The sequence below is a fragment of the Apium graveolens genome, chromosome 8, assembly GCF_009905375.1.
Source record: "Apium graveolens cultivar Ventura chromosome 8, ASM990537v1, whole genome shotgun sequence".
In the NCBI taxonomy this organism is placed as follows: Eukaryota; Viridiplantae; Streptophyta; class Magnoliopsida; order Apiales; family Apiaceae; genus Apium; species Apium graveolens.
The window spans coordinates 206,921,930-206,994,018 of NC_133654.1; positions in this window are offsets into that span (position 1 = coordinate 206,921,930).

Genomic DNA, 72,089 nt, shown 5'->3' on the forward strand with positions numbered 1-72,089 from the left:
TAAATAATAATAAAACTATTTTATCATTATTTATATAAATTCTCTAATTTATTAAATATGATTAATTAATTAATCACATTTATTCTACATCGTGAGTGATGCTTCTCAACATATCGCGACTATCCGGATAATATGAATTCACTGCTTAGCATACCAAGAACCTGTCAGTGAATAGTTACCGTACAATAAACTCCTTCTACCCTACAATGTTCCGATTAAATATAAGGCATGGATCTCGTGTCAAGCCTATCTAATTCAATCACTTGCTTACCATTTATTATGCGTAGTTCTATGCAAATTAGAAACTCCTTTCTAATTTCTTTCACTCTGGCCAGAGATTCCTGAACTAGCATAAGTAGATCAGCCTTGAACATTCGCTTCCTTCACTGGAAGGGGTAGATCCTTTATTGATCATACACTATCTTCGTGTACAAATTCCTATACCCAGAAGAGCCCTAATAATTGTCCCTGGAGACTAAGAACTAAACCAAAGCATAGTTCAGTGTACACAAGATGACTATGATGACTTCAAGTCTAAGGATACTTGTACAACTATCACTAAGCGAACAACTGCTGACACGTGAGTGAACTCCATCAGTTGTTCAGCTGGGCGAGTCATGTTCAGTGAACTTATTCCATAATAAGCACCTACATACTAGCTATAGTGTCACCACACAAATGTCTATGAGAACAGACATCCTTCATAATAAAGCAAGCATAGTATGTACCGATCTTTGCGGATTATTAATTACCGGTTAGTAATCCTATGACCAGGAACTATTTAAGTTTAGAGTTATCATCTTTTTAGGTCTCACTATTATGATCTCATCATAATCCATAAAAAGCTTTACTCTAAACTATGGTATATCTTATTTAAACACTTAAATAGATAGAGCCCGTAATAAAAACAAAACAAGTCTTTTATTAATATCAATGAAATCAAAACAGATTACATAAAAGTTATTCCTAAATCCTCAAACATGATTGGACTTAGGACATATTCCTTTCAATCTCCCACTTGTACTAAAGCCAATCACTTTGGTATCTAATACCCATCTTGTGTTTATGACGATCAAAGTGACTTTCAGAAAGTAGCTTTGTGAGTGGGTCTGCTATGTTGTTATGTGTGTCAACTCTAATTCAATACAATACAAGAAATGTTACCGCGCTCCCACTAACCCTTTTGTAAACGCATGGTTCATCTACGTTTTTGATAAAACCAAACTCTTTGATTGTCTCATCAAAACGAATGTTCCATCTTTCGAGAAGCCTGATTTAAACCACATATGGTTCGCAGCAGCTTACACACTAGGTTTTCATTTCTCTTGGAAAGAAAACCATCTGGCTAATTGCCAGATCTCATAGTCGTAGTAAGCAGCATTCGCAAGCAAAATCCGAACTGATTTCAACAGGGCTACAGGTAAAAGGTTTCATCAAAGTCAATCCATTGCCTTTGTTTGAATTCTTTTGCCAGAAGCCTGGCCTTAAAGGTCTCCACCTGGCCATCTGCTCTAATCATTCTTTTGTATCACGTATACATAGATTTCATTCTGGATTTCATGGTACTATGCCTCTGAGTCAACACTACTAATAGCCTCATTATAGGTCACAGGGTCGTCATCATCAAATGATTGACAACTCATTGTCATTCTCAATGACAAGGCCATATTACCTCTCAGGTTGGCGAGACACTCTCCCTGACCTACGAATGGGCTGTTCCACAAAAGGTTGTTCAGTCAGAACAGGTGTTTCCACTTGATCCATAGTAGTTTGTACTTCTTGAACTTCATCAAGTTCAATTTTGCTCCCACTGTTTCCTTCAAGGATAAACTCCTTTTCCAAGAAGGTAGCATGTCTGGAGACAAACACCCGATGATCGGTGCAAAAGTAATACCCTAAAGTCTCTTTAGGATATCCCACAAAACTACATTTTACGGATCGATATTCCAGCTTATCTGGGTCAACTTACTTCACCTAAGCTGGACATCCCCAAATCTTAACGTGTTTAAGACTCGGTTTCCTTTCTTTCCATATCTCATACGAAGTTTGAGGAACAGATTTTGGAAGGCACCTTATTCAGTAAATATGCTGAGGTTTCCAATGCATAACCCCATAGGAATACTGGAAGATTTGCATAGCTCATCATGGACCGAACTATGTCTAACAAAGTTTGATTTCTCCTTTCAGATACCAATCTGGAGGAGTCCACTGGGAGACTATACCATTTACTTTGAGATAATCTAGAAACACTCCATTAAAGTATTCACCACCTCGATCTGATCGAAGAGTTATAATATTATATTTGGTTGTTTCTCCACTTCATACTTATATTCTTTGAACTTTTCAAAGGCCTCAGACTTGTGTTTCATCAAACACATATCCGAATCCAGATCTATCATCTATGAAAGTAATGAAGTATGAAAATCCACCCATGGCTTGCGTAGACATTGGTCCACATACATCTGTGTGTACCATTCCTAGCAAATCTGCAGCCCTCTCTCCATGTCCACTAAATGGAGACTGCAGTGCCACTATGAAGTGAGATTTTCATCATCCCTTTTCTTTTATTAGTTTGTTCAATCTGAAGTAAATTATGTCACATACATACAGACCATTATTTAAAGCACCACGTCCATAAAGAATATTATCTCTAAGAATAGAACATTCATTATTCTCAATAATAAATGAAAATCCAGCCAAGTCTAAAATGGGAATAATATTCCTCACAATCGAGGGAACAAAATAACAATTATTTAAAACAATAGTCTTGCCCATAGGCATATATAAATGAAATGATTCTACATCTTCAGCAGCGACTCTTGCTCCATTTCCCATCAGTAGAATCACCTCCTCTTCCTCAAGAGTCCTACTTCTCCTTGGTCCCTGCAACAAATTGCAGATTTGAGAACCACAGGCGGTATCTAATACCCAAGTAGAAATTTGATTTAATGACATATTCACTTCTATCATGAACATACCTGAATCAGAAGCGGTAGTCTCACTACCCTTCTTCTTCTTCAATTCTGCAAGGTAAACCTTGCAGTTCCTCTTCCAGTGCCCCACCTTGTTACAGTGAAAGCAAACAACTTTGCTCTTGGGGTCTTCAGCTTTTGGTGGAACCGGCGTTTTCTCACCTACTTTCTTCTTCTTGGAAGGGTTCCTCTTCCTTTTCTTAGGATTGGAACCTTCACCAATTAGAAGAACAAAACTCTTCTCAGGGGGAAAATTCGATTCCGCAGTCTTCAACATGTTGTGGAGTTCAGGCAGGCTGACATCCAACTTATTCATGTGAAAGTTCACAACAAACTGCGAGAACGAACTCGGAAGCGATTGCAAGACCAAGTCTTGGCTCAGCTCCCCATCCATGGTAAAACCAAGTTGTCCAAGACGTTCAATCAAATTGATCATCTTAAGTACATGGTCATTTACAGATGATCCCTCAGACATCCTACAACCGAACAACTCCTTCGACATCTCATATCGAGCTGTCCTCCCCGCCACATCATACAACTCTTGTAGATGCATGAGGATAGTGTGAGCATCCATATGCTCATGTTGCTTCTGTAGCTCAATGTTCATGGAAGCTAGCATGATACATTGAGAAACATTTGCATCATCTATCCACATACGATACACAACATGTTCATCATTATGTGCATCACTAGCAGGTTCAGTAGGCTTAGGTGAGTCAATCACGTATTCCAGCTTCTCAATCCTGAGAACAATTCTCAAGTTTTGAAGCCAGTCAGCATAATTAGGACCAGTCAATTTGTGAGCATCTAGTATGCTCCTGAGTGATAGTGCAGAAGACATAACGTACAAAGTAAATCTTTAAATGATAAACACATAACAACACTTAGCAAATATTCGATTTCATTTCAAAACACTATATGAATCGGGTCTTTATTCATAAGTGGCTCCCACTAGTTTTCCTAATTTATTCAACCCCCTACAAGAAAAATTAAGCATTCATAATGCTAGTGGGAATAGGGATCCTACATTCCATTACACAACCCCGGTTGTGGCACGAAACGCCATATAATGTTCAATAGGCAGACAACTCTTGTCAATTACATCTTATGTTATTCCCTAATCAAACTTTAGCCTCTTGAATAATTGAGTCACGGCTGTGGCACGACAAACTCAATATTCTAAGTCAAGTCTAACCCAACATTCCGTACAATTAAATCAGTCCCCAAAGGCCCACGGCTGTGGCACGTAACGACCTTTAGATTCTTATTCAATGTACACATCTCTATGTAATAGACAAGTATTTCTTATTTCGAAATCAAAGCCCTCGGCTGTGGCACGAAACGACACTGATTCAAAAATAAGAACTATTTTCTACCATGTTGGAAGGCTATGACCGACACAATCCCGTTGTATCATTGGCCAATTACTACTTGATATTATTTAATTTTAGAGGGATTATATTACGTTACAATCATTATCATATTATAAAGAAATTCTTCCTTTTAAATTAAATATTTCAAATCAATAATCAATAATCAGATGATTCCCAGATCGGGTGGAGCATTGTCAAGAGGCGTCACTTAATAACCCTTTCTTACAGATAGAAATCTGTTGTTGACAGAATCATCCTTTCTCTCATATCGAAAATTCATATTCAATTACGTGTTTCACAAACACAAGAATCTCATAATTGTATTCATAATATTATTATTAAGGTTATGAAACAATTTCACTATACTAGGTTGTCTAACAAACGCCTTATGTTTATTTAAGTTCACCTAAATCTATCATCACATGATAAACTAAGCATATATCACATATATCAACATGAATAAACATCAAGGTAGGCATGTTACATCATCTAGCACATTCGTCTAAGCATTATACATCTCTATGTATCACATGAAGCATTTAAAAGCAACTAAAATAGTCAAAAACAGCTTAAAAACACTTCATGGAAATATAAATAGTTCAAAACTTTTATATAAACTAAAATTGATCACTCCATTAGATCCGTCTCGGAAAAACGAATCCAACGGTATATTGCATGCCCAAAACGGAGTTACGAAACTCCCAGAAAATCAATTTTAAAATCAACAGAGGGCTGTAACGCATTACAGGAACGCGTTACAAGCCCTGTAACGCATTCCGGTGATGCGTTACACCCCTTTTAAGCCATTAAAGGGTGTAATGCATTCCGTGAATGCGCCACAGGTGTGTAACGCATTCCCGGAATGCGTTACACCCCTATATTTTTTTTCTACAGCCGCCTGACAGATTCCTTCTCGGTTAGCGTGCCTGACATCTGTGCTTCTCTTTCTTTCTCCGTACCATAGCAGACAAGCAGCAGTATGGATAATATATATATACTAACAATTAATATATATATATACTTATTTAATTACGAATTTAATTGTAAAAACTTCAAAAATTCATAATAAAAAATCTATACATCATAAAATTATGAAAAAATACCCAGACGATCTACAACACTTGTAGAACTCAGATCAACATTCAAAATTATTCTGAGAAACGATTTCTCATCAGGTAAAATTAATCCATGATATAACTTGTAAAAATCATAATTAATTAATACAAGCACATAAAATTCTGAAATTTTTAACACAGATCTATATGCATACAACCTATGCTCTGATGCCATTGTAGGATTTTAAACACAGCGGGACATGGCAAAACACTTTTACACATACAAAATCCAAATAAAAAGCATATAAATCGTGAATAAAAATTTGAGGGATCAAATCTAACCTTTAAAAATAATTCGGAGACAGCGATCAGATATCCTTAGCAGTTGCTCCTCTAGTGTGAAGCACTCCACCGGTATCCACCAAGAAAACGATGTTAAGGAGGAGGAAGGAGGTGGAGAGAATTGGGTTTTCCAAACTTTTTGGGTTTTCGGGTTTGATGTGGGTTGGAATAAAATAGGGTCTATAATAGTGTATTTATAGGCAAAATTTTCAGCTGAAATTTTCCCATAAATAATATTATTATTATCCCATTTATTATTCTCATTAATAATTAAAACACCTTTTAATTATTAATCCTTTTTCTAAACACTTTAGAAATAATTCTCTCTCTTGATTTAATTTCCAAAAATTAAATCCTTAATTAATAATATTAAGAACTTTTCTTAATTAATTTATAATCAATTAAATCTCATTTAATCAATTATTAAATTTGCCAATTAATTATTTATTTCACAAATAAATAATTATTAGCCATTATTAATTAATTCCTCCACCATTAAATCATTCTCTTTTTATGGTGTGACCCTGTAGGTTCAATATTAAGCCGGTAGTAGAAATAAATAATAATAAAACTATTTTATCATTATTTATATAAATTCTCTAATTTATTAAATATGATTAATTAATTAATCACATTTATTCTACATCGTGAGTGATGCTTCTCAACATATCGCGACTATCCGGATAATATGAATTCACTGCTTAGAATACCAAGAACCTGTCAGTGAATAGTTACCGTACAATAAACTCCTTCTACCCTACAATGTTCCGATTAAATACAAGATATGGATCTCGTGTCAAGCCTATCTAATTCAATCACTTGCTTACCATTTATTATGCGTAGTTCTATGCAAATTAGAAACTCCTTTCTAATTTCATTCACTCTGGCCAGAGATTCCTGAACTAGCATAAGTGGATCAGCCTTGAACATTCGCTTCCTTCACTGGAAGGGGTAGATCCTTTATTGATCATACACTATCTTCGTGTACAAATTCCTATACCCAGAAGAGCCCTAATAATTGTCCCTGGAGACTAAGAACTAAACCAAAGCATAGTTCAGTGTACACAAGATGACTATGATGACCTCAAGTCTAAGGATACTTGTACAACTATCACTAAGCGAACAACTGCTGACACGTGAGTGAACTCCATCAGTTGCTCAGCTGGGCGAGTCATGTTCAGTGAACTTATTCCATAATAAGCACCTACATACTAGCTATAGTGTCACCACACAAATGTCTATGAGAACAGAAATCCTTCATAATGAAGCAAGCGTAGTATGTACCGATCTTTGCGGATTATTAATTACCGGTTAGTAATCCTATGACCAGGACATATTTAAGTTTAGAGTTATCATCTTTTTAGGTCTCACTATTATGATCTCATCATAATCCATAAAAAGCTTTACTCTAAACTATGGTATATCTTATTTAAACACTTAAATAGATAGAGCCCGTAATAAAACCAAAACAAGTCTTTTATTAATATCAATGAAATCAAAACAGATTACATAAAAGTTATTCCTAAATCCTCAAACATGACTGGACTTAGGACATATTCCTTTCAGAATGTAGAAAGCCTACGGTCGAGCAGCAAAGAAGACTTAATCCGATCATGAAGGAAGTAAAGAAGAAGGAAATTCTTAAGTGGCTAGATGCAGGGATCATCTATCCTATTTCTGACAATTCATGGGTAACCCAGGTCAATGTGTGCCAAAGAAAGGTGGAATTACCGTGGTAGCAAATGAGAAGAGTGAGCTTATTCTTATAAGAACAGTCACATGGTGGAGAGTTTGCATGGACTACAGGAAGCTGAACAAGGCCACGAGGAAGGATCATTTCCCTTTTCCCTTCATTGACCAGATGCTTGATAGATTGGCTGGTCACGAGTACTACTGTCTTCTGGATGGCTATTCGGGTTACAATCAGATTTGTATCGCTCCAGAAGATTAGGAGAAGACTACCTTAACTTGTCCATTTGGTACTTTCACCTTCAGACGAGTTTCTTTTGGTCTGTGTGGTGCACCAGCCACATTTCAGAGATGTATGATGGCCATATTTTCTGATATGATTGGCCAGAATGTGGAGGTATTCATGGATGATTTCTCTGTATTTGGCGATTCTTTTGATGAATGCTTGCAAAATCTTGGACACGTTCTCAAGAAGTATATTGAGACCAATCTGGTTCTCAATTGGGAGAAATGTCACTGTATAGTGCGTCAGGGCATTATTCTCGGGCACGAGGTTTCTAGTAAGGGTCTTGAGGTGGATAATGCCAAGGTGAGGGTCATTGAGAATCTTCCTCCACCTATTTTTGTTAAGGGAATTCACAGTTTTCTCGGCCATGCAGGTTTCTATAGGCGTTTCATCAAAGACTTCTCTAAGATTTCGAAGCCATTGTGTAGTTTACTAGAGAAAGATGTCCCTTTCAAGTTTGATGACGAGTGCCTTGCAACTTTTGAGACATTGAAGAAGAGTTTAATCATGGCACCTGTCATCACTGCACCCGATTTGAATGAACCTTTTAAGATGATGTGCGATGCAAGTGACTATGCAGTTGGAGCAGTTCTTGGGCAGAGCAAGAACAACATATTTCATATGGTCTACTATGCTAGCAAGGCCCTAAATGGTTCTCAACTGAATTATACTACTAGGGAGAAAGAACTTTTGGCTATTATCTATGGTTTCGACAAATTTCGATCCTATCTACTTGGGACTAAGGTGACAGTTTTCACTGATCACGCTGCAATTTGTTATCTCGTCTCAAAGAAGGGCTCGAAGCCTAGATTGATTAGATGGGTTTTTTTGCTTCAATAATTTGAACAAGAGATCAAGGACAGAAAGGGGACTGAAAATCAAGTCGTTGATCATCTCTCACGTCTAGAGAACCCTAATGCTACTTCATTAGATAAGACATTGATAAATGAGTCTTTTCCCGATGAGCAACTATTTGGAGTGCAAGAAGAAGAACCGTGGTTTGCCGATATTGTGAACTACCTTGTGAGTAATATCATGCCTCCCGACTTATCTTATGCTCAAAGGAAGAAGTTTCTACATGAAGTGAAGTGGTACATGTGGGATGAACCGTTTCTTTTTCGATAAGGAGCTGACCAAATCATCAGGAGATGTATTCCTTACAGCGAAACGGGGGGGATCTTGCGAGATTTCCACTCAACGGCTTATGGAAGACATTATGGTGGAGAAAACATAGCGGTTGATTATGTGTCAAAGTGGGTTGAAGTTAAGGCGTTGCCAACGAACGATGCGAAAGTGGTGCTTAATTTTCTTCACAAGCAGATATTCACAAGGTTTGGAACTCCAAGAGTCATAATCAGTGATGAGGGGTTGCATTTTTGTAATTGCAAGTTTACTGCTATAATGAAAAGGTATAATATGAATCATCACATTGCTACGGCTTATCATCCTCAGACAAATGGTCAAGCTGAGGTGTCTAACAGAGAGATCAAGTGCATTTTAGAGAAAGTTGTGTGTCCAGCAAGGAAAGATTGGTCTTTGAAGCTTGATGAAGCTGTTTGGGCGTATAGAACAGCATATAAGACTTCATTAAGAATGTCGCCGTTTCAGTTGGTTTATGGAAAGGGGTATCATTTTCCTGTGGAGCTCGAGCATAAGGTATATTGGGCTTTGAAGAAATTGAATCTTGACCTAGATGCAGCTGGAAAGAAGAGGATGCTTCAATTGAATGAACTTGACGAGTTTCGACTTCAAGCTTATGAGAACAATAAAATGTACAAGGAGAAAGTCAAGAGGTGGCATGATTGGGGTCTAGTGCTCAAAACATTTGTACCAGGGCAACAAGTTCTTTTGTTCAACTCTCATCTCCGTCATTTTCCTGGAAAGTTGAAGTCAAGGTGGTCAGGGCCCTTCATAATCAAAACTGTGTTTCCGCATAGAGCGGTGGAAATTTTTGAAAGTGATCCGGGCCAAGCATTCAAGATAAATGGTCAAAGGTTGAAGCATTATTATGGTGACACCGCAAACCGCGAGGTGGTTAGTGCCATTCTATTGTCCATTTGAGCTCAAGGTTCTATATTGAGCTAGCGACGTAAAAGAAGCGCTTCTTGGGAGGCAACCCAAGATAGTTGTACATTAGTAGGTAAAGGAAGCAAGAAGAAAGAAGAAAAATACAAAAAATCAGAAAAAGAAAAAATTCCAGGGCCAACTTCAGTAGCCAAGCGTGCCCGCTCTGATCCAGCGCGCGACTGCGCTGTTTTTCCAGAAGGTAAGCGCGCCTGTGCTGATCCAGCGCGTGGACACGCTATTTTTCTAGAACGTAAGCGCACGACCGCGTCGATCTAGCGCGCGACCGTGCCATTTTTCTAGAAGGTAAGCGCGCCTGCGCTGTCAAAGTGCGTGGCTGCGCCGGGTCCCTGTCCGAAAAAAAATAAAAAAGCAATTTTTAAGGGAATTCCGGGATTTTTGCTATAAAATCAATTTCAAACCAATTTTTTCTCTTCCACATCCCAAATTTCCCTCTCCAAATCAAACCCATTATTCCCAGGATTCCCATAATCAATTCCCACTTATATTCCATATCTAACTCTCATCTCTCCACCTATAAATACACACACTTATACACAAACTTCTCCACCACTTCACAAATTCTCAAACACAAATCTCTATCAAACACTTAGTTTTTATTCTTTCTTAAACAATTCCAATGGCACCCAAGAGGCAAAGAACGTAAGTTGGCAGCAGCACCACTGATTCTTCATCTGCAGGTGGTGTGAGGCCAAGATTTTCTACTCCTGAGGCTGAACAGGAGTACACGAGGCTTTTCTCGAAGCCTATTGCTAAGGAGCGAGGTTTTCTGCCATCAGGGAAGGATGGTAAGCTGTTGGAGATGATTATTAAGATGGATTTGGTTCCTTTTTATGAGGCTCCCGCTGTTGTGCCCATGAGTGTTATGCAGGAGTTTTATGCCAAGGCAGGGAAGAATGGCTTCACGGTGGTTAGGGGGATGACTGTAGAGTATAGTGCTGATGCCATTATGAAGGTGATTGAGCAGCCCGCGAGGAAGCCCGGTCAGGACACTTGGAACGATAAGACTCCCGAGGACTTCGACTTGGATCTGATCGTTGCAACTGTGGGTACCTAAGACTCACTGGAAATTTAAGAGGGGGACTACTGATTACTCCACGTTCCCGGCGTCGTGCATGAACAGGTTTACACGGGCTTGGAACTCGTTTATTTGTGCTAACATCATGCCATCTTCGCATGTGCATGAAATTATTATGGAGCGTACTCGTCTGCTATGGGGTATTCTTCAGGGCGATTACATTGATTTGGGGATGGTTTTTTATCAGGGGATTTTGAGGTTCTTGAGAGGAGGTGCCACAGTTGATATCCCTTATGTGTCCATTGTGACGAAGCTGTGCGTGGCAGTTAGTGTTCATTGGCCCGCACATGAGTAGTTGCAGCTTCTTAGTGCTCCTATCGATAGTTCTACACTGTTGAGCATGCAGGAGTGGTATGGAGGGAAGCCTGATCCTAAGGGGATTGGTTATTCATATGCTCATTTTCCCGGTGGTGTACCCATGGATCAGGCTACTGCGGGAGGTTCTTCGCAGGCCCGTCAAGCAGCTTGGAGAGCTCAGTTAGAAGAGGAGGTTGGTCCGTCGTAGCAGCAGTAGGAGGAGGTTGAAGCAGATATTGGAGCTGGTTTGAGTTTGGCGCAGTAAAGGCGTCTAGCGAGGAGGATGGATGCGATGCACGACATCCATAGTCGGTTTGCACATGATCTCACCCAAGTACTTGGGACAGCTTTTAGAGCCACCGGTGTTGACATCCAGTGGCCAGTATTTGGTGAGGATTCCGTGTATCCGTATCCTGACACACCTGACACTCCACCCGTTGAGGGTGATGATTCTGATTCGCAGTAGGTATGCTTGATTCCTTACTATTACCTTAACTGAGGACAGTGAATATTTTAAGTTTGGGGGTAGTAGGTGAAGGAATATGTTTGTGTGAGTCACATATAGTTTGCATATTTTTCCATGTAGAGTTTTTATTTTTTGGTAGTTTTTATGATAGTTTTTATGATAATTTGTTCAAGTAGTTGCATGCATGTGCATAATAACATTGATCCCTTAGATAATTTTTCCGATTAATCTTTGAAATTGATGCTACTGTAGTGATGTCATATTTAGTGATGTTAAGTCTTATCGAATTAATTTGCATGCTAGAGACAATTGTATTTCACTAAGTCTTATGTGTTTCTAGAGTGCTAGATCATGGTCACGATTTATTTGTTTTTCGAGGTTAAATTGCTTGTTTATATTTAGAATTTAGGATATTCATTTAATAATAAAAGACATGAATATTTAAAAATTGGAGAAAATTGGATTTTATTGCTAGTTGTGTGGCTAAGTGTCAAATGGCTAGTAGCCGCCTCATATTTATATGAGTAGTCTAGGGTTGAGCGAGATGGAGCGAAATGCACTCGTTCAGAAATTTGAAAAAGAAGAAGAAAAAAAAAGAAATCAGAAGAAAAAAAAGAAAAAAAAGTGTTATGTATAATTGATCACGAGTGGGCTCTTTAGTACTCGAGTTATTAAGTTCTTAGGGGACTTTGTGCCTAGTGACCCAAGGATTTTATAGTCTCGCTACATGGGTACTATTGTATAAGTCTTTTGTGGAACTCACTCATTACACTATTATATACGCATATTTGTGTTGTTTTATTGTGAATAAAAGCGTGAATCCATGTTAAACTCCGATATAAGAATTGAAGTGTTATAAGTTATTTTGAGTCTAGATTTTATTCTATTTATAAACTTGTGATTGCTTTGATAAGTAGTGAGTCATGATTGTTGATCTAGTTGCGATAGTATATCTGTAAGCAGTTTCACACACGCACGTCATTGGTTTGTAGATTGATTTGTTAGGGTTGGTTGATCTTTATGCGAATAACTGCATTTGCTGAGGTGTTGTTCATTGATTGGTTTAGTTATTCTATGGGGATCGTTGCGTTCATTTAGTTGCATTCATGCATTTTTATTTCTTATTTTTTTGAGTCTGTTTATGCTTGAGGACAAGCATCGATTCAAGTTTGAGGTATGTTGAGTGACATTTATGACACTTTATTACGCTCCGTAAAGCTTTGAATTGGTGTATTTGTACTCAAGTTATTGGTGTTTTAATGTGTTTTCTAGTGTTTTTGCATTTCAGGCATCAATCTGAGAATCAAATGAATTAGCATTAATTTGATACTAATATGGTGTTAGGATGGTGTCCAAGGAATAAAGCTCGCGAAGACCGGCTCAAATTTGCAAGGAAAAGAAGAAGTCAAAGTTTTGGAAGAAGCCCAGCGCGCCCGCGCTGATCAAGCGCGCGGCCACGCCCAAACATCATTGAGCCAGCGCACCCGCGCTGATCAAGCGCGCGGCCGCGCCGTGTCGGGATAGAATAATCTTGTTTCTACTATTCTTTTGAGAGAAAGACTTCTACAATGCATGGGGCTGCTATATAAACAACTTTAGGTCATTCTTTTTAAGATATCAAGTCAGAGACTATCAGAGCTAAGGAGAAGACGGAAAGAGACCTATAGCACAATTCAACAAAGGCGAAGACGATCTAGTTTATTCTTGTTAATCTTTGTTTTGAGTTGTAATCTTGGATGCTCGTTTCTTATTTTGTTGAACCTATACTCTTGTGTTAACTTTGTTTGATTATTCGTTATAAAGACTACATTTATTATACCATGCTTTCTTCGGAACCCACGTTAATAATGAGTCTGATTATGGGCTAATCATTATCGCGGGGTTCTAGCGGATTTATTTATGGATTTCTTTAACTGAATTGTTCGATTCCTTAGTGTGTGGTGATTGTATGATAACCTAGTATTGGTTGTGCGTATTCGTCTTATGAGCATCGCAAACTTATAAGATAGTGTGTTAATTCTTAATAAAGCAAAAGTGAATTTAAGGATTTAGAACTTGCCATGCTAGCACAGGTTCATGTATTTTTTATGCATGATTAGTGGGTAATTTTAACCATCTTACTTGCCCTATGTAATCAAGATAGATAACTTGTCCTTAAACCATTATGTTGTCAAATTCTATAGAAATATAGGGTCTCAATATAATTGGTGTCTATTCAGCTTCTATATCATTTGTGGATGTCTGGTAGTATGGTATTCGTGCAACGAAAGTTGGCGTTTATCAGTTTCGTGTTATCTGATTAGTGTCATCACCATTACATGCTAAGGTTAAGAACAAAAAGGCTATTGAATGAAGTATTTAATGAAGTTAGAATCTCATATTTGTCAAATATATTAATTCAATCATTCTTATTCCCTTGGTTATAATTGTTAGTTAATTTTTAGTTCTAAACAACCTCAATTTGTTATCATCTTAGCATTGAATAATAACCATACATTGTTGCTTAAGTGCATAAATTAATTAGTTAACCAAGCTAGTCTCTGTGGGAACGAATCTGATTTACATCTTATACTACTTACGAACAAGTATACTTGCGTGTATTATTAGTGCGTGTTTAGCGACTAACAGTGACTTGGTTGCTTTCTTGCTCTTGTGAGCCTGGCTTGGTTGCTTTTGGATTCCGGATGGATTCTATAACCTGGACTTCTCTTCTCGCATCATCTCTTGAGTGGGGGTGGTGATTCTTAATGTTTTTCTATTTGCGAAGGACTATGGACTTTCTCTTGTTGTCTTGGTGAGTTTCGGCCATGACCAGGGCTTGGCTATAGCATCTTTTAGCGACCTCATAGTCTCTCTTAACCTCTCCAATCCCCGTTGGAGTTGGGAATTTGATTTCAAGTGTGATATGGAGGTGATTGATTGTATCCTGGTTAGAGCTGAGCGGCCAATTATGCCATTGTAGGATGAGGGAGTGTTGATCACGTAGAATTTTATCACATGGGTGACTTGGTTTGGAGCTGACCCAAATATCACTAGCAAGTATAAGGTTCCTTAGACCGGGACCAAGTTATTCCTGAACCCATAGAGGGGATCCTCTCGGCATTTATTTGGGCGCATGCTCCCTAGCTTCATCCTGTCCACAATATGCTTGAAGAGTATGTTTACTGAAAAGCCATTGTCTATCAGCATTCTCCTTACCTCATTATCAAAAATATCAAGTGTTACTACCAAAGCTTCATTGGGATTCGGGTTAACCCCTTCATAATCCTTGTTGTTGAATGAGATTACCATCTCCAGGTAGGATTGGATGGAGAATACTTCATCTCCTGAGCTTGGGCTCTTGGGAGGCGAGTGGGACCCTCCCAGGACCACATTCACTATATTCTTTTCTCTAATTGGCCTTTCTTCTTTCTGATTCATGTCCCGGGAAGCATACTGATTTAGATTACCTTTTTTGACTTGGTCTTCAATGAAATATTTAAGGGATAGACAATCTTCAGTTTTGTGCCAATGCGTTTCATGATAATCGCATTGCCTATTGTAAGGCCAGCTCTCCGGAGGGGGGGGGGGTCTGCATGGGATTTGGTGGATAATAGAACGGTTTGTCTTTAATCTCCTTGAGTATCTCCTCCCAGGTCCTATTCAGTGGGGTCCAGTCTGGTTCATTCCTAGGCTCCCTGTCTTGCCTGGTTGGGCCAGGATCGCTTTTAGATTCTGTCTTAGGACTCAGTCTTTGAAATATTGGAGTGTTTTGCACCACATTGGTCTGCTGGGCTTGTTGGCTTTGCTTGAACTTCTTTTCCTGATGGTAACCCCCTTTCGGTCGGTCATCTGAGTTCTTGCTCCTAGATCCCCCGTTCCGGGTCATCCTCATAGCCTGGAGCACGTATGTCTCTTTGATAAATCTGGCTGCCATAGATTAGGCAGCAGCTAGGCTTTGTGGCTCTTTGTTTATCAACTCTATAATGTACCTCTCATTGTTTTCTGGATCCAGGTTCCTTCGAAATATGCTCAGTGCTTCTCGCTCATCAAGATTTGAGACTTTGTTGATTGCTTCTTGGAGCCTCCGCATATATGTTGAGAGTGATTCCTTGTCGTATTGGCGGATGGTTTCCAGGTGACACATATGCATTTCATGTGTCTTGTTGGCTCTGAATCTTCTAAGGAAGGCTCCTCAAAACTCTTTCCAGGAGTGGATGCTTCGTGAGGGGATCCTGCCGAACCACCTTTGAGCCCCCCTTGAGGGTCGACGTGAAGAACCTGGACTTTGTTAAGTCGTTGTAGTAGTATATTTGTGCGATTTGTTTGAAGTAATTCAGGTGTTCTTCCGGATCCCCCAATCCATCAAAATAATCAAACTTGTAATGCTTGAGGTTTTTCTGTCGAGGAATGGCTTCTTGAGAATGACTGAAGGGTGTCAGAGTTTCCCCAACTTCCATTTCAGTATCTTTCTCCATCTTTCATTGGAGTTTATAAATCATATCTTTCAGGTCCTTTTGCCCCTCCTCATCATTATCAGAAATGACCTCAGGGTGGGGTCCCTCCGGGCCCTTTTGCCTTTGGCCTTAGCTAGGAGCCTCTCCTCTTCCAGTTCCATTCTTTTCTGAATATTTAGCTCATACTTTGCTTCTTCTTCTCTCCTTATCCGCTCTATCATCTCTTCCAATCTTTTCTTCTTGGTTGCTTCTGTCTCTTTCTTACTTTACTCTTTCTGATTTTTCTTTCCCTTTGCTCCGATTCGGTCAAAAAGAGATCTCCTAAATTGCTGGGAATCCCCGAACTCATCTTGATCATCATCTTGTTGACATTCTATCTGAGCCCGGGCTTGCTCCTCTCTGTAGAGCCTGATTGCTTCAGCTAGTTCATTGCTTGTTAAATTGGCCATATGCTCCTCTGCCACTGGAACATTGGTATACTTGTATTGATTCAGCTCAATGAGATTTCTGGCATCCTGGGGTGTTACTATCCTTTCCAGGATCGGGGTATGTTATGTCAATGGTTGCTCTTGGAGGGTCTCTCGGTCTCCCCCAGGTTCTTGAGCCTGAGAGTGGTCCCGATCATGGACCTGGGTACTAGTTGAGGGTCTACCGGCCTTACTCTTTCCTGCTCTTCCTATTACCACAAGTGTACAAACAACTGACCAAGGTTTGAGGCTAAAAATGTGGATTTAAGGTTGCTTTTTTGAAGATAGAAAAAAAATTCCAGAATAATACCAAACAAACTTTCTGGGTTTTGCTAACAATATTATCGAACAAGGACATCAGGCTCTAAAATATAAAGACAGTATGCAAACTAAAGTAGATCTGGGTTTTAACACAATCAAAACTATCTATAGGGATAAAAGAAAACGAAATTGGGCTCACACAAACGTGGCCTAAAATAACGAGCTCACACAAACGTAACTTAAATGAACAACATTCATATTCAAGAGAGGGTATGGTTGCTTGTTTTCTTACAGGTTTGAGAAGTGGACTCTCTTAAGAGTTTTCTGATGAAGGTGAATCTAGGGGCACTGAGACCCAAGGATGTTCGCCCCTCCTTCTAGCGCCAAATGATAACTCTGATGAGTGGGGCGGCTCCTTCCGACGCCGTGCCTGGACCTTCCTTCTGAGAGCGGGGTGTAGGTGATGTGGGGAGTCTGAAAACAACATCGAAGGGGGGTTTTTACCCCGCGGCGCCTCCGATGTGAGAGTAAGATCTTGCTTGAAGAATATGAAGATAGATAGGACAAGGGGTGGCTGTGTGTGTATATGTCTGTGTATAAGAGAGTATGTGTAGAAAATGTGTCTAACCCCTAAACCCTTCATCTTTGGGGGTATATATAGCCTAAAGGTAGGGTTTAGGGGTTGCTACCATTAGATCAGGGTCGTCCATTGTTGGAGGTGGAGGACGCGTGGCTTGGGTAGATTGCATACACATGTCTAGGCAAGGAACACCTTCAGGGTGGCCCAATGGTATGACACCCGCCGTGTTTATCTGATATGTTAGTTGTTGATAGATGTCATTGTTGCGTGCCCATGTACCCTCCCTTGGCGGGTTGTGGAGTGCGCATGTGCTTGCCAGGACCCCCCTCGGGTCTGCCCTAGCTGGGTGATCCTGGTTTCTGGGCTGGATCTTGGTTGGCAGGTGATCCAGGTCTTGGGTTGGATCCTGGCTGGGAGATAATCCAGGTCCTGGGTTGGCCTTAAGCCTGGGTCTCTCCATTTGATTGCACTGGATGAGGGGGTCTTGGTTCATCAGTTGAGTCTACTTTACCCTAGATCTGGGTTAGGCCCTAGCCAGGTTGCTTATACCCTATTATCCCTCAACTTGATCCTACTCATTTTCGGAGAATGGTTTTTACTACTCACATCTCCCTTACTTTTTGGCATCCAGGTCACAATCCCCTGCCATAGTACAAACCAATGTCACCAGAGTACAGGACACCAGTTCATAAGCAACCACCAAAAGACACATTGTATTTTTATAAACGGGTTAAATATCAAAGTGGTCACTCAAGTGAGCCACTAGTATCAATATCTTCACTCTAGTTATAGTCGTCTCATTTAGGTCACTCTAGTAATAAATAATCACTTGCCGTTAGTTTTCAGAAATTGACCAAACGGAAAACGTTAAGGTTCTCACGTGGCTAATAGTTGGTAGATGAATAAGACATTACGTGTATCGCCACTTGTAAATTGAGTAAATATATGTTAAAAAAGAATATTGTGAAAAAATATAACATTAGAGCAGCTGTAATCGATTTGGGGGAAAAATCCTAACTCCTCAATCAGATGTTCAATCGACTACCATCATCCAGGAGTCTTCCTTCATCGTGTCTTCCTTCTTCGATACTGTAGGTATGTATGTCTTACCAGATCTTTCTATACAAATTTATTTTGTAATCTCTTGTATCATATGCTATACCTGAATTGTTCAAAATGTTGAATTATACAACTACTTCTCTAAAATGCTATATATGCCTTGTATGTTACAGTTTGGCGAAATTGGTTACATTACACCTTCATCACCATGGTGAGCTTACACCTCACCCTGATGTGAACTATGTTGGTGGAAAAGTTCAAGTTATAAATGATTTTGATCTTGATGTGTTTTCGTTTAGAGATTTTGATGATTTCGCTGGCAAATATTCTTATGATCCTTCTGATTTGGTATATTTTAAAAATGATGGGAAGTCTTGGGAGGGAGGTATGTGTCTAATATATGATGATAGTACATTTAGGCGGTTGATGGAAATTCAACAATCTATGAATGTCGTTGAATTGTTTGTGGATCATTTCTCACTTGACGAGGTTATCGACATGGCTGAATTAGAAGAAGAAAATAATGGGAATGAAGAAAAAATAAATAATGTGACTGATGAAGATAACGAGGAAGACCTGGAGTATGAAATTGAAAGTGAGAGTGGTGATGAAAGTGATGACAGTGTGAGCTTACATGGTAGTGAGAGTGATGATGAACGTCCAATTTACAAAGCGAGAGCTAAAAAATTTAAGGAAACCCTTAAAATGAGAGTAGAATCAGGTCCTTTGAATATGGCAGTGTTCAATGATGAGTTATACTACGCTTCTGATGTGCTTATGATAGATTCTGCATCTAGTGAAGATGAGAATGCAAAAATAGGATATATTGGGCCTCCAAACCCTAAGAAGAAGAGAAAGAAAAGGGGTTTTACCATGGAAGGTGATAAACCTGGGATAATTAAGTGGCAAGTAGGGATGAAGTTTGCAAATATGGGTGAGTTTAGGGATGTTGTGAGGCAGTATGGGCTTAGGGATAGAAGGTCTATTCAGTTTGTCACGAATGATGCCAAGAGATGTCAGGTGTGTAACTTTTATATATGGTGTAGTAAGGATAAAGATAGTGACTACTGCACGATTAAAACTTTGCGCCCTGATCATAACTGCACCAAGCCTTATAGTAACAAACTTGCCTCTGTTAAGTACCTCTGTGAACTCTATGGTGATCGAATTCATAAAAATCCCCAGTGGAAGATTAGAGAGATGGCAGAAACTATCAAGAGTGAGTTGAAAATTGATGTTGCAAGGATTAAAATTTTAAGAGTACGAAAGGCTGCTTTAGATGGTATTTGTTAGTCTCTTAACAATTCAACAAGAATTACATAAGGGGTGTTGAATGGAATTCTTGAAACTTTTTCTTAAATAAAATTGTTCTAACTTAAATATATATATCAATGTGAATTGATTTGCAGAATGCAGAATAATAACTTCAAATGAATCAAAACACAAGTAATTAAAAACACAAGTCTTTAAAAACTTTCTGGTGAATTTGAATGTATCCATCAGAGATATATAATATATATTGATAGAACTCTGTTTAGCAAAAATCTCACAGCTGCTTACAAGTGTTGAACAACTAAGAATACAGAGAAATGCTAAGAATTCAGCTTACAAATGTTTCTCACCTTTTTATCTCAGTTGTAATACTATTTTCTGCTTCTTGGTTTATATATCACCAAAATTACAAAGCCATAAGACAAGATAATAAAATAAAAACTATCAAGTCTAATACTATGCTACTTCATTACTCTATTCCAGCATCTTTTAATATCTTCATATTAGCATGAAAATGGCAATGCTTCTTTATTCTCAAAAATCCAGTTGAATAGGCTACCACATTCATTTGCATACACTCGACGCATGTGACCGTGTTGTCACTGTCAACGGATGTTTGAATTGATTATCCGTTGATTACATGATCATCCGTCGATGGCTTTGTTGATCATCCGTCGACAGCTTTGTTGATCATCCGTCGACAGCTATATTGATCATCCGTCGATAGCTTTGTTAATCATCCGTTGATAGCTATTTGGCAATTAACTTCATTTCATTTATGCAGAATTACAAGATATCATCTATGTATAATTAATCAACCTATTCTGCATATCTAGTTAAAGTCAATCATGACTTATATGCTACTACAGAATCTATACAAAGGTGTATGCAGAAATGTGCTATAGACTTATTGTTATATAAGCTACTCACTCGATGGATAATAAATCATCATCCGTCGGGACTATAATCCTTATCCGTCGAATGCAACATTTTTCACTAAGTAAAATCTATCAAGGTGTTTTATTAATGAAATCATCAAGTTCACAACATATACACAACAATCTCCCCCAATTTATGTCTACTTGAATTGTAGCCATAAATTAAAAAAAACTTGATGATAACAAAACACCCTAAAAATATAACTTTAAAAGAATGTAGATAATACTGTAAAGTGTTTCAATTATCAAAATGTACAAAGTTTAACTCACAGTCATTTTCAAGGTTCTCCTCTAGCCTGAGCAGATTTATCTAGTTCCTTGAAGGTCTGGATCTCTTTCCAAGCTTTCTGTTTTTTTCTTCTATATGATTTTGGGGTTGTCTGTGGAATTCCAGTTCATCAGATTCTGAGAGATTTAGCTTTTCTTGCATCTTCAAGAGAGTCTCATTGCTAGAGATGCTCAATTGGTCTTCTAATCTGAAAAATCTTCTCACTCCTTTGTCATCCATGAACTCCATCAGCCAGTAGGGCCTTAAATGCTCTCCCTGTGTAAGAGATAATTAGAGTCTTTGGGAGTGCATCTTTAGCTCCAAAACTCCTCAGTTCTTCAATCTTCTTTAGAACCAATCTTCTTGCAGTTATATTGAACCAAAAGTTCTTCTTGAAAGATGAATAAACCTCAATCAGTACAGCTTAACTTTCTTGAAGGATCCTGTGAAGTGGCCATTGAATCTCCTTTCCTCCCTTGTACTTAAAAACTAACCTTTCAGGTAGGTTTCTGTATGCATCAATCCCTCTCACTTCTTCTAGTTCATCTAGATAGAGATTTAGATCTGAGAATTCCTTGATGTCACATAAGTACATGTAATCTCCCTTATTGGTTTAAATTGAGCTTTGACTAGAGATTTGGATTTGAGAGGTGACAACTTCACTTTCTTGACTGCTCTTGACTTTGTTCTTTTTGGCTTGCTAAGGATTGGCCAATTGAAGTCAGGAATTGGTAGGCTCTCCCAGTCTATTGGTTCATCCTTAGGCATAATAGGTTCACCATGAATGTTCCTGTAAGAAAACACCACCTTGATGTCTTCAAATACCACAGAGGGTTTTGATGCTTGAGTTGTAATTGAAGTGGATTCCTTAGAAAACTAATCCTCCAATTCCTTATCAACAAAATCCAGTTTCCTTTGGTTCTTTTGGCCAATTCCTTGTATCTTGGAGATTTCTTCTTTTCTGATTTAACTTACTTCTTTGGATCTTGAGAAACAGTGATTCCAGATGGCTGAGAAGAAATCTGTTGTGTTGGTTTCACAACTTGTAGCTTGGTCAAGATAGCAGCTTGCTCTTTCTTTTGCTTAGCCTTTTTGTCATTTAGAATAGCTTGCTTCTTTTCCAGCTTCAATCTTGCCTTTTATTCTCTCTTTGCTTGAGCAAATTGAGGATGTCCAGCCACCACACAAATTTCTTTCACATTCCTGAAAACTTTAGCAATTCTTCTCTTTAAAGCTGAATCAGCTTGATCCTTGTAGAAGGCAATTGACCTTGACAGAAGCTTCTTCTCATCAGGTTTAGGTGTCTGATACACTGTATGCAAAGGGTTCTTTAATGATGATTTTGGATAGTTTACCCTTGGCTTCAGAATAATTTCAGCATTTGGAGATTTGATGCAAGATGGCTGTCCTCTTTCCAGATAGTTCATGCTCATTTCATTCACAAAGATCTGTTTGACTTTAGAGTGATGAATGGCTGACTTTACTGGCTCCTTTACTAGTCCAAACTTCCTTTGTATGTCCTCATCAATTTTCTCCCAGTTGATTGGCTTCAACTGCTCCTTTTCAGCTTCTCTTAAAATGGTTGCTGCTTCTTTGATCCGATCTACACTGTTTGTTACTGGTGGCTTGGTGAAAGTAATTGTGGGCACAATTACTTTATAGATTTGAATTTGAATTTCTCCCCCTCACTTGGTCCTTTCTCCCCCTTTTTGTTATCATCAAGTTGAGTAGAGGAGGAGGTTTGAGCAGCCACCAATTTCTGAAGTAAATCTGTCTGTTGGGCTTGATGAAGATGAATGGTTGTTATAAATGCTTCCATAACTGACATTCTTGTATCCAAAACATCTATCTTTGTTGCAAGATCAGATTTTTTTCTTAGTTGCCTCTTGATGTCAAGCATTGTAGCTTCTGGAAGCTTAGAATCCATTTTGTCTGAAATGGCCTTCTTCATCTCATCAATATCACCCTAAATGGTGTTAACATCTTTAGCTTGTTGGAAGCCTTGAATCTGTTGTAGTTCCAGAGAAGCAAGATATGCTTCAAGGAGCTTCTTGGTGTTGGTATTTGTAGCGGTTTAAAGGGTAGAATTTTTCTGATTAATTAGTTAAATCAGGGTTATCTTGAAGTAGTGCTCATCACAGTGCTTTGAAAATGCCCATGATGGCATGCCTGACCTTGAACTGGAACCTACTTCTCTCCCTATGTCCAATGTCTCTTCTTCACTATCTCCACCTTCATCACCAAAGAAATCTGCTGAACCACCGGTATCATAATCCACATCACCAGTTATGGAAGGCAAAGCTGTGATGGCATCCTTAGCTCTTAGCATTGACTGAGTGGTACGCACCAAATTGAGCATCCTTTCTGAATTGTCATTTCCCTGTTCAGCTACAAGTTGATAAGCTAGAACAGGGTGAGTAAATGCCTCAGCATCAAGGGAGGTAGAATCTATAACAGCTTGAGGTTGCTGAGATAGTCCCTCCCTGTCTGCATCCTGGACATTCATTGACTCACTAGCAATGACATCCATCCTTATAGCTCCTGTACCTGCATTTCTCTCGTGTTCTCTCTTTTGTTGCATCATGGTCTCACCCTGGCTCCCCACCCTCACACCCTCACCTTCACCATCTAAGGTGGGACTCCTCTCACTTACTTTTGCCAATACTGAAGAAATAGATTGGATATTTTCACTCTTTTGCTCTCCTTTTTCCTGGGAGCAACCCAGACTCTCACTCATAGCACTCTCTGCCCTCAATCCTAAGAGTGACTGTACAACCACTAATTCTTCTGTACTAGAAATAAATGAAGTTTGAAGCTGTGCAGAGACACTCGACGGATGAGTAATATTAGTGGTTTTGCTATCTGACGGATAACTGCTGTTAAGCTTATCCGTCGGGATAAAATTTCTACTCGACGGATGAGCAATATCCATCGAGAGAGCAGAAATGAGTGAATTTGGAATTGAAACTATTGTGGACTCTGTATTGATTGATGATATTTTGGGCACAAATGATTCAACAGTTCCTGAAAGAATTGGCAAGTGAGCCAACAAATCATCTAAAAGATGATGCTCACTTGCATTAGAGTTTGGCTTCCCCAACAAAGTTAAAGAAGGGGAATCAGGAATTGATGTGTTGATCATATCCACATCCATAGAGTTTGTGGGAGAATTTGGTGTGTGAGGTGCTTCTATTACTAGAGATTTTGGCCGTGACTCCACATTTATTGGAGCCACATCAAGCTGAATTTGAGAAGGTGCAGTGACTGTGTCTTTAGCACCAGTTTGCACAGTGTGTGAACCCTGTGCATCCCCAAGGGTTTTGGATTTTTTCTTTCTGGCATAAGTTTGGAGTGAGGTTGTGTCCCTTACCCTCTTGGCCTGTGCTCTTGGTTGAGAGCTTTGTTCAATAGTTACATCTTTTTGGGAGGATGCAACTAGAAATAAGCTTGTATCATTTTTAAGCACTGCAGTTTGTTAGGAAACTGCAGTGTGGCTAGGCTGGGAACCACTCAACTCTCCATCCTTATCCGTAGGGTTTCTTTTATGTTCACCCTTTCCCTCACCTACCTTGCCCACCTTCACACTCCCCTCTTTGGTTTTGGTGGATTTTGGAACTGGCATCTTTTGAGAGATACCAGAGGGGGCTTTCTTTGATTTGGATTTTGAAATTTTTGTTAGTTTGGTAGCTTGGGTAGGCAATTGTTGGGTTATTGACACAGTTGCCATAACTATACTAGAACTCAAAAAAACTAGTGAGGTTGAGGTTGTAATAGTAGTAGGGATAGATGAACCTACCTCACTTACCTAAGGTGCTTCCATTTCAGGGAAATAGAAAAGTGGCACTTCTCTGTGATGATTTGCCCTGTTCAAATCTGTAATAATCCTTCTCTCTTGAACCCAACAATATAATTTATTGTTTGGGTTCTCAAGCACAATTTCCTCAGAGAGGTGGTTAGCTAACATCATGAAAAATCTAGCATAATAAATACTTTTACCCCTCTTGTTTAACTCTCCTAATTTAAAACCCAACTCATACAGAACAAGGTCACTAAAATTAAAGTACTTATATGTAACTAGCATGTAGAGCATGTTAAGCATGGAAATATTAACAGAATAAAAATTACTGATTTTACCAGAAAAGACTTTGGTCACTATATCACACAAGAAATTCCATTCCTTCCTATGACCCAATCTCCTAATGTCACTCAACTTAGAAGTAGAAAGAGCATAGTTCATGGAATTAAGCATATTAACTATATCAGTGTCTGTGTGTGGTGAGGTCACATTATTATCAGGAATCTTGAAACATGTTTTAATAACATCACTATTAATACAGAATTCATTACCTTTGATAGTGAGTGTGATTGTCTTATCAGTTGAGTTGTATGTAGCAGTGGTCCACATCTCTTCAACAACTTCACAAAAGATGGTGGGTGATTCCAGCATGGCATAGCTAAGCTTGCAGTTTTTCACAAAATCCATCATTTTGTGGTAATCACCAGAATGCTGAATCCCCTTGTTCACTAAGGCTGTGAAGTTATTCTTCTCATAAATGAACCCCGTTTGAGATATAATCTTGACAACAGGCGCCATTGTTAGAGAATAAGAGCTTGCAGATAGAGAGTAAGTGCTTTGAAAGAGAAAGAAATTGGAGCAGATAATTTGAGAATGATAAAATAAAAGCAATGGAAATGAAATAAGCTTTTATACTATCTCAAAAATAACTGCCAAAAATAATAAAGTAAAATAATGTAGCCAATTAAAATTGCCTAAAATAGCCGTTTAAAAATAAACTGTAAAAATTTCACCCATTATCCGTCGTGTTATGCTTACAAACTGTAAGTATACTCGATGGATAATGTTCATGAAATCAACAGCTAAGATTAAGATAATTCGACAGATGAGGATAAACTGTTATTCGTCGAGACATAAAGTATTCCAGAAAAATAATTGATTTTAATCAGCAAATTGTATTCCGACGGATGATTAAACTCGATGGATAACGATCATCCGTCGAGATGTAAATTTTGACTTAGCCAAAATTTCATCCAAGACAGAAAAATTAATTAAATTTCTGGTTGCATTACAACTTGCAAATTATCTCATAAAGATTTAAGAATAATTGAGCATACCTAACTCACTTACCAACCTTGAAAAGGTGGATTCATCCAGTGGCTTGGTAAAAATATCTGCAAGCTGCTTCTTTCTTGGAACAAAATGTAGTTCCACAGTACCATTCATTACATGTTCCCTTATGAAGTGGTACCTGATGTCTATGTGCTTTGTCCTTGAATGTTGTACTGGATTTTCAGTGATGGCAATTGCACTTGTGTTATCACAGAAAACAGGAATCCTTTTAACTTGCAAACCATAGTCTAGCAATTGATTTTTCATCCACAAAATATGTGCACAGCACCTACCAGCAGCAATATATTCAGCTTCAGCTGTAGAAGTAGAAACTGAATTTGCTTTTTACTGAACCAGGACACAAGCTTGTTTTCTAGAAATTGACAGGTTCCTGTTGTACTTTTTTCTATCAATTCTACAACCTGCATAGTCTGCATCTGAGTAACCAGTTAGATCAAAACCAGAATCTCTAGGGTACCAAATGCCAAGTTTTGGTGTTCCCTTGAGATATCTGAAAATTCTCTTAATACCTACTAAATGAGATTCTCTAGGGTCAGCCTGAAATCTAGCACACAAACATGTAGCAAATATTATATTTGGCCTACTTGCTGTTAAGTACAGAAGTGAGCCAACCATGCCCCTATAACTTGAAATATCCACAGACTTTTCAGTACTCTTTAATTCAAGCTTAGTTGCAGTAGCCATGGGAGTTTTTGCAGATGTGCAATCCATTAGATCAAACTTCTTTAAAAGATCAAAAATGTATTTAGTTTGACAAATGAATATTCCATCACTAACTTGCTTAACTTGCAAACCAAGAAAGTAAGTTAGTTCTCCCATCATACTCATTTCATACTTACTTTGCATCAATTTGGCAAACTTTTTGCAAAGTTTCTCATCTGTAGAGCCAAAAATAATATCATCTACATAAATTTGAACAAGTATGCTAAAGCCATTAACATTTCTAAAGAATAAAGTTTTATCTACAGTACCTCTTGTGAAGTGATTTTCCAAAAGGAACTTTGATAAAGTGTCATACCAGGGTCTAGGTGCTTGCTTTAGTCCATAAAGTGCTTTCAAAAGATAATAGACATGTTCTGGAAAATTTGGATCTTCAAAACCAGGAGGTTGACTGACATATACTTCCTCCTCCAAATCTCAATTCAGAAAGGCACTTTTGACATCCATTTGATAGACCTTGAAATTGGCATGGGCTGCATAGGCTAAGAAGATTCTGATGGCTTCAAGTCTTGCAACAGGAGCAAATGTTTCATCAAAATCTATTCCTTCTTGTTGACAATAGCCCTTAGCAACCAATCTAGCTTTTTTCCATACTACTATGCCATTTTCATCCATCTTGTTTCTGAATACCCATTTGGCGTCTATTGGATTATTTCCTTTAGGCTTGGGCACCAGCTTCCATACATTATTCCTCTCAAATTGGCTTCGCTCCTCCTGCATAGCTAAAATCCAATCAGGATCCAACAAAGCTTCTTTTACCTTCTTTGGTTCTTCCTTGGAAAGAAAGCTGTTGTACAGACATTCTTCTTGAGTTGCTCTCCTGGTTTGAACTCTAGAAGAAACATCACCAATGATGAGCTCAAAGGGGTGATCCTTTGTCCACTTCCTTTGTTGAGGTAGATTAGCTCTAGATGAAGAGGCCTCATTGTTTTCTTGATGTGTGATTGAGTTTTGATTATTAGAAACTCCCCCTGAGTTTGTGGATCTTTGATTTGAGAAAGGGGAACTTTTTATAGATGATCTATTCTAATTTCCAGCTTCTTTTGATAACCCGACGGATGGTGAATTTTGAGTTTCGACGGATGAAGCTAGTTGTCTACCGACGGATAACGCAGATTGCCTCCTGACGGATGAAGCATTATGCAACTCGAAAGATGTTAAATTTTGTGCTTTATTGGTAGTGGATTTTTCTGTATTATCTTTTGATACTATTTCTTGATCACTTTCATCATCACTTTCATCACTAACCATCTCCACATTGTCAAATTTGAGGCTCTTATGGTAATCTCCATCTTGTAGTCCTTCAATCTTTTTATCATCAAATACAACATGTATTGATTCCACAACAATGTTAGATCTTAGATTGTAGACTCTATATGCTTTACCAATAGCATATCCAACAAAAATTCATTCATCTGCTTTAGCATCAAACTTCCCATTCTGATCAGTTTGATTTCTCAAGATATAACATTTGCAGCCAAAGACATGAAGAAAATTTAGAGTTGGCTTCTTGTTCTTGAACAATTGATAGGGAGTCATGCATTTTGCTTGATTGATCAAAGAAATATTCTGAGTGTAGTATGCAGTATTTACAGCTTCAGCCCAGAAATATGTTGGCAATTTAGATTCTTCAAGCATTATCCTGAAAGCTTCAATAAGTGATATATTCTTCATTTCCACTACTCCATTTTGTTATGGAGTTCTTGCTGCTGAAAATTCGTGCATAATTCCATTTTCTTCACAAAATGCTTTCATGACAGAATTCTTGAACTCAGTTACATTGTCACTCCTGATTCTTCTCACTTTAAAATCAGGATGATTATTGACTTGCCTTATATGATTGATGATGATTTCACTAGCCTCATCTTTAGACTTTAGGAAATATGTCCAAGAGAACTTTGAGAAATCATCTACAATTACTAGGCAATATCTTTTCCTTGAAATGGAAAACACATTGACTGGTCCAAACAAATCCATGTGTAGTAGTTACAAAGGTTCTTCAATTGTTGAATCAAGTTTCTTTGTGAATGATGCTTTAATCTGCTTTCCCTTTTGGCAGGAATCACATAGTCCATCCATAGAAAACTCCACTAGAGGAATGCATCTAACCAGTTCTTTCTTTACTAGCTCATTCATGGTCTTGAAGTTTAAATGGGATAGTTTCTTGTTCCATAACCAACTTTCATCCTGACTTGCTTTGCTGAGAAGACAAGTAATAGGTTCTGCATTTGATGAGTTGAAGTCAGCTAGGTACACATTTCCTTTTCTCACACTAGTGAGAACCACTTTGTTGCTCCTCTTGTTAGTCACAACAAAGGCTTCTGAGTTAAAGGTTACTGAATTGCCTTTATCACAAAGCTGGATGATACTCAACAAATTGTGCTTGAGACCATCCACTAAGGCAACCTCCTCAATGATGACATTGTCTTTTGAAATCAAGCCATATCCCACAGTATAACCCTTGTTGTCATCTCCAAAAGTAATACTAGGGCAAGCTCTCTCCTTGAACTCTGTGAGCAGGGTAGAATTACCAGTCATGTGTCTTGAACAACCACTATCCAAGTACCATAGATTCTTTCTGTTTCCCTGCACACACCAAAATCAAATCAAGTTGATTTTGGTACCCAAGTTTCCTTGGGTCCTGACTTGTCAGCTTTCTTTTTCTGTTTCTTAGGCTTTATCGCATTTGACGTGGAGATATCAGTTTCATCCTTAGTCATTTGAGTTGGGCCTTTGAAACCATTCATCATAACAGAATTTTCATGCATACTTTGATTAACACGGAATGGCATGCTACTAGTAAACATGTTATTCCAGTAAGGCACACTAAATGGCATTTGTGGCATACTAAATGCAACATAATAAGGATTAGGTGTAAATGGCATATTAGCAAACTGTGCATTCATATTCTGTGTAGACATAGCATTCATAGGCATAGGAGGTATGGCATTCATGTTGGAAAAGTGAGGTGGCACAGATATGGAAGTAGGCATGGCAGATTTGCAATTAACAGACAAATGATTTACACTGCCACACTTGACACAGATTTTTCTTGGAGCATATTTATCAGGTGTATAGTTATTGTGTTTGTTAATCCCTACTTTACCATTTCTATTATTTTTTTTTAGCCTCTTTTTTAACCTCAATCTTTTCAAGTATGTCACTCAATCGCTTGACAATCATACGACCAACATTAGCCTTTTTCCTTTTTTTAACTTGACTCGATTCTCCTGTAACAAAATTCTTGGAAACAGATCCATACTTTTCATTTAACTTAACGAGTTTGGCTTTACTGATAAGCTTGCTCACAGTCGACGGATGAGGATTTACATCACTCGACGAATAACCCTTTTTGTTATCTGACGGATGACCCTCATCATCCGTCGAGTCTACATCTGTTAGCACTCCTTCCACCAAACTTGGATCTAGCTTCTCCTTGTTCTTCTTCCAGGCTGCATCACAAAAGGACTCGATCCCTTGAACTTTGGTGATTTGAGCATGAACATCTCTAGATGTTTTCCATGCCTTAATCACCTCCTGTTCACGTTCAAGCTGCTTCTTCAAAATTTCTTCTTTCTTCAAGGACTCAGTTAATTCCTCCTTGGCAATCTTACACTCAATTCTTAATTTTTCAAAATCAATGAACTGAGACTCTAGAACATTATTCCTCTCACTTAAAAACAAATTGTTTTCTTTGATTTTAGCATTTTCTTTAGTAAGAGACTTAAGTGTAACACGTAAATGATATAACTCTGTAGACATGTCATTTATAGCATCATTACACTCAGCTTTAGATAAATGTGCAAGGTTTGTAGTAATTACCTGATTACTTGAAGAACTTGTCTCTGTTTCATCAGACTTGGCCATTAGGGCTAGATTGACATAGCTGACATCTTCATCTTCATCCAGACCATCTGCAGCCCAGTCATTTTCTTGTATAATGAAAGCCATTTCCTTTTGTTTGAGAAACTCAAAGTATTTTTGTGTATAATCCACAGGCTCAAACTTCTTTTTGTTGGAATCTGACTTTCTACACTCACCGGCAAAGTGCTCTGCCAAGCCACATTTGAAACATTTGAATTTTGATTTATCCACCATGTTTCTATTTGGCTTGGCTGCTCCAAAATTCTTCTTGAACTTGAGCTTGGAAAATCTTCTGGAAAGAAATGCTAGATGTTCATCAATATCTTCCATGTCATCTTGGCTCAAAGAATCTTTATTTTCTGCTACCATCCCCTTGCCATTGTTTTCACAGACCTTTGAAGTTGATTCAACAGCTTCCATCTTTATCTCCTTCTCTTTTTCTAACTCAGCAACTAGTGCAATGGATCCTCCTTTCTTCTTTCCTCTCTCCATCCTCTCATCTTGCTCTATTTCAAGCTCATAAGTCTTCAGGATGCCATACAGTCTCTCCAAAGTAAACTCCTTATAATCTTGAGAGTTTCTTAATGAGACTGTCATTGGTTTCCATTCCTTTAGAAGAGATCTAAGGAATTTTCAGATTGGAGTCTTTTGTCTGATAGACCCTTCCATGTAGCTTCAGAGCATTTAGTAGTTTTTTAAACCTACTAAAGATGTCAGTGAGAGACTTACTTTCTTCACTACGAAAATGCTCATATTGCTGAATCAGTAGCTGCATCTTTTTTTCTCTAACTTGCTCAGTGCCATCACAGATAATCTGTATTGTGTCCCAAACATCCTTGGCAGTTTTGCAATTGATGATGTTGTCAAACATATCACCATCAACTCCATTGAACAAGATATTCATGGCCTTCTTATCTTTCCTGACTTGTTCAATATCAGGAGCAGACCATTCATGCCTTGGCTTGGGGACAGATGGCTCATTTCCAGTTGCAGCTCGCATTGGTACATGAGGACCTCTTTCTATGCAATCTACATAGGCCTCATCTTGAGAAAGTAAATGAAGATGCATATTTACCTTCCAGTGATGGTAATTATCTTTATCCAGAAAAGGAATCTTGACTCCAACATCCTTCTTGTTCATCTTGCTGTGTTGTTGTGATCTTTGAACTCTTTATTCTTCAAGAGCTTGCTCTGATACCAATTATTAGTCCCTTAACAATTCAACAAGAATTACAGAAGGGGGGTTGAATGGAATTCTTGAAACTTTTTCTTAAATAAAATTGTTCTAACTTAAATATATATATCAATGTGAATTGATTTGCAGAGTACGGAATAATAACTTCAAATGAATCAAAACACAGATAATTAAAAACACAAGTCTTTAAAAACTTTCTGATGGATTTGAATGTATCCACTAGAGATATATAATATATATCGAGAGAACTCTGTGTAGCAAAAAGCTCACAACTGCTTACAAGTGTTGAACAACTAAGAATACAGAGAAATACTAAGAATTCATCTTACAAATGTTTCTCACCTTTTTATCTCAGTTGTCATACTATTTTATGCTTCTTGGTTTATATATCACCAAGATTACAAAGCAATAAGACAAGATAATAAAACAAAAACTATGAAGTCTAATACTATGCTACTTCATTACTCTATTCCAGCATCTTTGAATATCTTCATATTAGCATGGAAATGGCAATACTTCTTTATTCTCGAAAACCCAGTTGAATAGGCTACCACATTCCATTTGTATACACTCGACGCATGTAACTGTGTTGTCACTGTCAATGGATGTTTGAATTATTTATCCATTGATTACATGATCATCCGTCGATGGCTTTGTTGATCATCCGTCGACAGCTTTATTGATCATCCGTCGACAGCTATATTGATCATCCGTCGATAGCTTTGTTAATCATCCGTTGATAGCTATTTGGCACTTGACTTCATTTCATTTATGCAGAATTACAAGACATCGTCTATGTACAATTAATCAACCTATTCTGTATATCTACTTAAAGTCAATCATGACTTATATGCTACTACAAAATCTATACAAAGGTGTATGTAGAAACGTGCTACAGACTTATTGTTACATAAGCTACTCACTCGATGGATAATAAATCATCATCCGTTGGGACTATAATCCTTATCCGTCGAGTGCTACATTTTTCACTAAGTAAAATCTACCAAGATGTTTTGTTAATGAAACCATCAAGTTCACAACATATACACAACAGTGTTCATGGTGCACTTAAGGAACATTATTCAAGACTGAGGGACTTTGTGCATGAACTGTTGTTGAGTAATGATAAGAATACCATTCAAATAAGGACCACAAGATTAAATGAAATTGACTCAAACAAGTTTAAGAGGATCTATGTATGTTATTATGCTTTGAAATCAGGTTGGGTGGCTGGTTGTAGACCCGTCATAGGGCTTGACGGGTGTTTCCTGAAAACCATATGTGGGGAATAGTTACTTACAGCAGTGGGGAGAGATGGAAACAACCATATGTTCCCCATAGCATACGCTGTGGTTGAAAGTGAAAACACGGACAGCTGGAAATGGTTTACAGACTTGTTAAAAGATGATCTACAACTAGGCGATGAAACAGGGTATACAATTATTTCTGACCAGCAGAAAGGTTTAGATAATGCTCTGAAACAAATACTTCCTCATGTGGAACATAGGCTGTGCACGAGGTACATTTACAACAACTTTAGAAAAATCTAAAAATCTTTGTGACATTTCAATTCATATATGTTTTTGTGGTGTTATTAGGGTAAAAATCTTTGTGACATTTCAATTCATGTATGTTTTTTTGTTACTCCACAGGTTTGCATCTACTGTATTAAAAGGTATATTCTGGAAGGCAGCTTATGCCACACACAAAACAGCCCATATGAAAGCTATGAAAGAAATGGAGAGGTATTCATAAGTTGCTCATAGATAGATGATTAAACTAGATGCAAAAATGTGGTCAAAAGCATTTTTTTCGTACACACTCTAAAGCCGATAATGTGGAAAATAACATGAGCGAATGTTTTAATGCGTGGATTATAAATGAAAGGTGCGTATAAACCCATATGAATATTCCTTTTTTTAAGAATTCCATGTGTACTTATTCATTTATATATGTCTTTTAGGTATATGCCCTTACTAACCATGATGCAGGAGATATATTTTAAGCTAATGATTAGGATGAGGCAGAAAAGAGATGATATGTTGAAGACTGATAACATCTTATGTCAAAATATAAAAAAGAAATTGGACTACCTTGTGACTGAATCAAGAAAATGGACAGCTGGTTGGGATGGAGAAAAGAAATTTTTGGTTAAATGTGGGACTAGGGAAGTCACCGTAAATTTGGAGAGCAAAACATGTGACTATAGGTATTTCGATCTCACAGGAATTCCATGTGCTCACGCAATAGCTGCGATACATGATCGTCGTCACCAACCAGTAGACTATACATCAGACTACTATAAGAAGGACAAGTATTTGGCTGCATATAGTCACTTTTTAGAAGCAATCAAGGGGGAGGAGTACTGGGAAATTCATTCAACTGATGAATTACTCCCACCAGATATCCCTAAAAAACTAAGGGGACGGACGAAAAGATTGAGGAGGAAGGAACACTGGGAAGGGGGCAATAGAAGTCAAGTCATGCCAAACATAGTTGATGGGCCAGTGCTTCAAAGATTTAGCAATAAAAGAACAATGCATTGCAACTTGTGTGGTGATAGTAGTCATAGAAAGACCAACTGTCCAACAAAAGGTGATGTTCCAATGAAAACGCAAAGTCAGGACAGTGATATGAGTACAAGTGCACAACCTGTAAAGAAAATACCTACGGAATTAAGAAGGCAGAAATTGCCGAATAGGAGAAAAATTGCAGAAGATACAGGCAGAGTTAACCATAATGCTGATAAAACCCTGACTGGAGATGGTGTTGAAAATTTTACAAGTCAGAAAAGTGCCAGAAATGTATGTGACAAGGGTAAAGAAATTTCCAGAAAGGTATGTGACAAGGGTAATGTTAGATATATGGGTGGAAAACTATTTGTGCCCAGGAAGAAATTGCCTCTAACCTCAGATTCTGATCCTCGAGGTAAAGCAATGTGCATAAGTGGTGAGAAATCAAAGCAATTGGAAGACTTCTTGGACCTGTGGGCTACCATGCCGTGTTTATGCCAACACAGCGGCACACTAAATACCTTCCGACAGGGGCAACACCACCAGCCACAGAGTTACCAGTCACTGGAGCAACATCTGGACCAGTCAAAGAACTTGTGAAAAGGAACTGTACAAGACTGAGCAATACCAAGCAGTCCAAATTCAAGAATGACAAGGGCAATCAAGTTAATCTTGCAGAAAACTAGAATTATCCTTGAAGACTATATTAAATTAGTATGTAAGACTAGTATATCATAGGTCATATATGTGTTAGGTTCAACTCAACCATTTGCCATGTGAACCTATGTTTTGGCACTTTATTTTGTACATCTTTTGGATGTTTTTGGTACTTTATTTTATAAATCCTATGGATGGATAAAGCCCCGGGGCTTTCATTCCTTGCCATCTTGAATGAATTGTAGTAATTTTTGGTGATAAAGATTTAAATATGAGTTTCGCTATATATAACCAGACAGATGTGTATATATATAGTCGTTGTAGTGTGTGTAATGAAAAAGAAACGTTAGAATCCACGTAAGCAATGACACGCTGTGATTTCCGTTTGGTCAATGTCTGAAAACTAACGGCTAGTGATTACTTATTACTAGAGTGATCTAAATGAGACCGCTATAACTAGAGGGAAGATATTGATACTAGTGGCTCACTTGAATGCCCACTTTGATATTTAACCCTTTTATAAACCAACAGTCCCAGTCATTCCACAACATCCAGAAACATTTATGAAACTATCATGCTGGAATCACAGGCCAAGCACTGCCGCTAAGCATCGTATTTATCCTGGTATTAAACAATGCTCACCTCCACCTCCGTCTACTCAAGAATAAGGAAATTACATAAATCTAGACTTCATTAAAATTAAAATTAGTCAATTTTTAGTTATATCGGTTGGAAGTCGGTGTATGATTTAATGTTTGGATGAAATTCATTGTCTTGGCCTATGAAGAACAGATTGAACACACTTCTGCTGTTCTGCACTACCGGGCAAGTGTAATGTCTTCTAAAAAAATGGTAATAATCAACTTGTGATAAGATTCCTTTCTCTCTTGTGCATCAATATCGTTATCAACCATATCATTTCGCAACTCACTTAATGCATGAAATTGTAAAACCTAAACATCCCAAGTTTTTCTTTTGAGTTCTTCATGCTCACAAAACTTCTAAACGATATTGGATGTGAGATTGAACCCTATGTATAAATTACTACCAATTTCCCAAAAAAAAAACTTTGAAATATAATACAGTATAATGTTTACAAGAACATAAAAAATAATAATAAGGGAGGTGACATGTCCTCCTACACAGATCTTTATGTGTCTGGGTACCATTACAATAAAATTTAGATTGTACATTTAGGGGTCATTGTTAGTTGGTCCAATATAGCTATCATACAATGTACTGATTTATTTGGATGAAACATTCACATGCACGGGAATTTTGTTATAGACTTTTCTCCAGAAAATCTAAAGTTTCGTGACAAAATTTCCACAAACTTTCCACACTAAGAGCCAGTTTATTATCAGCAAATGTTGAGGTGAATATATTAAACGGCCAAGAGTGAGTGCCTGCTGATCCAGAACTCCCCTATATAAGGCCATTCAGCCTACATGATAAATCACACCATCCAAACTCCAAATCCACATATCTGAAAATGCCTCTCAACTACTTGAACCTTCTACTAGTAATTTTCGGAGCACTACTTCTCACAGCTCCCTCCTTTGCTCTTTGCAATCCAAATCAACCAAATGAATTTCACAGAAAACTAGCATTCACACTACCAAAAATACCAAAAATACGGCCAAGACCAATAAGGCCAAGGATACACTTACCATCACCGCCCCCGCCCCGAAAATATTAACATTACGGTTGTCCTTAACATCCGCCGGCAGCAGACAGTACAAGACACTAGATGACCCTAAACTTATCATGGCCCTACTTAACAGTATATATGAATGCATAATGCATTCAGGTGCTACCCTATTATCTGCTAAATAAATATTCTCCCGCCTGAACCAAGGCTTCCTAAGTACGTTATATATCTATAGTTTGATTGTGTATTCTGCAATGTAACGAACATGTGTGTGCTGTTGTTATTATCTACTTTATAATATTGCATGGATTTATATCAGAAATTCACATCACAACAACATGCATGTGAATTTTTTTTAATTTTTCAACATTAATATTATATTAAAGCAAATCCAATAGTATTTTAGTTGATTACTGATAAATATTATATAATATTAATTATTAGTGATTTAGGATATCATTTTACATTTCAACAACAATAATCCTTATAATCCTTTCTTCTTATTATTATAATAATAAATTTGAAAAGATATAGAAGAAAGAAAGAAAAGAAATAAAAAGAAGAAAGAAAATGAATTTTTATTAATAAAAATAATATAAGAAATGGTTAGTGATTCATCAAAAATAAGATAGGAATGTGATATATTAGTGATATAAAGAGTAATTAAAATACGAGGAGGATATGATAGTGTCTTAGTGCAATTTTATGGCACATCCGTATTTATATTTGAACTTAAGAGTATTTATAAAGGAAGTTGTTATACTTCAATTTTATATCTATTGAAAAAGAAGGATAGAAACCAGAAATTTTGTCCAAGCAAATGACATAATTAATATTGGTAATAGTGTAATACCAACCGTATAATTTACGCCAACAAATTATATTTTTCATTAGTTAAACCTTTTTTCTATAACAATATTTAAAATAAACATTGTTGTGAAAACCAAAAGGCGATTATAGAAGTGATGAGCTTTGCAGTTTGCATGGTTTGTTTTTTATAAAAAATACTCCTTCATCATATATTAACAATAAAATTTAACTCTAAACAAATGAAAAAATATATTCTTTTTAACTTATCACGGTAAGATTTTTTTTGAGAATTTACCAAAAATATCAGTTTTTCTAAGTTTTTTTACGATTTTACTATTTTCTGATTTGTTTTTTGCAAAAATACGGAATAAACCAAAATCAACCATATGCAACTAGTTGAATAAAGGTTTTTTGGTTAATTTGAGGTTGCACGTGTTGAAGAAACTCTTCAAAGGTTGCATGCAGTTGATTCCAATTGCCAAAAAACCGTATTTTTGCAATTTTTTTTAAAAATAGCATTTTAGCAAATTTAAAAATATTTTTGCAAAAAAAATTTAAAACTTGGGTTTTTTCAGAAAATGCCCAATTTTTTTTTGTATTTCCATTTTAATCTATATTCACAAATTTAAACTATAATGTTTACAATATTGCACCCCAAACAATTAGTATTTAGTATCGAACAACATTAAAATTATAGAACGAGTTTTTTCTAATATGTGTATCTCAAAATTTGATTTAACGATATATCATATTTTAATTTCAATTATATTTCCGTATGAAGTTGAAATATTTATTTAAATTATATTTAACTATGATTAACAGCACTACACTCTATATAACACCCCAATTTTTTTTTTTTATTTGTTTAATTATAATTATAGTTTGTTTTTCGACAATAGTTTTAGAGTAGATTTTATTTTAGTTGACGAAAAGAATATATAGAAATTTTATTATCTTGAAATTAGAATTATTAGCTAAAAAGGGAAAGAAGTTAATTTTAGTTAAAAGTATTTATTAAATGATACTAATTAGCAGGTGATTAAGGGATATTATTAGGGTTTTGTTTGTGCTTATTTAACAACTTGCTAGAGGTCTAAAAAGAGTTGTACAGGTTTCATCTGGCTAACAAAGGTACTCGAGCTTTCGATTTTTTTTTAATTATTTTTTTCATAACTATGTACATGCTCTGCTATATATGCTCCGGTTTCTTTTATGTTATTTTGGAATTATGTGTACTATGTATGTATAACTTGTTCATGTCCTTTTTTATTTTCAAGGTCAAAGAAAGCATACTTATGAATGTATATATATTGTCTCGATATCAGTGAAACATAATAATTTTCTTGATGTGATAATTATCATGTATGTCAAATTGCACTATTAGACCTTGGACTCCCTGTTTGCATATTTTACTTTACCATACAAATTATTTAAAATGGAAATTTGTACTAGTTTTGTGTCATGATTTTAAAATCATAAGATAATATATAATTTTGGTGTCTATGTGATTAAGTAAATATATATTCTTGAAAACATGATTAACATTTTATAAATTATTTAACATATTTGCGATGACTTCGTGGTCTATTAAATAATATAAATAATATTTATTTTTAATAAAAATAAAATTCCGGCAATATATTAAGTGTCCTTTATGGTCCAGTATTAGCACAAGTTAGTTCTCTGCATATTTTTGTTAATCTAAGAATAATATACATGCGTAGGTAATGTATGGATTTAAGTGTGCATAAAAATTATTATATTAATATTTGAAAACCAAAGCCACATTCCTATAGTTTTACAAATCTGTTTTAGTTACGTGGCTAAGTGGGCTTTAAGGCCAATATATAATTTTTTAATTTGTTTAATTTTGTTTTCTTAGTTACTTGACTTAATCGTTATCTACCCATATTAATATTAAACAAGTGTTTAGGTTAGGAGTTTCTGTGAGTAAATGTTTTGTTCGATTGTTACATGATTTAATGTGCTGCATGGATCCGTTTTTGTACTATATAATTATTCTAGTAATAGTACTAGTATATTTGCACACATGTGTTGGTTTCAGTGTACATATTTTAAAAGTTAAAGAAATAATTATAAGATCGAATTGTATTCTATATATTTTTATATTATCTTCTAGGTGCCTATTTTTTAGTATATAATTTGGTTGTAAATTAAATATTTAATGATATTTTGCTTAATAAATTATAGGATTTGCTCGTGTTCAATATTCAGTTTTCAATTCCTTTCGAGGTAAGTGACTTTTCGTTACTCACTAGTATTTAAATTGATTCATTTTATTCGACCCTTTTTCTGTATCAGAAATATTTTATTAATTTTGATTATCGAGAATTGTGATATTGTAAATAGAAAAGACTTTTTTAGATATTCTCAGTTTTAGTTACGTATCGATTTATAGAATCCGGCCACTGGATAGTGTGGCGCACAGAACTAGTTTACGCACGTTCTCAAACACATAGATACCTTGTTAGGCCTTGTCTTAGCGAGGGATATAAACTAGCCCTTATCGAATTATAGAAGTCGTGTCACTGGCATAGTGTGGCCATAATTTATAACTGTGGAATAGATATGACTGTGATATTTTGGAACTATATATAATTGATTTGAAGTCTGAAAAATATTTTAGAAAATATTTTATGAGTCGTTAACGATAATTACTTGCCGGGCTTCATAGCTCATTTTTGTGTATACATTTCAGGTTTGGACTTTTGGAAAGAATAAGGATGACTTGGACACGTTGTTTAGATTTTTATGTGTTTCACTTTGAACTTTATTATTGAATTATTGTTCGAGCTGCGTCTCAAATTTTAGTACATTTGATTTTTGTGCTGACTTTTGATGTTTCGGGTTTGAGAAAGATCATTTTTGTTTAGAAAGTGAATTATCGGGTTTCACTTATTAGTTTTTGTGTAGAATTAATATCCTACAAAGTTGGGATGTTACACTCTAGCTCTTTAAAATACTTTTTTACCACAACATAACCGAGTTAGGAACAACTTGGCGAGAAACCTTTTTCGAATCCTTGGTACGCTTTCCCTTAGACAGATTTTGTCTTTCTCTTTTGACTAATCAACCAATACTAATAAAGGATCAAGAGTGATAACGATTCTAGTTAAATCGTATAATTCACATATATTGAACGGATATTAAGCCAACTCAAACTGAAATATGGTTTTCGATTAACGTTCAACTAGTTTCAAAATTCGCTGGTGATGGTTTGGTTTTGGTTTGAACTTAACACACCTCATTTCCGATCCGAATCGCATCAATATATATATATATATATATATATACATATACTAGTATGATCTAGTAAAGGGAATCGGGAGACATGCGACCCCCATAAAATCAAATTTTACATTCTTTTATCATTAATTTTTATAAAAAAAATATAATAGTGCCCCCTGAAAATTCAAAACATATAAAGATCTCTTCTCAAAATGTGTCATGTACCCCATAGACGAAAATTCCTAGATCCACCCGTGTTCATATATCTCTCTCTATATATATAGGGAGTTACTCAAATGAGAACCCCATTAAGATGAGAACTGAGATATAATCTCAGCCATACATTATTTTATCCCAATTAAATCGTAGCCACACATTTAATATCTTAAAATATACTTTTTTTACTTCATCTTTCACCTCTACCCTATTTTCTCTCCACCCACCACAACCACCTGCCTCCACCCACTACCTCCGCTGCCCAAACTCACGCCGCCATCTGCCACACTACGTCGCGACACTCCGCTTTCTGTAAGCGCAGATATGTTCATCGTCATCATCTTTTTCTCCCTCTCTCCCCCTCTCTAAACCTCTCTTTCCCCCCTCTTCCTCTCCTCCATTAACTCCGCCAAAACACCACTCCTACTATTTTTTCACCACTTGCTCCGCCATTTCCGCTAACAAAACACTCGCAGACACACTCTCAAAACTTCGACCCGATCTTTTTTTTCCCGATGAAACTCCGATTAATTGAACTTTAATCTAAATCTAGTAACATGATTTGATTTTTCTCATATTTTCATTCCGTGTTTATGGTTTTATATAATCTGGTAATTACTTGGTGATTCTATATTGTTGATTGAGTAATTTCCATTAAGTTTTGTTCAGTTTTACGATGGTTTTGTTGATTTTAGTGATTTTGTAGGAGGTGGGGTGATGGTTGTGGTGTTTATAGTTTATTTGTGGTGATTTTGTTATAATTTCAGTTGTCGGAGTTGATGAATGAAGCTGGTGGCTGGATCTGGTGGAGAGAAGTAGTGGCCGAGTGTAGTGATTTTCGTTGGACGACGGTGATTTTTCATTTTCGGGTGGTGATTTTGGATTTTCTGGTGGCGATTTTTGATTTGACGGTGGTGATTTTCTGTTGTGCATATGTTGTGTACTTGATGATGACATAAACAAAACACCTAAGTAGATTTTACTTAGTGAAATAATGTAGCACTCGACGGATAAGAATTATAGTCCCGACGGATAACTCATTATAGTCCCGACGGATGATGACTTATTATCCATCGAGTGAGTAGCTTATGTAATAATAAGTCTGTAGTACATTTCTGCATACACCTTTGTATAGATTCTGTAGTAGCATATAAGTCATGTTGACTTTAACTAGATATGCAGAATAGGTTGATTAATTGTACATAAATGATGTCTTGTAATTCTGCATAAGTGAAATGAAGTCAAGTGCCAAAATAGCTACCGACGGATGATTAACAAAGCCATCGACGGATGATCAAATGGCTATCAACGGATGTTTTATATAGCAGTCGACGGATGATCAACAATCCGACGAATGATCATGAATCCCACGGATAAAGGATTCAAACATCAGTTGACAGTGACAACTGGTCACATGCGTCGGGATGTATGCAAATGGAATGAGGAAGCCTATTAACTGGGTAATAGAGAACAAAGTAGCAAAGCATAAAAACTGATAGTTTTTATGATTATTATATCTTTTGACTTTGTAATCTTGGTAATATATAAACCAAGAAGTAGCAAATAGAAACAGGATCTGAGATACAAAAAAAGTGAGAAACATCTGTAAGCAGAATTATTAGCATTTCTATGTATTCTCAGTAGTTTAAATTTGTAAGCAGCTGTGAGCATTCTTGCATACAGAGTTCTCTCGATATAATATATATCTCTGGTGGAATTGTTTAAATCCACCAGAAAGTTTTTAAAGACTCTTGTTTTTAATTACTTATGCTGCATACACCTTTGTATAGATTCTGTAGTAGCATATAAGTCATGTTGACTTTAACTAGATATGTAGAATAGGTTGATTAATTGTACATAAATGATGTCTTGTAATTCTGTATAAGTGAAATGAAGTCAAGTGCCAAAATAGCTACCGACGGATTATTAACAAAGCCATTGACGGATGATCAAATGGCTATCAACGGATGTTTTATATAGCAGTCGACGGATGATCAACAATCCGACGGATGATCATGAATCCAACGGATAAAGGATTCAAACATCAGTTGACAGTGACAACTAGTCACATGCGTCGGGATGTATGCAAATGGAATGAGGAAGCCTATTAACTGGGTAATAGAGAACAAAGTAGCAAAGTATAAAAACTAATAGTTTTTATGATGATTCTATCTTTTGACTTTGTAATCTTGGTAATATATAAACCAAGAAGTAGAAAATAGAAACATAATCTGAGATACAAAAAAATGAGAAACATTTGTAAGCAGAATTATTAGCATTTCTCTGTATTCTCAATAGTTCAAATTTGTAATCAGGTGTGAGCATTCTTGCACATAGAGTTCTCTCGATATAATATATATCTCTGGTGGCATTGTTTAAATCCACCAGAAAGTTTTGAAAGACTCTTGTTTTTAATTACTTATGTTTTGATTCAATTAAGTTTTTATTCGGCATTGTGCTAATCAAAACACTTATATCTGTATTCGAGTTTGAACATTTTTATTTTAAGAAAAAAGTTCTAGAATTCCATTCAACCCCCCTTCTGCAATTCTTGCTATATTATTAAGGGACTAACAATTGGTATCAGAGCAAGCTCTTAATCTACAAAGAGTTTAAAGATCAAAACAATTCAGCAAGATGAACAAGAAGGATGTTGGAGTCAAGATTCCTTTTCTAGATAAAGATAATTACCATCATTCGAAGGTAAAGATGCATCTTCATATGCTTTCTCAAGATGAGGCCTATGTGGACTGCATAAAAAGAGGCCCTCATGTTCCAATGAGAGCTGCAAATGGAAACGAGCCATCAGTTCCCAAGCCAAGGCATGAATGGTCTGATCCTGACATTGAACAAGTCAGGAAGGATAAAAAGGCCATGAATATTTTGTTTAATGGAGTTGATGCAGATACGTTTGACAACATTATCAACTGCAAAACTGCCAAGGAAGTCTGGGATACTATACAGATAATCTGTGATGGCACTGAGCAAGTTAGAGAAAATAAGATGCAGCTCTTGATTCAGCAATATGAGCATTTTCACAATGAGGAAAGTGAGTCTCTCACTGATATTTTTAGTAGGTTTCAAAAACTACTAAATGCTCTTAAGTTACATGGAAGAGTCTATCAGACTAAAGACTCTAATCTGAAATTCCTTAGATCTCTTCCAAAGGAATGGAAACCAATGACAGTCTCATTAAGAAACTCACAAGATTATAAGGAGTTTACTTTGGAGAGACTGTATGGCATCCTGAAAACCTATGATCTTGAAATAGAGCAGGATGAAAGGATGGAGAGAGGAAAGAAGAAAGGAGGATCCATTGCACTAGTTGCTGATTTGGAAAAAGAAAAGGAAGTGAAGATGGAAGCTGTTGAATCAACTACAAAGGTTTGTGAGAACAAGGGCAAGGGGCTTGAAGTAGAAAATGAAGATTCATTGAGCCAAGATGACATGGAGGACATTGATGAGCACCTAGCATTTCTTTCCAGGAGATTTGCCAAGCTCAAGTTCAAGAAAAACTTTGGAGCATCCAAGCCAAATAGAAACATGGTGGATAAGTCAAAATTCAAATGTTTCAAATGTGGCTTGGCAGGGCATTTTGCTAATGAGTGTAGAAAGTCAGATTCCAGTAAGAAAAAGTTTGAGTCTGTGGATTATAAGCAAAAATACTTTGATCTACTCAAATAAAAGGAAACGGCTTTTATTACACAAGAAAATGACTGGGCAGCAGATGGTTTGGATGAAGATGAATATGTCAGCTATGTCAATCTAGCCCTAATGGCCAAGTCTGATGAGACAGAGACAAGTTCCTGAAGCAATCAGGTAATTACTACAAACCTTGCACATTTATCTAAAGCTGAGTGTAATGATGCCATAAATGACATGTCTACAGAATTATATCATTTGCGTGTTACACTTAAGTCTCTTACTAAAGAAAATGCTAAAATCAAAGAAAACAATCTGTTTTTAAGTGAGAGGAATAATGTGCTTGAGTCTCAGTTTATTGATTTTGAGAAATTAAGAATTGAGTGTAAGATTGGTAAGGAGGAATTAACTGAGTCCTTGAAAAAGGAAGAGATTTTGAAGAAGCAGCTCGAGCGTGAACAAGAGGTGATTAAAGCATGGAAAACATCCAGGATGTCCATGCTCAAATCACCAAAGTTCAAGGAATTGAGTCTTTCTGTGATGAAGCCTGGAAAAAGAACAAAGAGAAACTAGAACCTAATTTGGTAGATGGACTGCTAACAGATGTAGACTCGACGGATGATGAGGACTATCCGTCAGATAACAAAAAGTGTTATCCGCGAATAATGAAAATCCTCATCGGTCGGGTGTGAGCAAGCCCATTAGCAAAGCCAAACTAATTAAGCTGAATGAGAAGTATGGGTCTATTTTTAAGAACTTTGTTTCAGGAGAGTCAAGTCAAGTTAAGAAAGAGAAAAAGGCTAATGTTGGTCACATGACCGTCAAACAGTTAAGTGACAGACTTGAGAAAATTGAGGTAAAAACAGAGACTAAAAGGAAAAAAAATAGGAATGGTAAAGTAGGGATTAACAAACACAATAACTACACACCTGATAAATATGCTCCTAGAAAAATCTATGTCAAGTGTGGTAGTGTAAATCATTTATCTGTTAATTGCAAATCTGCCATGCCTACTCCCATGTCTGTTCAGTCTCAATTTCCTAACATGAATGCCATGCCTCCCATGCCTGTTAATGCTATGCCTACACAGAACATGAATGCACAGTTTGATAATATGCCATTTGCACCTAATCCTTATTATGTTGCATATAGTATGCCACAAATGCCATTTAGCATGCCTGACTGGAATAACATGTTTACTCATAGTATGCCATTTCCTGTTAGTCATAACATGCATGATAATTCTGTTGCAATGAATGGTTTCAAAGGCTCAACTCAAATGACTAAGAATGAATCTGAAATTTCTGAGTTAAATGAGATAAAACCTAAGAAACAGAAAAAGAAGGCTAACATGACAGGACCCAAGGAAACTTGTGTACCAAAATCAACTTGATTTGATTTTGATGTGTGCAGGGAAACAGAAGGAATCTTTGGTACTTGGATAGTGGTTGTTCAAGACACATGACTGGTGATTCTACCCTGCTCACAGAGTTTAAGGAGAAAGTTGGCCCAAGTATTACTTTTGGAGATGACAGCAAGGGTTATACTATGGGATATGGCTTGATTTCTAAGGACAATGTCATTATTGAGGAGGTTGCCTTAGTGGATGGTCTCAAACACAATCTGTTGAGTATCAGCCAGCTTTGTGACAAAGGCAATTCAGTAACCTTCAACTCAGAAGCCTGTGTTGTGACTAATAAAAGAAGCAACAAAGTGGTTCTCAATGGTGTAAGAAAAGGAAATGTGTATCTAGCTGATTTCAACTCATCCAAAGCAAAGTCTGTAACTTGTCTTCTCAGTAAAGCAAGTCAGGATGAAAGTTGGCTATGGCACAAGAAGTTATCCCATTTAAACTTCAAGACAATGAATGAGCTGGTAAAGAAAGAACTGGTAAGAGGCATTCCTCTAGTGGAGTTTTCAAAGGATGGACTGTGTGATGCCTGCCAAAAGGGGAAGCAGATCAAAGCATCATTCAGGAAGAAACTTGATTCAACAATTGAAGAGCCTTTACAACTGCTTCACATGGATTTGTTTGGACCAGTCAATGTATTGTCCATCTCAAAGAAAAGATTTTGCCTAGTAATTGTGGATGATTTCTCAAAGTTCTCTTGGACATATTTCCTAAAATCTAAAGATGAGGCTAGTGAAATCATCATCAATCACATAAGGCAAGTCAACAATCATCCTGATTTCAAAGTTAGAAGAATCAGGAGTGACAATGGAACTGAGTTCAAGAATTCTGTCATGAGAGCATTTTATGAAGAAAATGGGATTCTGCATGAGTTTTCAGCAGCAAGGACTCAACAACAGAATGGATTAGTGAAAAGGAAGAACATATCACTTATTGAAGCTGCAAGGACAATGCTTGAAGAATCTAAACTACCAACATATTTCTGGGCTGAAGCTGTAAATACTGCATGCTACACTCAGAACATTTCTCTGGTTAATCAAGCAAGATGCATGACTCCCTATCAATTGTTCAAGAACAAGAAGCCAACTCTAAACTTTCTTCATGTCTTTGGCTGCAAATGCTATATCCTGAGAAATCAAACTGATCAAAATGGGAAGTTTGATGCTAAAGCAGATGAAGAAATTTTTGTTGGATATGTTGTTGGTAAAGCATATAGAGTCTACAATCTAAGAACCAACATTGTTGTGGAATCAATACATGTTGTGTTTGATGATAAAAATATTGAAGGACTGAAGGATGGAGATTATCATGAGAGCCTCAAATTCGACAATGTGGAGATGGTTAGTGATGACAGTGATGATGAAAGTGATCAAGAAACAGTGTCTAAGGATAATGCAAACAAATTTACTACCAATGAAGCACAAAACTCAACATCTATCGAGGTACATAATGCTTCATCCGTCGGAAGGCAATTTGCGTTATCCGTCGGGAGACAGCCTGCCTCATCCGTCGGTACTCAAAATTCACCATCCGTCGGGTTATCAAAAGGAGCAGGAGGTCAAGACAGATCACCTATAGAAAGTTCCCCTTTCTCAAATCAAAGATCCACAAACTCAGGGGGAGTTTCTAGCAATCAAAACTCAATCACACATCAAGACAACAATGAGGTCTCTTCATCTAGAGCTAATCTACCTCAACAAAGGAAATGGACAAAAGATCACCCCTTTGAGCTTATCATTGGTGATGTTTCTTCTAGAGTTCAAACAAGAGGAGCAACTCAGGAAGAATGTCTATACAACAGCTTTCTTTCCAAGGAAGAACCAAAGAAGGTCGAAGAAGTTTTGTTGGATCCTGATTGGATTTTAGCTATGCATGAGGAGCTAAACCAATTTGAAAGGAATAATGTATGGAAGCTGGTACCCAAACCTAAAGGAAAGAATCCAATAGATACCAAGTGGGTATTCAGAAACAAGATGGATGAAAATGGCATAGTAGTCAGGAACAAAGCTAGATTGGTTGCTAAGGGCTATTGTCAGCAAGAAGGAATAGATTTTGATGAAACATTTGCTCTTGTTGCAAGACTTGAAGCCATCAGAATCTTCTTAGCCTATGCAGCCCATGCCAATTTCAAGGTCTGTCAAATGGATGTCAAAAGTGCCTTTCTGAATGGAGATTTGGAGAAAGAAGTATATGTCAGTCAACCTCCTGGTTTTGAAGATCCAAATTTTCCAGAGTATGTCTATTATCTTCTGAAAGCACTTTATGGACTGAAGCAAACACCTAGAGCCTGGTATGACACTTTATCAAAGTTCCTTTTGGAAAATCACTTCACAAGAGGTACTGTAGATAAAACTTTATTTTTCAGAAATGTTAATGGCTCTAGTATACTTGTTCGAATTTATGTAGATGATATTATTTTTGGCTCTATAGATGAAAAAATTTGCAAAAAGTTTGCCAAATTGATGCAAAGTAAGTATGAAATGAGTATGATGGGAGAACTAACTTACTTTCTTGGTTTACAAGTTAAGCAAGTTAGTGATGGAATATTCATTAGTCAAACTAAATATATTTTTGATCTTTTAAAGAAGTTTGATCTAATGGATTGCACATCTGCAAAAACTCCCATGGCCACTGCAACTAAGCTTGAATTAAACACTACTGAAAAGTGTGTGGATATTTCAAGTTATAGAGGCATGGTTAGCTCACTTTTGTACTTAACAGCTAGTAGGCCAGATATAATGTTTTTACATGTTTATGTGCTAGATTTCAGGCTGATCCTAGAGAATCTCACATGATAGCTATTAAGAGAATTGATAGAAAGAGCACAACAGGAACCTGTCAATTTCTAGGAAACAAGCTTGTGTCCTGGTTCAGTAAAAAGCAAAATTCAGTTTCTACTTCTACAGCTGAAGCTGAATATATTGCTGCTGGCAGTTGTTGTGCACAGATTTTATGGATGAAAAATCAATTGCTAGACTATGGTTTGCAAGTTGAGAGAATTCCTATTTTCTGTGATAACACAAGTGCAATTGCCATCATTGAAAATCCAGTGCAACATTCAAGGATAAAGCACATAGATATCAAGTACCATTTCATAAGGGAACATGTGATGAATGGTACCGTGGAACTACATTTTGTTCCAAGTGAGAAGCAACTTATAGATATCTTTACTAAGCCACTAGATGAATCCACCTTTTCAAGGTTGGTAAGTGAGTTAGGTATGCTTAATTACTCTTAAATTTATCTGAGTTATTTTGCAAGTTGTCATGTAGCCAAAAATTTAGTTAATTTTTCAGTCTTGGATGAAAATTTGGCTAAGTCAAAATTTACATCTCGACGGATGACCCTTATCCATCGAGTTTAGTCATCCGTCGATATACTATTTGCTAATGAAAATCAATTATTTTTCTGGAATCTTTTAAAACTCGATGGATAACAGTTTATCCTCATCCGTCGAATTGTCTTAATCTCAGCCGTTAATTCCCTGTACATAATCCATCGAGTATACTTACAGTTTGTAAGCATTACACGACGGATAATGGGTGGAATTTTTACAGTTTATTTTTAAACGACTATTTAGGCAATTTCCTATTGGTTAATTTACTTTACTTTATTATTTTCATCAGTTATTTTTGATAGTATAAAAGCTTATTTCATTGCAATTGTTTCATTTTATCATTCTCAAATTCAACTGCTCTAATTTCATTCTCTCTCAAGCAATTACTCTCCTTCTCTTCAAGCTTTCATTCTCTAACAATGGCACCTGTAGTAAAGATTATGTCTCAAACTGGGTTCATTTATGAGAAGAACAATTTCACTGCATTGGTCAATAAGGGTATTCAGCAATCAGAGGACTACCACAAGATGATGGACTTTGTGAAGAACTGCAAGCTCAATTACGCTATGCTGGAATCACCCACAATCTTCTGTGAAGTTGTTGAAGAGATGTGGACCGCTGCTACCTATAACTCTACAGATAAGACCATCACTCTAACCATCAAATGTAATGAATTCTGTATCAATAGTGATGTGATAAAAGCATGTTTCAAAATTCCTGATAACAATGTGACTTCACCACACAATGACACTGATATTATCAATATGCTTAATTCCATGCATTATGCACTTTCCACTTCTAAAATGAGTGATATTAGGAGAATGGGTCTTACGAAAGAATGGAGTTTCATGTGTGATGTAGTTACTAAGGTTTTCTCTGGAAAAATCAGCAATTTTTATTCAGTGAATATTTCCATGCTTAACATGCTATACATGCTAGTTACAGATAAGTTTTACAACTTCAGTGACCTTATCATGTTTGAGTTAGGATACAAATTAGGAGAGCTAAATAAAAGAGGGAAGAATGTTTATTATGCCAGATTTTTTATGTTATTGGCTAACCACCTCTGTGAAGAAATAATTTTTGAGAACCCTAACAACAAACTGGATTGTTGGGTTCAAGAGAGGAGGATCATTGCAGATCTGAACAGAGCCAACCATCACAAGGATGTGCCAATGTTCTACTTTCCTGTAATGCAGGCACCTCAGGTAAGTGAGGTAAGTTCATCCATCCCTACAACTATACCAACCTCCACTATTTCTTTGAATTCAGGAGTAGCTATGGCAACTGTACCAATGACCAAACAGTTGCCTACCAAAGCTGCCAAATCTACTATTATTTCCAAATCCAAATCAAAGAAAACCCCCTCTGGTATCTCTCAAAAGATACCAGTTGAAAAATCCACCAAAGCCAAAGAGGGGAGTGTGAAGGAGGGTAAGTTAGGTGAGGGAAGGGGTGAACATCAAAGAAACCCCAAGAATAAGGTTGGAGAGTTGAGTGAATCCCAGCCTAGCCACACTGCAGTTTCTCAACAAACTGTAGTGCTTAAAAAGGATAAAAGCTCAATTCTAACTGCATCCTCCCAAAAGGATGTGGTTATTGAACAAAGCTCTCAGTCAAGAGCATAGGCCAAGAGGGTTAGGGACACAAGCTCACCCCAAACTTATACAAGAAAGAAGAAATATAAAACCTCTGGGGATGCACAGGGCACACACACAGTGCAAACTGGTGCTAAAGACACAGTCCCTGCACTCTCTCAAATTTAGTTTGATGTGGCTCCAATAAATGTGGAGTCACAGCCAAAATCTCTAGTTATAGAAGCATCTCATACACCATACTCACCAACAAACTCTCTGGAAGTGGATATGATAAACACTTCAATTCCTGATTCCCCTTCTTTAACTCTGTTGGGGAAGCCAAAATTCAGTGCAAGTGAGCATCATCTTTTAGATGATTTGTTGGCTCACTTGCCAATTCTTTCAGAAATTATTGTGACATCTGTGCCCCAAATATCTTCAATCAGCACAGAGTCAACAATAGTTTCTCTTCCCAACTCATTCATTTCTACTCTCTCGAAGGATATTGCTCATCCGTCGAGTAGTGATTGTATCCCGACGGATAAGCCTAACAGCAGTTATCCATCGGATAGCATTACCACTCACTCGATGGATATCACTCATCCGTCGAGTATCTCTGAACAACTTCAAACTTCAATTATTTCAAGTGCAGAAGATTTAGTGGTTGTACAATCACTCTTAGGACTGAGAGAGGAGAGTGTCTTGAGTGAGAGGCAGGGTTGCTCCCAGGCAAAAGGAGAGAAAATGAGTGAAAATCAGCAATCTATTTATTCAGGATTGGCAAAAGAGAGTGAGAGGAGTCCCGCCTTAGTAGGTGAAGGTGAGGGTGTGAGGGTGGGGAGCCAGGGTGAGACCCTGATGCAACAAAAGAGAGAACATGAGAGAATAGCAGGTACAGAGGGTATAAGGGTGGATCCAGCCATTGCTCATGAGTCAATGATTGTGGATGATGCTGAAAAGGAAAGACAATTTCAGCAATCTTACAAAGCTGTAATTGATAACATTTCCTTGGATGCTGACACTTTTACTCATCATGTGTCAGCCTATCAACTGTTGGCTGCTCAGGGCAATGAGGAGGCAGAAAAGACTTTGAATCTGGTGCATACTTCAGAATCTCTACAAAGGGATAAAGCTGATGTCAATTTAATGCCTCCTACAGCTGGTAAGCCATCTGAAGAATTTGGAGTAAATTCTAATGATGATGACTCTATTTCATTTGATGGAAGCATGAACTTAGGGGGAGATGAAGGCCCAAGTTCTATTCCAGATTTACCTGAATGGGCCTTGACAAAGGAGTCTACACCAGGACAATTTAATGTCTCCTTGGTCAAATAAATCATGTATATCCAAAAGGCCATTCAAAAGAGCTCAAATGCTGGTACCAAGGCTATTCTTCAAGCTCATCTCATAGATGACAAAGGTGTGAGAAGATTCTTCAGATTAGAAGACCAACTGAGTATCTCCAGCAATGAGACTCTCTTGGAAATGCAAGAAAAGCTAAATCTCTCAGAATCTGATGAACTGGAATTCCACAGGCAGCTCCAAAATCAGATTGATGAAAACAACAGAAAGCTTGGAAGAAGATCTAGACCTTCAAGAAACTAGAAAAATCTGCTCAGGCTAGAGGAGCATCTTGAAATGACTGTGACCTAAACTTTGTACATTTTGATTACTTGAAGCACTTTCAGTATTATCTACTTTCTATTAAAGATGTATGTTTAGGGTGTTTTGTTATCATCAAGTATCTCTTAATTTATGGCTACAATTCCGGTAGACATAAATTGGGGGAGATTGTTGTGCATATGTTGTGTACTTGATGATGACATAAACAAAACACCTAAGTAGATTTTACTTAGTGAAATAATGTAGCACTCGACGGATAAGAATTATAGTCCCGACGGATAACTCATTATAGTCCCGACGGATGATGACTTATTATCCATCGAGTGAGTAGCTTATGTAATAATACGTCTGTAGCACATTTCTGCATACACCTTTGTATAGATTCTGTAGTAGCATATAAGTCATGTTGACTTTAACTAGATATGCAGAATAGGTTGATTAATTGTACATAAATGATGTCTTGTAATTCTGCATAAGTGAAATGAAGTCAAGTGCCAAAATAGCTACCGACGGATGATTAACAAATCCATCGACGGATGATCAAATGGCTATCAACGGATGTTTTATATAGCAGTCGACGGATGATCAACAATCCGACGGATGATCATGAATCCAACGGATAAAGGATTTAAATATCAGTTGACCGTGACAACTGGTCACATGCGTCAGGATGTATGCAAATGGAATGAAGAAGCCTATTAACTGGGTAATAGAGAACAAAGTAGCAAAGCATAAAAACTGATAGTTTTTATGATGATTCTATCTTTTGACTTTGTAATCTTGGTAATATATAAACCAAGAAGTAGCAAACAGAAACATAATCTGAGATACAAAAAAATGAGAAACATTTGTAAGCAGAATTATTAGCATTTCTCTGTATACTCAGTAGTTCAATTTGTAAGCAGCTGTGAGCATTCTTGCACACAGAGTTCTCTCGATATAATATATATCTCTGCTGGAATTATTTAAATCCACCAGAAAGTTTTTAAAGACTCTTTTTTTTAATTACTTATGTTTTGATTCAATTAAGTTTTTATTCCGTAATTTGCTAATCAAAACACTTATATCTGTATTCGAGTTTGAATATTTTTATTTTAATAAAAAGGTTCAAGAATTCCGTTCAACCCCCCTTCTGTAATTCTTGTTGTATTGTTAAGGGATTAACATTTTCTGGTGATCGTCGAAGGTGGTGGTGGTCGCCGGTAGTGGTGGTCGCAGGTAGTGGTGGTGGTGGTGGCCAAAAATGGTGGTTGCTGATTGTTGGAGGTGGTGGTGGGGGGTAAGTAAAAAGAAGAAGATGGAAGAGATGATGGTTGGAGAAGATGATTATATTTAAAATGAATGGTCTAGATTAAAAATAGATTTAAATTTTTACTGTTGAGATTAGATCTCATATCTCACCAAAAAAAGGTTCTCAATGGAGTAAGTCTATATATATATAATAAAAATAAACTTAAAATATAAACTAGAAACTAATCTAAGCTATAAGATCAATCGAATCTAGTGGTTCCCCTAAAAGCACCACACCCAACTAATCTGCACCCTGCACAAACAATCTCAGCTGTAACCGCCCGCATTTGCGGACTATTAATTCTAAATCAATACTAATACAAAATACACTTTTAATCCAAAAGTCTGTTACAAAGATTACGATACGAAAGCGCAACTAACAGCGGAAGCCCAAAGGTCAATCTACTCCAATCTTAAGTCCTCGAACTCCAATGCTAACCAACTCGAATCTTAGACGAAACCTGAAATTATAAGAATGAGCTATACAGCCCAGCAAGAAAACAATCGATTCAACTAGTTGCCCAAGTAACACACACACATAAAAACAAAATACGATAATCTGTATGGTACGATATACGAAACAAACACTTTCAATGCAAATTATTATTCTTATTCGATACACATACCACATAAATAACAATAATTCAAAATCCATAATCCATGCCACGACCACTACAACCCGGTGATAACGGTCCTAAATTTTCTGAAAACTGTCACTACAATCTGGTGACTGCGGTTCTAAGTTCTTATTCGATATTTTCACAAACCATGGCACAAACCATAAATCGAAAATTATTGTCTAGACATCATGGATATAGACAACAATACATATACTATAACACATCATACTTTCAAATATATAATCACTTAGCCCAAATTTTAATAATCAAATATAAACGCGTAAAATATAATTTTGAAAATACTGGTAAGATCGATCGAAAACAAACCTCAAAACCTGACCAGATATGAAATTACTCGATTTAAATCCTCTAACCGATGTTATCTTGGAAAACACGAAACATGAAAGTTGTAGAGAACGAAAAGAGCCTTCCGAAAACTTCAGAATCAACGAATTCCGACTTACGATGAATATTCTATGAATTTTACAAGACTGCTGATTTATGTTGAAAAGAGCCCTACGAATTTTGATATTACAATCGAGAAAGAGAATATGATATATTTATAATGATACAAAACCCTAAATCTTAACCTAAAAGTTATCCATAATTGAATCCGATCCAAATTTTAGGCCCATTAATTTAGTTCAATTTTAAATCCTAGTTCTTATCTAATTTAAATCCATTTTTTCTATTATTATATTATTAATCGAATTCTAAAAATTACGGGATATTACATACTACCCTCCTTAAAAAGAATTTGGTCCCCAAATTCACAACAATCCTAAAGTTCGAGACACATTTGCCCCATCTACCCCCTGATCTACCAAAGGTCAAACTATTGTCCACAAGATCGAATCCTAGGGAATGTACTAGTCTCATAACTAACACACTCTGAAGGACGACCTGCTCTGATACCAACTGTAACCACCCGCACTTGCAGACTATTAATTCTAAATCAAAACTAATACAAAATACACTTTTAAAAAATCAGTCTACTCTAGCACTAAGTCCTCGAACTCCAATGCTAACCAACTTGAATCTTAGACGATACCTGAAATTGTAAGAATGAGCTATACAACCCAGAAAGAAAACAATCGATACAACTAATTGACCAAGTAACACACACACATAAAAATAAAATACAATAATCTGTACGGTACGATATACAAAATAAACACTTTCGATGCAAATTATTATTCTTATTCGATACACATAGCACATAAACAACAATAATTCAAAATCCATAATCCATGCCACGACCACTACAACCTGGTGATAACGGTCCTAAATTTTCTGAAAACTGTTACTACAATCCGGTGACTGCGGTCCTAAGTTCTTATCCGATATTTTCACAAACCATGGCACAAACCACAAATTTAAAATTATTTTCTAGATATCACACATATACACAACAATACATATACTGTAACACATCATACTTTCAAATATATAATCACTTAGCCGAAATTTTGATAATCAAATATAAACGCGTAACATATAATTTTGAAAATACTAGTAAGATCGATCGAAAACTTACCTCAAAACCTGACCAGATGTGAAATTACTCAATTTTGATCCTCTAACCGATGTTCTCTTGGAAAACATGAAACACGAAAGTTGTAGAGAACGAAAAGAGCCTTCCGAAAAGTTCAGAATCAACGAATTCCGACTTACGATGAATATTCTATGAATTTTACAAGACTGCTGATTTATGTTGAGAAGAGCCCTACGAATTTTGATATTAAAAATGAGAAAGAGAATATGATGTATTTATAACGATACAAAACCTTAAATCTTAACCTGAAAGTTATCCATATTAGAATCTGATCCAAATTTTAGGCCCATTAGTTTAATTCAATTTTAAATCCTAGTCCTTATCTAATTTAAATCCCTTTTTTTCTATTATTATATTATTAATCGAATTCTAAAAATTACGGGATATTACATACTACCCTCCTTAAAAAGAATTTGGTCCCCAAATTCACAACAATCCTAAAGTTCGAGACATATTTACCCCATCTACCCCCTGATCTACCAAAGGTCAAACAATTGTCCACAAGATCAAATCCTAGGGAATGTACTAGTCTCATAACTAACACACTCCGAAGGACGACCTGCTCTGATACCAACTGTAACCGCCCGCACTTGCGGACTATTAATTCTAAATCAATACTAATACAAAATACACTTTTAAAATATCAATCTACTCTAGCACTAAATCCTCGAACTCCAATGCTAACCAACTCGAATCTTAGACGAAACCTGAAATTGTAAGAATAATCTATACAGCCCCGCAAGAAAACAATCGATCCAACTAGTTGACCAAGTAACACACACACATAAAAACAAGATACGATAATATGTACAATACGATATACGAAACAAACACTTTCGATACAAATTATTATTCTTATTTGATACACATAGCACATAAATAATAATAATTCAAATTCCATAATCCATGCCATGACCACTACAACCCGGTAATAACAGTCCTAAATTTTCTAAAAACTGTCACTACAATCCGGTGACTGCGGTCCTAAGTTCTTATTCGATATTTTCACAAACCATGGCACAAATCACAAATCCAAAATTATCGTCTAGACATCACACATATACACAACAATACATATATTGTAACCCATCATACTTTCAAATATATAATCACTTAACCCAAATTTTGATAATCAAATATAAACGCGTAACATATAATTTTGAAAATACTAGTAAGATCGATCGAAAACTTACCTCAAAACCTGAACAGATATGAAATTACTCGATTATGACCCTCTAAACGATGTTATCTTGGAAAACATGAAACACGAAAGTTGTAGAGAACGAAAAGAGCTTTCCGAAAAGTTCAGAATCAACGAATTCCGACTTACGATGAATATTCTATGAATTTTACAAGACTGCTGATTTATGTTGAGAAGAGCCCTACGAATTTTGATATTAAAAACGAGAAAGACGAATAACGATACAAAACCCTAAATCTTAACCTGAAAGTTATCCATATTAGAATCTGATCCAAATTTTTGGCCCATTAGTCTAATTTAATTTTAAATCCTAGTTCTTATCTAATTTAAATCCTTTTTTCTATTATTATATTATTAATCGAATTCTAAAAATTACGGGATATTACATCAGCTTTTCCTCTCCGTTTTTAATTAATTTTTCCCATCAAATGAAAAGTTTTTGTTTAAATCCGACTTCACCGTATTTTTCTCCATCTTCTAACGATCACTTACATGTCATAATTGTTCCAACTTTCTTCATTTCTGATATTAATCTACTTTTGTTTAACCAGATATTAGCTTTGTTCATACTGTTACATGCTCTAGGATTGTTCAATTTGTTTTGTGTTTCACCTACCATTATGCTCTGTCAACCTGTTTCTTTACCAGCAGATATAGCAAGAATTTATGCCTAATGCATTGATTTGTATCGTATATTTGTGGTTTACTGAAAGCGTGATTAATTTATTTAAGTAGGTGGTCTGGGCTGGTCCATTAGGGAAGGGTAAGAAGAAAGATGGGACCGGTGAAGGGAATGTTGGAGCATTCAAACTAGTTGATGCAGAAAGTCACGTGCAAGGGAACTAGGATTAAGAAACAAGCATGGGTATAACATTTGAGAGGAAATGACGAAGCTGTTATGAAGGTGATTATCCGAGGAAACCCGCCATGAATGCAAGCCGATCATTTATTTTTAGAATAACAAAAAAGGTATTTGATTCTTCCACCTGAGTTTTTTTATACTAATTGGTCAGTCCTCACATTATTAAATATGTTCTTGTCGTTTTTGCAGTTTTAAGAGGAATACCCCCAAAAAGACTTTAAAATACATTGCTCGCATGAAATGGGATGATCATACGGTGTGGTCAAAGGGAGCAACATGTAAAGCCTATTACTCCAAATGTATCAATAACTTCAAAGTAAGTAAACGTGGTCTGTCATTTTTTAGATTGATTGTGCTTACTGCTGTTTGCTATATGTAGTTTTAGGTTGCCAATATTTGTGTCTGCAAACAGAATAATGTATGCTGCATTATTTTAACATTTTAAAATGTTTCGTCAAGAATACTATAAATATACAAAGGGAGTTCTAGACGAAGAAGGGAACCTGGTTGTGAGAGCGCACCTGAATCGCAATTTTAAGTATTATCTTAGAGCTGAGAGAGAACGGCTGATTGAAAAGCTTTATCATTTCTTTAAAGATGGATATTCAGAAGCCGAGTTGAACATCAATGAAGAATCATTTAGGCCTCACTACTTCTCTCTGAGCGTCTGGGCTTGTACGTGCTATTATTGGTCGACACCAGAGTTTGAGACATAGTCCAGTGCTGTGGCGCCCTAAAAACCAAGGTCAGGAGTCTCGGAAGCCACATCATCTAAACTCACACAACTCACACTATAATATGTAAATACTCACGCTTCACGACCCCACACTTATCACACACACTTACAGGTTATTGTCTTGGAAACGAACCATCATCACTAGAGTAATTTTATTACAACCCAAATATAATTAGTCTTACCGGGGAGTGACCTTAAGGTAAGGTTAGTCCGCCGGCCAAATATACGTTTCTTGTTTCTTATCTTACATAAATCATACTTATAAATAAGCCGAACTATAAACAACTGAAAACTAATCCAGCTTATTATGACTACCTGTGGTACAACACCAAACAATCTACGGAACAGCTGGCCATTTCCTACGCGTTTCCTGGATGTGGTTCTCATGGCAGGCATCTTGATTCACTGTTCTGTTGTGTCAATTTAAGAAAACAAGTGTGAGCTATAATGTCTAGCATAATAATGTACAGTATGGAAATGACTGTATGATAACATCATATATGATATTTATGCTTTATTCGAAAATGGTTTTCCTTAGTGATACACACTTTTTTATGAAAACAATTCATTAAGGGGTTTTAATAACCTGCGAATACCTTAATAGTAATCCCAGCACCTAGGCTTGGGTTACGGTATTGCATCTCAATTCCAATTGGAAGAATTAGGACATTCACTGGAGCCACCGCATACGATGATCAGTCGTACTACGGAAATAGTAACCTTTTCTACTAGTAGAAGGACGAAACCGTCATTTCTCGGTTATCACCCTTGCCACATACGGGCTATTTGTCCTCATTTCGGGTATACACACACTTCGCAGGTCCATAGGTACATATTGTACCGTCTCCTACGGTACCAGTAGCCTATCCAATACACGAAGTACTTGGATTCTACCCCTCCCTTATACTTTAGGAAATCCTATCATGTCTCGAGAACTCGAACCACATTGAAGTTCCTCCAAGCGTTTTGCTTTTTGATAGAAATAGATTTACTGTATATATATGTATATATGTACTTCCGAAAGTGTCGGAGGAAGTACTAAGGATGTGAGTTGACCGTTGTCAACAGATAATCAATAAGGGGGGGGAAAGTTTCTCCTTGAAACTATATTCAAAATATTAATAAGTCGGATAATATTCACTGACGATCTGAAATTATTCAAATGATACTCCGAAATCAGAAAGTATGTTTATATCAGGATCTATGATTTTTAATTCAATAATAAATCATTTAATAAATAATAATTAATTAAATAATAGTCTATAAATAATTAAATGATAATTGATATTAATCATACCTCGAATGAGTTTACTCTCTAAAAGATTTATTTAAAATAATATTCCTCAACTAGTTTGTGTCTACATAATTAATAATCTATAATGATTAATCGGGTTTGAAATAAATAAACGTTGGAGTATACTACTCCCGTAATAAAGGAATACGTACATAATATTTATTATCCGAATAATAAAATATAGTTGAGGGAATATGATCGTTGGAAAATCGTTTTAATAAAAGTTTGAGGTGTTTTAATATTTCGTAAATGGACGATGAGTCCCTTTAAAACGTACTACTATGGACTTATAACCGTCCTATAATATCTCCGGAATGATTCCTGGGTTTTATCTTAAATCCCGACCGATTCTCAGTCTTATATAATATGTCATGCTTAAAGCGAAATAAACATTTCAAGATATATACTTATCGTACAACATCGCTACATTATGCGAAAATTCAACAACTACATATCATGGCAAACATGGTATTTAAGCGATGATAGTATAACAATCCTTTCACAACACAACAGTAAAAATGGAGTTGGGTTTGTAAACTTGCCTGGGTATATCGAGGTGGAGGATGCTCTTGGTTCCGCTCGGAAATCTATAACCATAAACACATTTCATTTCGTTAGGTTCCGTTCTAATTTACGGCAACTCGCACTTATGCGCTACTTATTTTGCACCCTCTCAACTCATACTACCCTTAACATTCCTTTAGTTCATATTCATGTTATGGTCACTTCATTTTCCTAAGTATCTTGGGTTCATTCTCATTATCGTCGTCGGCTCCGCTTAAGGATTCTTACGGTTTTTACTCATGCGGTCTCGGCTCCGACATTTTTATAAAATTGAGAAATCATTATTTTTACTTAAAATTTTTATGACAGTTAGGAAACTCAATATGTTACTCTCTGTAAAAAATCCAAGATGTATGAACACTTTTAAGTCTATCCTTTATATTTTCAAAGTTCGTAATTTGTAGCAGTTTTTGTCGCGTAAATAACTTTTACTAAAATGACCATAACTTTTGATCCGTAAATCGGAATCAAGGGATTCAAGTGCCTAAACGATCCTTATAACATTTTCTATCCTAAACAAAGGTTATTTTTCAAGAATATACAGTTTACAACTTCGGGACTTTCTGCAGAAACTTAAAGTTACGATTTGTTGGTTTTAACGAAATTACGTTTACGATCGGGGTTTCGTTTACGCTCTAACTATCAACACAAACACCAACAATCATCATATCATCATCAACACACAAACTCCTTTCAAGAACATCATGTTCTTCAGGCAACAACAACCAACTTTAATCTACTTAACTTAACCACCAAGATTTCATCTATACTACTTAGTAAACTAGGTTTACTACCACATACTAAATGGATCTTAAAAGTGAACCTTAAATAAAGTTGGGCCAAAGATTTTTTTTTTTACCTTTCTTGAAAGCTTGAGATGTGTTCTTAAGGATGGTGGAGGCTTGGAAGTGCTTGGTATGAATTTTAGAACCTAAAACTACCATTGAAATCAAGAAACCAAAGAGAGGTTACTATTCGCACTATTCACTAGTGAGTTTCTTGAATTTATTCCACCCATCAAACCTTGATAAAAAGAGATGAAAGAATTTTCTTACCTTAGTTTAGTTTCTAGGAGGCTTGGGAATTAATTGGGTGATTTTACAAGAGCTTGAACTTGGGGTTTGGAATTTGAATTCCTCCTTTTTCTTCCTTAGGGCCGAATGGAACAAATGGGGATGAGGGGTATTTATACTACTTGGTTGCTTTGGATAGGTTGCTTCTTGGAAGGTGACTTGATATCTTGCAACTTGATTTTATTCTTCCTAAAATAGCATTCTAGGTTTATTTTTTGTTGCCAAATCCATGGACATATCTTTGTAGCTTGCTAGCTGACAAGCTAACTTCAAGGTTAGCTTCCTTAGCACACTATTTGCTAGCCAGCTTGGTCATCCTATGGTTAGCTCACTATTTGATGAAGTAACCATGGTTACTTCCTTACCATGGTTTAGTTAGTGCGTTATGTTTATTTAATCATTTACACGTTCGCTCGGTTACTTAAACGTTCTTCATAATACTTACTCGTAATTGGTTCGCGATGTAATTTCTTTCGTATTTATTCCTTATATTTTTATTTATCCTATTTGAATATAAATCCGTAGGATTTTAATCTCATAATTATATTGTGATTCCCGTAATCCTCGATAAGTCGTAAATACGGTCGTTTTTCAAAGTTCGTTTTCTTCGAAAACTAATAGCGTTTACATACACTCATTTGATACATATAGTCGTAATATCAATTCCGAAACTCATTTTCTCATGCACTACATAGTGTGGGCTCAAAAGTTTTTCCCGTCTGTCAGGATTAGTATTCATTAAACGTTTTACAAGGTCTCAAAATTTCGAGTTATTACAGTCTTCCCCTCTAACAAGGATTCCGTCCCGGAATCAATTAGAAAATAAGTGGGGATATATATTCCTCATTGTGTCTTCAAGTTCCCAAGTTGATTTCTCAACATTTTGATTTCTTCACAAGATTCTAACTAGCTTCACCGTTTTGTTCCTCAGCACTTGTTCTTTCTGGTCCATTATCCTTACTGGCTGCTCGATGTAGGTCAGGTCTGGTTGTAAGTCTACCTGCTCGTACTCTATTACATGTCGTGCATCGGCATGGTACTTTCTTAACATGGACACGTAGAACACATTGTGTACTTATTGCAAATTAGGAGGCAAGGCTAGCTCGTAAGCTAGAGGTCCTATTCTCCTCAAAATTTCAAAGGGTCCTATGAATATGGGACTCAACTTCCCTTTTTTTCCAAATCTCATCACTCCTTTCCACGGAGATACCTTCAGTAGCACGGAATCTCCTACTTCATATTCCCTATCTTTCCTGGTCTGGTCGGCGTACTTCTTTTGTCTGTCCTGGGCTGCTACCAGTCTCTTCCTGATGAGTCCTACCATTTCTTTGGTCTGCTGGACTAACTCTGGTCCTAATATCTTGTGTTCTCCGACTTCGTCCCAACACAGGGGAGAGCGACATCTTCTCCCGTAGAGGGCTTCATACGGGGGCATTCCTATGCTAGTGTGATAGCTATTGTTGTAAGCAAATTCGATCAGGGGTAAGTGGTCATCCCAATTTCTTTTGAAATCAGTGGCACACACCCATAGCATATCTTCTAGGGTCTGAATAGTCCTTTCGCTTTGTCCATCAGTCTGGGGGTGGTAAGCGGTACTCATGTTTAGTCTGGTGCCTACACATTCCTGGAAGCTTCTCCAAAATCGGGAATTAAACCTCGGGTCTCTATCTGACACTATGGCTACAGGAACGCCGTGTCTCACTACAATTTCCTTCAAGTAAATATTTACCAACTTGTCTACGGTGTATCTTTCGTTGATTGGTAGGAAGTGTGCGGACTTGGTCAGTCTATTAATGATAACCTATATGGCATCGTGATTAGTCTTTGTCCTTGGTAAGTCTGTCACAAAATCCACGGCTATATGCTCCCATTTCCATTCTGGAATCTCTAGGGGTCGTAATAGTCCACTAGGTCACTGATGTTCCTTCTTCACCCTCTGGCATGTCAAACACTTGTTGACCCAATCTGTTACTTCTCTCTTCATGTTAGGCCACCAATAATATTCCTTAAGGTCACGGTACTTTTTCGTACTTCCTGGGTGGATTAATACCTAGAGTTATGCCCTTCGTGCAGCAACTCATCCTTTAATTCTTTCACATTCGGAATCCAAATCCGGGACGTATACCTCATGATCCCTTTCTCATCCTTCTCGCATCTCACTTCTTCACCGGTCAATGTCCCTTTTTCCTCACTCATCTTCTTTTCCTGACATACTCGTATCTTTTCAGTCAGTTCTGGTACTAGCTTAATCTCAAATAATCCTTCCGTTCCCTTACCGGTCACTCTCACGTCAATCTCCATCTTCTCAAATTCCTTAATCAACTCCTCAGATGTTATTATCACCTTGAGTCTTTCCTTCCTACTAAGGGCGTCAGCCACCACATTGGCTTTACCCGGGTGATACAAAATTTCACAGTCGTAGTCTTTTATCAACTCTAACCATCTCCTCTGTCTTATGTTCAGTTCCTTCTGAGTAAAAATATATTTGAGGCTTTTATGGTCAGTGTAGATCTCACATTTCTCACCGTATCGGTAGTGTCTGCAAATTTTTAGGGCAAACACTATGGCTGCTAATTCTATATCATGCGTAGGGTATCTGCTCTCATATTCCTTCAATTGTCGAGAGGCATACACTATAACTTTGTCGTGTTGCATTATTACACATCCTAATCCTTTAAGTGATGCGTCTTTGTATATCACAAACTCTCCCTTTCCATCGGGAAGAGCGAGCACTGGTGCTGACACCAGTCTCCTTTTTAGTTCTTGAAAACTTTCCTCACATTTCTCTGTCCTTACAAACTTTTATGTCTTCTGGGTAAGTCTAGTCAGTGGACCGGCTATCTTAGCAAAGTCTTGCATAAATCTTCGATAATATCCTGCTAAACCCACAAAACTCCTAACCTCTGTTGGGGTAGTTGGTCTTTCCCAATTGGATACCGCCTCTATCTTAGCAGGGTCAACTAAAACTCCTTTGTTACTCACCACATGTCCTAAAAACTGAACTTCTCTCAACCAAAATTCGCACTTCGAGAACTTGGCATACAATTTCTCATTCCTCAAGATTTCTAAGACTATCCTCAAATGTTCTGCGTGTTCTTGCTCTATCTTTGAGTAGATCAGAATATCATCTATAAAAACTATCACACATATATCCAGGTACTTTTTGAATACTCTGTTCATCAAATCCATAAAGGATGTGGGTGCATTGGTTAGTCCAAACGACATAACTAAGAACTCATAGTGTCCATACCTAGTGCGAAAAGCAGTCTTCGGTATATCTTTCATTTTGATTTTCAACTGGTGATATCCTGTTCTTAAATCTATTTTGAAAAAATATACAGCTCCTTTGAGTTGGTCGAATAGGTCATCAATTCTGGGGAGAGGGTACCTATTCTTAATAGTCAGCTTATTTAGCTCTCGATAGTTTATGCATAATCTCATGTTGCCGTCCTTTTTCTTTACGAACAGTACTGACGCTCTCCATGACGACACACTGGGCCTTATCATTCCATTATCTAATAATTCTTGCAGTTGAGAAGCTAGTTCTTTCATCTCAACTGGGGCTAACCTATATGGGGCCTTGGATACTGGTGCCGTTCCTGGTGCTAACTCTACAGCGAACTCTATTTCTCGGTCAGGTGGTAATCCTGGTATGTTTTCTGGAAATACATCCTCGAATTCGTGTACTACGGGTATGTCCTGTATATTGGGGACTTCCTTCTTGGTATCTATCACATAAGCCAAATAGGCCTCGCTACCTTTCCTTAAAAATCTTTTTGCCTGAAGCATGGTCAGAAATTTCTGGTTCTGTCGTTGACCTTTAAACACCACTTCATTTTCATTCTGCACTCTTATCTTTACTTTCTTCCGTTCACAATCTATTTGCGCTCCGTTACTGGATAACCAATCCATTCCTAAGATTACATCAAATTCTCCTAACGCGAATGGGATTAGGTCGACCTCGAAGATCTTCCCTTCTAATTTCAGCTTGCACTTAGGGTGTACTTGATTTACAGGGATTATTTCTCTGTTTGCTATCTCCACTCGTAATACCTCACGTAAGGGTATAGCATTAAGTTTTAACTTTTTAGCAAAATCTTGAGATATAAAAGACTTGGTTGCTCCAGAATCAAATAGGACATTTGCATGTTCGGAATTTAACAAAAGGATACCTGCTATCATGTCAGTTTTTCGGACAGCATCCTGAATAGTCATGTTGAAGGTCCTAGCAGCTGGGGGTCGGTTGGATGCAGCTTTGCTCATCCCTGAGGCTGGGGGCTTTAACGTTGGGCAATCCTTCTTCATGTGTCCTGCCTTTCCACATTGGAAACACGTTATGATAGACCGGGTGCAGCTGTTGGCAAGGTGTCTAATTTGGTCACACCGGTAACATCTCAGAGGGGCTCTTGTCTGGGTACACACTCCAAGGTGTCTCTTCTTACAGGTTTGAGACTCTGGGATTGGGGCATGTGGTTGGCTATGAAATGTTGCCCTAGATTGTCCGCCGTCTTGGCCAACGCTCTCACTCGGGGCCTTTTTAAATCTGGGGCCTCGTGCAGGTTGGGACACCACTCTCCTGATGAACCTGCTTGAAAGGCTCCTGTTCCCGGTTCCTATCCCTTGACTTCTTATCTTCCTCTTCCTATTTTCCTTTTCTTTCACAATCTGCTCACTTCCAGCTTCAATAATCGAGGCTTTCTGTACTAAGGTGGCATAGTCTGTTAGCTCTAATACTGCTACTCGGTTCTGTATCCACTGTTTCAGACCAAGCTGAAACCTTCATGCTTTCTTTTTTTCGGTATTCATAAATTCAGGCACAAATCTCGACAACTCAGTGAATTTGGCCTCATATTCTGCCACAGTCATCTTATCCTGTTTCAACTCCAGAAACCTAATCTCCATTTGGGTTTCCATAAACCTAGGGAAGTACTTGTCTAAGAACAGTCGGGTAAATCTATCTCATGGAATCACAACATCAGTTTCTAGGTTTCGTTTGGACTCCCACCAGTAGTTGGCTTCTCCTTTCAGCATGTAAGAAGTGAAAATGGTCTTATGTCGTTCCTCAACACCTAGTATCTCGAAAGATTTTTCTATTTCATTGAACCAGGCCCGTGCTTTAACGGGGTCGGCAGATCCTAGAAACTCTGGGGGTTTGAGAGATTTGAAGGCTCTAAAGGCAGTAGCTGCAGTCTGTTGGGTAGTATGGGGCTGTGGTGGAATAGGCTGTTATTTCAGATTTGCTCTTAGCAGTTCCATAAATTCATTCATGGGGTTCCCTCCCTGATGGGTATCCTCAGCCTTTTCTTCTATATATTCTTCCTCATCATATTCATTATAGTCTAGGCCTTCTTTACTTTCCTCATTTACTACTGGGTCACCTCGTTGTTGGTTATAAGATTCTGCGGGCTGTGCCCTAATACCTCTTCTACGGGGTGGCATTGTTCTGATAATGAAAAATGGTCAACATAATCGTAATTATAACAGTTGGGTTATTTTATTCATATGTAAGCATGTTATTTATTATCTAACAGGTTTTATAAAGTGCAAAAATATTGACATCATTTCTTAATAACTGTTTAGATTAATAAGATCTCCCATTTATATCTTAGGGATGAAACAACTAGCCGAGTTCATACATGCCTGATTACAATCTATCACTACTAGTTCTGAATACTGAAATGAAAATACATAAGCCGTGTACCCTGAAGGGCTAGGAATGCTATCTACTACTAGCTATCCTATAAAAATTGGTGACAAGTCACCCAGCCTTCTTCAAGGTCTACATCTAGCCACTAGTCTCTCAGTCACTATCACTACGAGTGAGGTCACGCACCCTCCTAATCGCTCCTGCAATCATCAGCTCTGCATCAACTACCGGGATGTATCCTCCCACTAATGTCATCCTCATCTGAACTCTGGTACGAAGCTCGATCCCATCGATCCCCCTGCGGGCTATGGCTGGGGAAGCAGCTCTGAAATCTCCTGGGTATCCTAGTCGGGTGGCTCTCTCTGCTGTCAGTTCCTGGCGTAACTCCGCAATGCGAGCAGATGCCGCAGTGATCTCAGCATTAAACTGACCCACTATCCAGTCATGTACGGCTACATGCATGGTCGACGGTGGTGGTAGAGGTGAATCTGTGTCACTAGAGGATATGTTATGGACCTCATGGAACCGTGCTCGTATCGCCTCCTCATCATCGTCATCAGTATAGGACATAGGGCTCTGGATCCCCGGGGGTGGTGTAGGAGAGCGAATAGTTTGGTGAGGGTACATCTCTACATCTCTCCATACTACGCCATTAGCTACGGGGACAGGAAGCTCAGTCTCCTCCTCTAGGACATCCTCAGTAGGGTCATCGTCTGAATCATCAATGGGTGGGCTCTCTGGCACGGGAATAGGGTCACGCTCAGGAATCATGACATCATCAACAGGATCAACCTCCCTCCTAGGCTCTACTGGTACCCGACACAATAGACAAAGTGTTACTAACTTAGAGATGGAATTCCCTTGAGGGTAAAACAGTCAAGACTACCCGTGTAGCCCGATGACGAACTCGACTTGAGCTCTAATTGATTATTTTATTATTCTTATGTCTACGTATGTTATATCATATCGTTTCCAAGATTTGATAACCTAAGGCTCTGATACCATTTCCGTGGCACCCCAAAACCCGGGGTCAGGAATCTCGGAAGCCATGTAATAACCCCAAAATTTTCAACTTTTTGTAACCCTTGTGAATAGTGTTTTAGCTGAATGAGAAAACTTTTCACGCCACACTATGTAGGGGTTCTGTTATGGATATTCTGGGATATTATTAGTACTCTATGAAGTATATAAGTGTATGTAAAGATCGTCAGAATCCAATTCCGAACACTTTGGTTTTTCCCGGAAATCCACAAGATACGGAGAGAATTGAGTATAAGGTAACAGGATAAAAAGGATTTAAATTAAAGGATTATAATAGAGGATCATAAAAAGGAATATAATGTATTGAGAAAGGTTAAGGGAACCTAAGTAATAAGATCCCGGGTATGATCCTTCAAATGATAAACGAGAACGAAAGTTAAGCGAACCGTATAACAGATCAGCGGTCATTAGGCAAACGATTAGGAAGTTAATCAAAGGGATTAGTGGGAATGATGTCATCCAACCAATAGAAAGAGGACAAGGAAGGGAGGATGACATCATGAGGATGACATAAGCATGACATGGGAAGGAAGGAGGTGTGGTGGCTTTGTAACCACACAAATTCAAGGGCAAGAAGGTAATTGACTAAAGCAAGCACAAAAACCAAGCAACCAAGCCAAGCAAAAATCATTTTCATCAAAAAATCAAAAAGCAACCAAGGCTTTGTTCTTGAAGCTCTCGGCTTTTTACTATTCATTAGGCAAGAATTTTCAAAAATTCAAGATCCAAGCTTCCTAAATTGGTGAGTAAATTCCCTAATCATCTTCATGCTTAGTTAGGGCTATACCATGAGTTTAAGCCATCAATTCCTTCTTAATCTTCTTCATTTAATCAAAGAAGAAGACTATGAATAGTGTTTTCAAGTTTTTTAACTTGAAGTTTTATTGTTTTTCTTGAAGATCCAAGCTTTCCTAAGACTTCTCAAAGCTTCTTAAGGCTTCCTAGCTCATCCCACCACTTCAAGGAAGGTATACCATCTCCAAACCCTAGATTCCTATATATTATAAGATGATTTTTATTAGTAGGATGATATTGTAGCTTGTTGTTGTGATTTAGAGTTTGGGATTTGGAATGGTAGTGAAATGGAATGGTAAATGTTGTGGTTTTGATTAAAAGAACTTAAGTATGATTAAAGTTAAGTTTAGGCATAAGTATGATGATTAAATTGAATTGGTTGGGGTTGTTATGATGAGATGAGGATGGATGTTGGTTGTATGTTGGATTTGAGGTTGGTTTGTGGTTGGTTTTGAATGGTTAAAAATTGGGAAATCGCGTAAACATAGCCGTCGTAACGTCCGATTTTCTTTGGACTGTTTTTGTGCATAGCATTAGGACCCGAGAAATCCCTGATAGATTATGACCACTGCCATGTTTAGATAGCTCATGTTACGAGCTTCGTTTTGATATGTAGTTCGTTCGATTCCGATGCACGGTTTAGGAGAAACGACCGTTTCAAGTAACGGCGTTTCGCGAACGAAACTTTTTCCCTCGCCTTACTTTGAAACATAGGTTAAAGACCAAAAAGGGTTAATTAATGTATGAAACATTTATGGTAAGTGTGTTAGGCAGTTGGTAAGACACTCGCGAAGGAATCGCTTTAAAACTCGTAAAGGTTAAATTATTAAAAATGGTGGAGCCGAGGGTACCCGAATGACTTAAGCAAATCAGTGAGCGCAAAACAAGCGTTAGAGTCTAAGTTAGTTAAAGTATAGATTTACAAGTGACTTTGGTTTAATTCCAACTTACTTGTTGTTTATAGGTTATCAGACTCGTCCCGAGCCTTTCTCACCCCCAAGTCGCTCAGGCAAGTTTTCTACCCGTTATAACTGTTGTTGCGATGAATATATGTATTTGCATTATCTTGCGATAGATGCATGTTGGTTAATTAGCAAATGATGCAATATATTGAAGCATGCTGCTATGGTATATATATATGCATGCCTGTTTCGCATTCTTTCCATATATATATATATCTGTTGGTTCAGTTGATAATACCTATGCTAGAGGATAGCGGAAACTTGCATATACCCTTAGTATAGGGACCCAAAGGTGAAAATATTTTCTAAAACCGGGAGTCGAGGATCCCGAGTAGATTTTGTATATATGGATATGGATATATATATATATATATATTTATATATATATATGGTTATAGTTTTCCAAACTATTAATCGAATAAGGTTTATTCGATAACTTTAACTTTATTTTGTTATTGAATATTATTCTGAATATTCATTCGAGGGCTTATGACTCTTTTATATTATTATTGGATATTACTTGGATATTCATTTGAGGATGTATGACTCCTTTATTTTATGAATATTATTTATAATATTCATTCGAGTTATTATGACTCCGCTTATTACTGCAATATATTCTTTATTTTATTAAAGAATAAGGTGTCAATAATCAAACTTATTTTCGATTATTCCAATAAAGATAATACTTTCATATAAGTATATCTTTGATTATTTAATACTCGTTTCAAGTATAAGTTTTAATACTTTTACTTCAATTATTTTTATAAAGATTATTCTTTATGGGAATATTATTTAAATAATAATATTCAGTTATTTTCTAAATATTCCGGGGACTGATTTACTTCATTAAATCAGTTTTACTCCAAACACTCTTTAAAGTGTTTTCGAGTCTTCAAATGATTTTTAAAAGTTAGAGCGGATCCCAAAACTCATTTTTATATTTAAGATCTTCCTTTTTAAGGGGATTTAAATACTCGCTCAAAACCTGGGGAATCCGGCTCTGTGGTGTATTTTATATTCGCAACAAGGTTGCTGTCTTGGTAAAAGAGTTTTTGATTACTTACCCAATATTCGGGAAGTAAAATTCTTGGAACAAGTTAATCCATTAACAGGCATCGCCTGGGAAATATCGGTGAGTTTTCCTTTCCAACTAGATACGACTTCTTGGTGAAGCCGTATCAACAAGTTTCTACTTTGGGAAAGGGGGAACGAGCTTTACGTTTCAGAGTCATGGATTTCATCTGAACTAGGAGTGGCGTAAGTGGTCGAGTAGCGCCGGCCCAGCCTTATCATATTGGCCCAAATGGCCTGGAAGTTCCGCTAAGGCGGTCCATTCCTTAGGAGTTCAGTGTTCGGTTGACAAGTAAATCCGACAGGTTCTCCTCTACATGTAGAAAATGGTGGGGTTGTACTACTACGACTGATCATCGTAAGTGGTCTTCCTGGCGCGGTAAACTCCCGTAATGAGTTCATCATCCATTTGGATAATTCTGCAACACTACCCGTAGCATTTCGATTGAAAGGCTACTAATGGGTGGTTGCCGAAGCATTGACAGGGTCAAACATTTTTACTGGTGTATCCATTGAATGAAGTATCTCGTAACTTCATCTCTTTTCAAAATATTTCAAAGATCAAATATTTTCAAGTTTTATTTGTGGTCTCATCTATGGGATGACCTCGTGAATCTTATTATACTTTGAACAGTAGTAGTTCAAGTAGATTTCTAAAAAAATGGTATAAGTATAGTGAAGTAATTGGTAACTTCATCTTCTTTTAAAACTTATATCCAGTAAGTAATTACCTTACTCATGATAAAGAATTCTAGTAAGTATCCATTTAGATACTTGTATTATTGTTATCACTACATATTATCTTGCGAGCTGTAAGGCTCACTCTTACTTTATTTC